The sequence below is a fragment of the Rhineura floridana genome, chromosome 1 (assembly GCF_030035675.1).
Source record: "Rhineura floridana isolate rRhiFlo1 chromosome 1, rRhiFlo1.hap2, whole genome shotgun sequence".
Classification (NCBI taxonomy): domain Eukaryota; kingdom Metazoa; phylum Chordata; class Lepidosauria; order Squamata; family Rhineuridae; genus Rhineura; species Rhineura floridana.
This window is the reverse complement of record NC_084480.1, coordinates 83,926,263-83,998,351: the sequence shown is the minus strand read 5'-3', so window position 1 is coordinate 83,998,351 and position 72,089 is coordinate 83,926,263. Positions and strand designations below refer to the sequence as shown.

The following is a 72,089-nucleotide window of genomic DNA, read 5'->3' as shown; positions in this document are numbered from 1 at the left end:
TAATAATAATCCCAAATTGACACAGAAATGTGGAGAACTGATTTTAAGACTGGAAAAATAAAAGAACTGAGAGAACCAAAATTTACAGATCTTTCCATCTCTATTTTCTGCCAATCTCTGGGCTGGAGAGCTGAAGGTTGTGTGATGTGAGCGCATTCATCATCATTATCATGATCACCATCACTATCCCACCTTTCTTTCAAGAAGCTCAAGATGGCACACAAGCTTCTTTCCCTTCCTGTATTAACCTCACAACAACCCTGTGAGGTAGGTTAGCCTGAGAGATAGCCCAGTAAGCTTCATGGCTGAGTTATTGTTTCCCAGGTCCTAGCCCAACAATCTAACCACTATACTGGCTCTAGATAATTTTGGTAATTTCTAACGAACTCTTTATTAAAATCAATCTCAGAACAGGGCACAACATAGAATATATAATGCATAATAAAATCATCTGAACAATCAAACCACCACAACAATATGTCAAGTTTACATCACAGCACCATGAGATGCTGCATTTCAGAACCTTACAGATGCTGTGCTTCAAAAGCTTGATTAACCAGAGACTACAGGAAGACAAAAGTAGCATGTGTGTACAGTGCACATTGGGAAACTTATGCCTTTTCCCACAACATATTTAAAGTTTTAAAGAACCATGGGATATTCCAATTTTAGAGGCAGAAATCAGTACACTGCATGGCCACTGATAGCATTATGTCTCTTTTCCTTGACTGTATAGATCTTATCACCCACCATAATTAGGGGTTGTATAAAGCTCTTTACAATCATGCTTAATGGTCAGAAAGCATCTGCACAACACAACTGTAAAATAATCATTAAGAGGTACCACAAGACAACATGTTACATCACAACAAAACATGTAAAATACATTGGAAGCTCCACCTATCACAAAATAAGACAGGAACAAGGCCAGTGTATTCGACCTGTTTTGACCACTTTGCAAATCTAAAAAAGTTAGGAAATCAGTCTGCATTGAAGAGAAAATGTTAGAATTGTTAGACAATATATTCAGCTGTGACATTTATGGCTCCAGTGAACCATCTCAGTGCACTGCAGTAATTAAAAACTCATTTCATAGGAGCATATTATTCCTTGATTCACAATTACTGTGTCTTTCAATAGCCCCCAGGACCCAGGCGCTATGAAAACATGATGCTTCCTTTACTTGCACAATTCCTAACAAATCTTCAAAGGAGCTGTAAAACCTTTCTGAAGCATGCTGATAAGAATCATGATTTTTTTAAAAAAGGATGATATGAGCATTTTAAATGAAAATAATTAGGCCACAGTGGATGCTTTCAAAGATGGAAGAGCCACACGAGTATGAAAGCCCCCCCTTAACTAATGTGCCAAAGAGCCATGGAACTAGGGAGACACATTGCTCAGGGCTGCTTCACCATCGCATGCCTTCTTCCAACAATAATATCTGTGAGAAAAAGTAATATGTATAGTGCTCTTCAGATAGGAGCTCCTCTTTTACAGGCTTATGATACTGAATAGGCTTGACAGCCCCTGAGCCAGATCGGCTCATTGGACCTGTACAACATTAAACTTACTGAGATAAACAACCCAATTGTGATCTGTTTTCATTGCAAATATTTACCAATTTTGGGGCGGGGTGGGGTGAAAATAGGCTCCCATTCACACATCCACCTAGCAGCATGGGAGCCACTTCACTGTGAAAACATCCCATACTGCTGAGGTACATGTGTGAAAATACTAGAATGATGTGAGGAGTAGGAATTGCATCAGTCCAGATCTCTGGAAGCTTCCTATGGTCTAACTGGGTAATTCATCAGCCTTCTACTTTGTGGGTGGTTAAGGTTCTGGACTTCAAGGATGTTAGCAGAAATGGCTGAATAAAGTAGACTGACTTCAGAAACTTAAGGGCTTAGCAAACTTAAGTGGATCATAAACAGGTAGGCTCTACACAGGGCCGGGGCCAGTCATGCTGGGGCCCTTGGGCACCAGCCTGCCCTGGGCCCCGGCACATGAACATACACATGCACGCCCCACCTACGTATGTTTCCCTTGGTGAATGCTGCCCGTGCTGTGCACGCATGCCTGCCATCAACCAAGGTGGCAGCCGAGGCTTCCCTAAGGGGCTGATGCCTCTGCCACCATCTTGGTTGATGGCACACATGCATGCTATGCGTGGGCATCCCTGCCATCAACTGGCAGGGGCATCAGCCACTTAGGGAAACCTCGGCTGCCATCTTGGTTGATGGTATGCTTGCACGAGCAGTGCAATCAACATTTACGTCAAGGGAGAGGTAGGTGGGGCATAAAGGCAGGTGTTGCAGGCCTGCGTGGCAGTATGGGGGGTGCCTGGGAGCTCCCTCTTGTGATCCGCAGCAGGGCCAGAAGCACTACCCATCCACCCTAAGGGGGGCCCTTCAGGGCCCCCTTGGGACCCAGGGGCCCTTGGCCAGGGCCTGATCTGGCCGCCCTCTGGTGCTGGCCCTGGCTGTACAAAACTGTAGCAGTAAGACTGTAAATAACAGTTTACATAAAAAGCCCTCAGGCTTAGGAGCAGGAAGTATAAAACAACAGTGTAGATTAGGCTAGGCTTCTAACAGAATGAAACCAGGATTACACATCATAATAAACATGCTAGCTTTTTTATGCACAAGAAACCCAGACTGAAGGAACCTTCCTTGGCTCCACCCAGTGGCTACACAATGCCCTCCTGTTAATTAGCACTGCACAGGAGTGACTCATCCAGTGTGTCACTGCCACTTAATGGGAGGAGTGAGGTGACAGTGAGGTTGTAGCTGTATGAATTAACTGGCAGGACCCCTGGATTGGCTCTGCTGGTACACCTGCACAATCCTGATCTTGCCACTGTTGGGAGGCTATTATGGCTCCACCCTACTGGATAAGCTGCTCCTGGCTCTGCACCCTGTGTAACTCTTGCATTTACTAGCCACTTTAACAGTCTAGGAAGAAAATTAACCATTTGTGATGCGATTCCCTTGCCATCATTATTTCAACACGGGACTCAACACATGCAAGCAAGGCTTGTTTGGATGGCCAACTGTGCAGTCATTAAGACATCACTCATAAGATTGCAAGTGTCTCTGTGACTCCTGATGTGTCTAGATCTGCATCACAATGCTACTCACCTGATGCATGTTACCTTTGTATTGGCTATATTATATTGCTTAAAATGAAATATGGAAGTGTCCTGTGTTTTGGAGCTTGTTAGTACTCAAGAATATAAAACAGCACCTAATACACTTTAATTATTTTAATTCCTCCATGTTATGGGTTGGAAGCATTCTACGTTATGATGCCAACCAAAGTAGCAAAGAATCTTGTGGCACTTTAAGGACTAACAACTTTTTTTATGGCATCTGATTAAGTGGACTGTAGTCCATATAATAAATTTGTTAGATTTTAAGGTTCCACAAGACTTGTAGCTTTGGCCAGTGCTGCCCCAAGACATTTGCTGCTTGAGGCAAATTGTGAGACCCCCTCCACTTCTGAAGTCACAGTGCATAGACGTCAAAGCTGACCAAGTTATTTTGGCACCTGAGGCAAAAAATTCCACAAGAGCCTCTTTCTCTCTCAGAGTAAAAATTTGAAAAATAATAAATTTAAAAGTTAACAATTTGCTGCCCTTTCATAATACCCTAAATCAATTGCCTGAGGTGATTGCTTCACTCTGCCTAATGATAGAGCTGGCCCTGGTTGCTGCAACAACATGCTAGCATGGCTACCAGTCTGGAATATAATACCAACAGTAATGACAGGGAGGGAAGGAAGGAAGGAAGGAATATTATGATTTTGGTTAACTCTCCCCTTGCTATTTTAGACCAAAGGTCTGCAGAGAATGTGTGCATTTAAAAAAATAGGGATTACTAGATTTCCATTCTGTAATTGGTCTGAGATTCCAAGGCTGCTTTCTCACTGCACTTTATTCCATTATTCTGACGATGTCTTACCTGGTAATTTGCGCATTATAGTTGATCTTTCACATGACACACAAGCTAGCTCCAGAATTATAGTGGAATATAGTGGAAGTTTAGTGCTAATTTCCTGATAAATGATACCAGAAACAATCTGTTAGCAATGCTGGGAACCTGGAAGATTGCAGGAGTTTTTTGCTAGCTGCAGCTGCTCACATGACAGGCATCCCAGCATGCAGTGCATTCCCACCCTTTAGTTGCACTGCAGGTTTTTTTGCCTGATGAATGTTGTACTAGTATTCCAGCATCGGCGCAGATAGCAGCAGCATTTCTCACACCACCCCTGTCTTGATACAACTCCTGCTGGGAGGAAGGGTGGGATATAAATCAAATAATAAAATAGCTAACTAATGAACTAAAACAATTAAAAAAGTCAGATCCTAAAGGGAGAGGGCTTGCATGGCAATGCCCCTCACTGAATCATCACCTTGTAGTGGTGAGTGGGCTTGTGTGTTCCAATGAACCCTATGAGCAATGCCATCAGAAGTTATGTACTCCCAGCAGGGTCACCCATGGCGATAAGGTCAAGGGAGAGGAACCAGACAAAGAACGATCCAAGAATGTCCTCAATGGCAGAACAGGTGGAGGGTAATAATGTGTTTGTTCCAATGGCTGTGAAGGTGGATGAAGGCTGCAACAGATAAAATACTTCCAATCATTGTGGTATCCATGCCATTGGATCAAAGCCTTTTTCTGTCAAGATTATGTGTTGATCATTGTGTGCCGATCTCCCCACATCAAACAAATTCATGCACAGGTGTCTCCCAACCAAACCAAACCAAACCAAAAGTCCCATGGCAAGTGGCGAATGGCAATGGGGGCAGGACTGTGAAATCTGGAAGCCCCTAGTAATGGACTGGCACATGGGTGGTGGATACAGACTCAGTTGTCCTGGCTCAAGGACCAAGGCAGTTGAGTAGTTCAGCAGCTATATCCATGACTAAGCAGTCCTATTTAGGATCCATTCTGCTCACCCCATATGGGAAGGGGGCTAGAAAAGGTGCCCTAAACATAGTCTGCCTCATCTCTCTCCCTGACTGGATTACCACGTCCAGTGGGGTCACCATTTAGCAGTTGCAAAAGACAATTGAACTTTGGAACATGGAATATACAGACATTGCTGGACAATACAGATAGTGAACGTCCTGAACGCAGGACTGCCATCATTGTGAGGGAGTTGAGACATTTTAATATTGACCTAGCAGCACTCCAAGATACTCGAAGAGCAGGAGAAGGACAACTGAAGGAAGAAAAAGGAGGTTACACCTCCTTTTGGAAAGGACTGCCTGAACAAGAATGACAAATACATGGAGTAGGCTTTGCTATTAAAAATAATCTTGTGACGCTCTTGTCAGAAGTTCCTATTGGTATTAATGAATGACTCTCAACTCTCCAGTTAAAACTTGCGAAAAACCAGCAGGCAACTATTCTAAGTGCTTATGAACCAACATTAGATGCTGATGAAGACATCAAGAAAAATTTTGATAACCAACCAGACACCATCTCATCAGAGACACCTAAGGAGGATAAAATTATCCTTTTGGGTGATTTCAATGCAAGAGTTGGGCATGATTTTGATTTATGGCCAGAAACCATTGGGAAAGAAGGAGTTGGTAATAGCAACCTGAATTCTATTTCTGACTAAATGTGCAGAGCATAATCTTGTTATTACAAACACACTCTTTTGCCAGAAAAATAAATTTAAAATATCTTGGAAGCACCCTCGTTGAAAACACTGGCATCTCCTGGATTACGTAATTGTCCATGCCAGAGATCGTCGTGATGTACTCCTCACTAGGGCCATGACGAGTGCAGATGACTGCTGGACAGATCACTGATTAATTCAATCCACTATGGCCATTAATATTGTTCCTCAACGTAGGCTCCAAAGAAGAAAACCAAGGCGTAAAATGAACATCCATGCCCTTCAAGATCCTATTAAGCAAGCCTGCTTTCAAACAACTCTAGTAGTATAGAAAGACCACCTGCTGTCAAAATGATTGATGATGACCCCTGACCACTTCCCCTTCCCTTCCTTCGCCTTCCCCTCCCTTCCCCCTCCCTTCCCCCTCCCTTCCCCCTCCCTTCCCCCTCCCTTCCCCCTCCCTTCCCCTGCCCCCTCCCTTCCCCTGCCCCCTCCCTTCCCCTCTCTTCCCCTCTCTTCCTTCCCCAACCCTTCCCCCTTCTCCCTTTGGAAATGGACCCTCCCCTCCAGATAGCCCCACGGTTGCTATGGCAACCATCAGCCTGAGGTTTTGAACCAATCAGGAAAAGGGGGCAGTCAGAGCAGACATTCTGCATGCCCAGGCATGTTCTGTGCCTTGAACACATCCCCCAGCCAGTATTGCATGCCCAGGCTTGTTCTGAGGTTTGAACACAATCTGAGTTTTGAACATGGAAGCAGCCAGCACTCCTAAGAGTCCTGTGGAATTAACCAAGCAGCCAGCAGTAGACATGGAAGCAGCCAGCACTCCTAAGAGTCCAGGGGAATTAACCAAGCAGCCAGCAGTAGAGGAGCTTAAACCTCGAAAGTGCTATATTAGCAAAAGTTCTGATGAAGATGATTGTTTTCCACCAGCTAAACTGCTAAAAGAGGAAGTGAATGAGGTCAACCAAAGATGGATCAGCATGTTGGAGACGATTGCCTCAGATAACGCTGTAATGCCGGTAAGCTTTTATTTGGAAAGTAAATGATTGAGGAGGTGTAAAATAAAGATTGCACAAATGTTAAAGCATGTGCTTAATTTTCTAGGGTCCTTCAACAACTGAAAACTGTTGAAGTTTGTCAACAGCCAACACCTTCAGCTCTTTGGAAAATGTCATCAATAGGAAGCATTAAAATGCAGATTTGTGGAGTCATTATTTCCATGATGTAGTATAAAACCAAAGAAAGGTCTGTGTATGATTTTCTAAATTATTATTATTATTTAGGATTCTGCAGATCTGCCATCAAATCAGCCCTGCCATCTCATCCTTAGAAGCATTCTTAGGATTCAAGCCGATGAAGCGGACAATATTTTACCAAGAAAATGTAGGGAGGCAATGAAAGCCATTGTCAGAACAACTGTGTATGCCATTTTAAAGCACTGTTTAATGCAACAAATGAGGGAGTCATGCCGTGGTTGTGTCATAGATGCCCCAGGACAGAGTTCTCATGAGTGTCTTTTCTGGAGGGAAACAGATTTCTAGGAAGTTACGATTTATTAGTGGCAAGATATGCCTTAAAAATGTGCTCCATGTTGTTATCTTAACAGCTTATAGCCTGAATTGTCTTGTTCTAACACAAGAAACTGTTAATGAGATATTAAATCTGGTTACAAAGGTAACCCGTTCCCAGGACTCTGTTAAAATTGTTGATCAGATCCTGAAGCACACTGACCAAATGTTTCTAAAACATGTTGAAAATGTCATCAGAAACAGAGGCTATAGAAGTTTTTTCAGTTCTCAATTTTAGAGGGCAGATTTCGTCCTCTAAAATTGAGAATGCGTGCTCCATGTTGTTACCTTATCAGCTTACCGTATGAATTGTCTTGTTCTAACACAAGAAACTACGGATGAAATATTCTCTGGTGACTAAAGATGTTAAAGTTGTTGAACAATAAAGTTTATATTTGAAAACATGTTGTATTTAAAGTCTGTTTAAAGCTTGGGAATTATAGTTTAAACAGAAAACATCCTGACAAAATGATTGATGACCCCCTGGCCCCTTCCTCCACTCCCCTCTCCTAGCCTCCTCCCCCCATTCCCCCACCCCTAGCCCTTACCCCAACCCCCAGCCCTTATCCCCACAACCCATAAAGCCATACAGTGATACCCAATCCTAAGGCAGCATTCATTTGTTCATTACTTTTAAATAGAAAACAATAAATAAAATACATAAGTTCCCAACGCTTTGTATCAGATATTGTATTGAGGGTGATACTATAAGCCAGATGGGATGCTAAAACAGTTTCCCATGGCAGTCTTTTTAAACCCTGCATTGGGGTGCTAAAACAGTTCTCCATTGCTGTATGTTTAAAACCACGCATTTAGAAAGTTAGAATTCCCAAGCCAGCTCTACAAAAGTTTGGGAGGGACAAATGGTCCCCACCATTTGTTCCAGGGTTCTATTTATTTATTTAATTTTGCTATGGAACCCAATTCCCTTTGTTCATTACTTTTAAATAGAAAACAATAAAATACATAGGTTCCCAATGAGCTGTAACAGATATTATATTGAGGGTGATACTATAAGTGAGATGGGAAGCTAAAACACTTCCCAATGCAGGCTTTTTAAAACCTGCAATGATAACAGCTCCCCATTACATCATTTTGTTTAAAGCCAGCAATGTAGGTTTATACAATCTTAATGAGATGCCTTACATGCCAAAGCTCTGTTTAAAAGCATGAGAATTATACAGAAAACATTACAGGGTAGCAGGCAGTAGACAGTCTACATGGGTGAAATGCCCCCAAGCCACCCAACCTCTATTCCTCCTTTACAGCCTTTGTTTTAAAAGTCAGCAATGTAGGTATATATAATCAATCAGACCTATGTATCATTTAAAAACAAGCAGTCACAACATATATAAAATATATAGATAATCATGATATAGGACAGCCAATAAAAAACTCACAACTTAAGGTAAAATAATTAAATAAATAAATTCCATACCATAAGCCAATCGCCATGCTTAGGCATGCATACAAAATGGGCTGGACTTTATTTCTGCCAATTCTACCAGAGAGCTGTTCCACAACCTGGATCATAAAACAATAAAACAAGGCTCAGATCTCTCTCTCTATTCCTTTTTCAGAAATTGTGCTTTAAAAATATTGGTTCCTTTATTTTAAAGCAACCGGTTCCTTTATTTTAAAACTACTAGTTCCTTTATTTTAAAAAATAATTAATGCGTGGCTAGTTGCTACTTCTTTTAAATGTTTGTTCTCAAGTTAAAAACTTTGTTTCTGCCAATTCTACCAGAGAGCTGCTTTACAGCATGGATCGTAAAACAATAAAACAAGGCTCAGATATCTCTCTCTATGTCTTTTTCAGAAGCTGTGGTTTAAAATAGTTTAAATTAAGTATGCTAATTCAGTGTTATTTTAGATTACTTTGTAGACATTTTCCCGGAGAATGCTGATCTGGCTGGAAATCAACCAGATATATCTAATCTGTTAGAATGTATGACTTAATCTTTGTCACTATGTGTTTGCATGTATGCTAAGTTTATTGAAGGCTGCTAAGCCAGCCCCCCTCTTCTCCCCTCCCCCCAGCACCCACCCCACACCCCTTTTGCCAGAAACTGCTCACTTTAAACAGAAGCCATGCAAAAACAAGTAAAGAGACCTTTTGAATTTTCTGTACCTTTTATTTCTTAGCTAAACAGGGAATGTTAACCAAAGCATTGTGTGGTAATTCTTGAAAACCTGGAATATTCTTCGCTTGACATCAGGGGTTTGAAATTTTGTCGCAAAGCCAGGGTCCTGAAATAAAAATACATAGCAGTTATTGTTATGGCTGAAGTCAGCTAATTTTCTCAAACTTAAGAGCAATATTTGTTTGTCATACTCACCCAACCTCTATTTTCCAAGATCCATTCTGATTTTGCACTCATTATGTAGTCTGTGATATAATATGTAAGCTGATCCTCATTGTTCTGTGTCAGAGGAATCCCTTGCAACTGTAATTTTTTAGCAATAATCCCACCAAACAACAAAGCTGTTAAAAGACGGTCCCAATTTGTTTTTCCATCAGCAAATTCAAATTCTACCACTCTGCTAAAAGTTTTGCATGCGGTCTCTATAGATTTAATTTCAAGAGAGTCCAAAAGGGGGGTTATTTTTCTCTGAAGTTCATCTAAAAGTGGGGGAGCAATATTTTGAAAAACTAGCGCTGGTCGGAAATGTTGTATATCAGGTGATGTTTTCCGACAAACCAGTTTCAAGTATGTCTCAACCATTAGCAACGTCTATCTCTCCATGTTTTCTGAATGTGCTACTGATATACATAAACCCCCTGATGTCCTATATATCGGTTCCTGGCTGGGCAAGTCTCACCATGCCTGCTTACATTCCTTAGTTTCAGCATGCCTGCATGTATTCCTTCAGACACTCCAGGACCAGACACTAGGCTATCCTCTAAACTGAAATGTTTCTAATTTCAGTTTTAAAATGCTGATATGTTTCCTTGCTTTTAGCTGGCGGGGGTGAGCAAGCTGAAAGATCAGGACAGCCCCTTAAGAATGCTAACCATATCGTGGATCAGCCCTATGAGTATACAGGTAAATAAGACATTTTTTTAAGTTTTAAAAGGGGGGTCCATAAGACATCCCAGGAATCATCTAAAATGTCTGTTATCTTTTCACAGTGTACATCAGTGACAGTCCACCGCTGATGGCTAAAGTTACCAAAGGCCAGGGTGCAGGCCAGGGCACTGGCAAGGGTAAGACATGTGTGTTTGTGTGTGTGTGTAAACATAAAACATCTAATATTATTCCTTGGCAGTGTACATCATTGGAAGTCCTTCTCTATCCCCTAAAGTTACATGTGGCCAGAGCACAGGCAAGGGTAAGACAAGTGTGTGTGTGTAAACATACCCTGGCTACAGCTGTAAATGACAAAATTATTTTTATACTCTGCAGATGAGAATAAAAAGTGTAATGGTGCACCGATGCGTGACGTTTCTGACCCACAGCCTAAATGGAGAAATCATGACATTCCTCAACAGACATCCCAGGGCCTTAAGGAGCAAGATTTACATAAGCGTGTTGAGCAGTATAGACTGATAACGAATACATATGAGGCTATAGAGAAAATGATGAAAAAAGCTAAGAATTTGATGATGAAAGCTAATCAGTATGAATTATCCATGAACCAGCTTTGTAGTGGATGTACTGATTCAACAGCTCTGATGGCTCTTGCTAATGAGATTAAAAAGCACCAACAGTATCACGTTTCTCATAATAGTACTGCTAAACATGTACAATGGGGTGGTGGTAAACAAACAAAAAAAGGTTTAGGAAACACACACCAACCCAGCACCAGCTGTACTGGAGAAGGAGGGTTCAAAAATATTAAGTATGGCTAAAGAAACACTCTCAGTCTCTAAAAAACAAACGCGCTCTAGTAAAAAAGGCTCTAAAAATGTTGTCAAATAGTGTGCCTTCAAGTTCATGCCTGTCTGCACCTTCTCAGGATGTTGAACCAGATGATGTAGCTATAGGGGCTGAATCACATTCATCTACACCACCCCCTGATAGCAAAGCTGAATGTGCACCCACTGATGAAGACCAGCCTCGGGTATATGTACAGCACGTGGCCCAGTTTCCTCAGGAATTTGAGGGGTTTCATGCTTTACGTATTACTGAGGTCTTCTGATTTATTAATCTTGAGCGCATAACTTCCTAAGTCCAGGCTGTGGCCAGATTATATGATGGGATTCAACAGATTCTCGATGACATTCATCAGAGAATACAGCCTGGGGATTTTGTTCAGCTGAGACTGGACGGCACAGGGCTATCAGATCAGTTGTTTTCTGTTAGAAGGGGCAGGGATGCATTGAATGCTGAGGACTTTCTAGCACACATCACCAATCTCTTGCAGAGCAATGCACAAATACTTGCAGATGTCTCCTGCGTTTGATTGCCACCATTGTGAGGTCACCAAACGGTGGAGGTCATAGGGCAATAGGCTCTATACCCTACAGCGAAATCATCAGTAAAAAAAGGCAGTACCTGGTAGATTTAAACACCCTAGGTAACAATCTCTGCTTTGCTGGGGGGCTTTTGGCTGTTACGGCTGACAAAATCCCCACAGATGTTGAGTTGTTGGCAGCAGCCAGGGAATTGCATAGGGAATTAGGATGGACCGATCAAAAGAAAGTTGCCCTTAGTGATGTTTCCATTATTGAAGACCATTTGAAGGTCAACATTCAGGTGGGGTGTTTTGGTAAAAAGGGTTGGAATCTGCTTCACACATCAGGTTCAAACTACCCCAAAACCTATACCATGTTTCTCCATGATGAACATTACTATGGAGTGATCAATGTGAAAGCACTTTTTGGCTCTAAAAACTATTGTGCGTATTGCAGAACATTATACACCCACATGCATAACTGTATGTATTGTTGCAGACTTTGTTTGAGTACAGAATGTGCTAGTAATGTTGGAGCACTGCAGAGATGTAATAATTGTAAGATGTTCTGCAGATCTACATCCTGTTTAAATAGACATAATCACCTGGCCTCTAAGAAAGATGTAAAATGCGAGTGTAGAAACTATTGTGTAAACTGCAGCTCTTCCAGAAATCAGGGCACGATGAGGAAAAATGCAAGGGTAGACAGTGCACCATCTGCTGGGGATTTATCACAAAGGACAGAAACCATCAGTGGCACATGGCACCTATTAAGAAATCTGATGTGTCTGTAAAATATGTGTTTTATGATTTTGAGTGTCACCAGTCAACAGGTGTTCACATTCCAAATTATTGTTTTGCACAAGCATTTGCAGGGGAAACTGTGAAATGCTTTAAGGTTAGGCCCAAAGACGTAAAAAAGGCTGGTGGTAAGAAACAGAACAAGACAAATGAAAAGGAGAATGCTGAGAATGAGTGGCCCTCTGCAGGCAAATCGTGGGAATTTAAAGGTGAGCCGTGCCTTGCTGACTTTATCAAGACCTTCACTAAGGTTAGTCAGTTCAGCAAGTGGACATTTATAGCTCACAACTCAAAAGGCTACGATGGTTATTTTATAATCAGTCAATTGATCAAAGAAAAACTGGATGTAGACATTGTTGCTCGGGGGGGGGAAACTGATATGTGTAACTATAAAAAGTTTAGACATCAACTCCATTGATTCCCTTAGTCATCTACCCATGGCTCCTAAGTTTCCAACAGCTTTGGGTTTTGAAGGATGTAAGGGCTATTTTCCCCATTAATTTTATACTCCTGAGAACTGGAATTATGTAGGGCCCATGCCCAGAGTTGAGGACTACGGTGTACACCAGATGTTGCCTTAAGAAAGGGAGAAATTTTTATCATGGTATGAGAAGAACAAATCAAACACTTTTGACTTGCAGAAAGAGCTGGCATTTTATTGCAAGCAAGATGTAGCCATTCTGGTGCAGAGATTCACCAAGTACAGACATGAAATCATAGAAATGACAAAGGAGAGGAGAGAAGTAAAGATGGGGAAGAAGTGTGTGACTAACTGGTTTGCTATAGATCCATTCTAATACCTTACTGTGGCTAGTGTGAGCCTGGCCATGTACAGGTTTAAGTTTCTGAAGGAGAATACCATAGCCATCCCCCAGCCTGACAACTATCACAAACAGCACAAGAGATTCTTTACCCCTTCAATCCAGTGGCTCTCATACATACAGCATAAAGAAAATATTCAGATTCAGCATGCTTTGAAGGGTGGCGAATTCCAGGCTGAGACTAATTTTCTTGATGGTTATGCTATCCTAGATAATAAGAAAACTGCCTTTGAATTTAACGGATGCTTTTGGCATGGCTGTGTCCAGTGTTATCCTCCAGAAAAAAGGAATCCTCTGTTGGGTAAATCTTATGAGTCTCTTTACAACTCTACAGAGAAAAAAGCTGCTGAACTGAAAGGGTTGGGGTATGAAGTCAGGAGCATTTGGGAACATGAATGGAGGCAGATGCTGAAAACAGATGAGGAACCTAGAGACGCTCTCTACGGCAGGCAAACTAATGCTATCAGTCTTTACTATAAACCAAATGCGGATGAGCAGATACATTATTATGTTTTTTGCAGTTTATATCCGTTTGTACTGAAATGAAAATCCTTCCCCATAGCGCATCTGCAGGTAATCTATGAGAACTTTGAACCCCTCTCTAATTATTTTGGGATTGCAAAGGTAAAAGTGTACCCTCCCAGAGGTCTTTTATTCCCAATGCTGCCTGTCAAGATGAACGGAAAACTCATGTTTCCCCTGTGTGCAGCTTGTGCAAAAGCACAGTTGGAAACATGCACCCAGTCTGATGAGGAGAGGGCACTGGTAGGAATGTGGTGTATAGTGGAACTGAACATTGCTGTAGAGAAGGGATACAGGGTGGTAGAAATCTATGAAGTGTGGCATTTTGAAAGGACATCTACAGGCCTGTTTTCAGACAATATAGACATGCACCTTCATCAGAAACAGGAGGCATCAGGGTATCCCGAGTGGTGTGTCAGCAGAGACGATAAACAGAAATATGTAGAGGAGTTTCTCAAAAAAGAGGGGGTGCTCTTGCACCACGAGCTGATCTCTGAAAACAAAGCCAAACGAAATATTGCCAAACTGTTTTTGAATTCTCTGTGGGGAAAATTTGCTCAGAAATCCGATCTGCCTAACACACAGGTGGTAAGAGATCCTGATGATTTGTTTAATATTCTGTTCTCTGATGCTTTTGAGGTTTCAGTGTGTGAATTTATTGATGATGAAGCTGCTTGTGTGACTGGGAAACACTCGAAAGATCGCATGGTGGTCTCAGGGGGTAAGAACATGTTCATAGCCTGCTTTACAACTGCTTATGCTTGTCTGGAGCTCTACAGCTTGCTAGACAAGCTGCAAGAACGCTGCCTGTATCATGACACAGATTCTGTTATATTTGTGAGTCGGAAGGGGCAGTGGAATCCACCTCTAGGTGATTTTTTAGGTGAACTCACAAGTGAGGTCCCTAACGGACAATATGTCACAGAGTATGTGTCAGCAGGTCCTAAATCATATGGTTACAAGCTGTCCGGAGGGACTGCATGCCTGAAGGTCAAATGAATAACCTTGACAGTGGATAACTGTACAAAAATTAATTTCAATACTCTGAGAGACTTAGTTTTTGCCTATGAACCCAGACAGGGAAGGGGGGCACAGCGCGAGATAGTAGTGCATCAGCAGGGTATTGTTCGAAACAAACGGCGCTGGACTCTTGAAACAAAAACACTCAAGAAAACATCGAAAGTTGTGTATGACAAGAGGGTAATTACCCAAGGCTTTAAAACCATTCCATATGGATTTTAAGTAATGGATACATGATGGCACCATCCGTTCTCAGCCATTTTAGCAGGACCTAGTAACTGTGGGAAAAGTTTTTTTTTATAAAAAAACATGCTGGACAATTCTCATAGTATACTTTCAACACCTGCTGATAATATTCTATGGTTTTACAATGTTTGGAAGCCTCTATACCAATAATTACTATGTAAATACCCTTTTATTAATTTTGTGAAGGGCTTGCCTGAGAAATTTGATGATGACAATTTACTACCTCCTAATAGAACAAATTATGTTATTATTGATGATTTGATGAATTGTGCATCACAGGATCAAGAAGTGGAAAAAGCTTTTACTCAATATGTACATCATAGAAATCTGAGTATTTTTTTTCATTACACAGAATATTTTCTGCAAGGGAAAAAGCAACCTCACCATTAGCCTAAATGTTAAATATATGGTGCTGTTTAAGAATCCCAGAGATAAATTACAAATTGCAACTTTAGCACGGCAGATGTATCCTAGAAATGCTCAGTTCTTCATGGAGTCTTTTGCAGATGCTACACAAAAACATTACGGTTACTTGGTTGTGGATTGAAATGCCTCCACACCTGAGCCATACAGATTAAGAGCTGGACTTTTCCCTCCAGACTGGCCTGTGGTATACACCTTGAAAAAGCCCACCCACAGGTGCAAAAGGCGGTGACTTCATCACTCTGCATTCTGTTGAGCTGCCTACCCAACTAGTCAACATTTCCAACCGTATAAAAAGAAACCTCCCCCTATTAAATCTTCTTATTAAGGCCCCTCCACATCAGAGGAAAGCTATTTTATGTGCAGCATCAGATGATCTCATCGCTGCGATTTCTGAGATAGCACTCAACACTTTAAAAGGCAATGTTCCCCTGACTCCCCAGCAGGTGCGTATGTTAAGGAAAAAACGCACCCTTATCAAAAGCCTAAGCAACAGAGTATCACTAAGAAGGAAGGAACAATTAGTGAAGCAGTCTGGGGGGTATCTTGCACCATTGTTGAGTATTGCCATCCCCCTAATAACTGGACTTTTAGCTAAACGGTGATGGAATATACTGAAAAGATGTATCTGGTTCCCAGCCATCAGTTAGAACAATTGAAGGGAACCCCTCTTAAGGAGAAAAACATCAGGAAAGCCGCCATCAACACCCTCGATACTGAAATGCTGGGGATTCTTCATAGGACCGACTTAACGGAATTTGAAAAAGTAAAACTTTATGATGTTCTTCTTCAAAGGTATCTCATTCATGTAAGACATAGGGAGGTGTAGAAAGAAAAACTAAACCTGATTCTGCCCCACACCTCTGCAGAAGCCTCTATGAATTCTGATCCGCTCATTCAGGAAGTATTGGACAACCTGCCTGCTAGATCTAAGAATCATGCAAGGGTGCTGTTAAACAAAATGATGCAGAACAAAAGTGTTTCTTCCTGGAATGAAAAAGGCGCTTTTGTGTATAAGGGTGATGCTATAGATGGCTCGAATATGTTGGACTTGATTAAGGGAATCACTCAAACCCAGGCCCTATCCACCAAACATATCCCTAAAGGCTGGGATGCTTTCCTGGCTGCCCTAGCTGAATTAAACGCACCTACATCTGTTTTGGGCAATCTTACCAATAGAGAAGCTTTAGACAACCTAAAGAACCCCCCTGCCTCTTCTAAAGAAAAAAAAAGAAAAAAAAAGAAGAAGACAGCTGTACGGCTTGACTTCTAGTAACTCTGTTGTATATATTATAAACCAATAAAATTTTCAAAAGTGTACTTAACCTTATATACCATCTGTGATTGATTGTTTTACAGGTATAAAAGAAAAAACAACATGGCAAATTATTTAAGCCCCTTGGGGGTGCTTTATTGGGAAACACATCTATGAAAATCATTGCAGGATATACAGCTTTGGGTTGGTTGAAACACAACTGAGGAAGGTCTGGACCTGCGTCTCTTGTTGTTTACAATATGTTCCACCATCCAGTCATTTCTCTCTAAATCATAAGAATACAGTTCTTGAAACTGTTTAAATGTTAGACCCTTACAACGCTGTTGTAGAAAAACCACACAATGGTAGCCACAGGTGACAGAGTCTGGGGCTTGTAATAGTCTGGGTTGAAATGCAATCCTGTTGGTATTTTTTCTTAGAAATTTCATAATGGCCTTGGGAATCCTCGGGTGATCTGGAGGATGACCGTAGGAATCAAAAAATTCTCCACTCTTATCTTCTGCCAAGTAGATGGCTAGCCAGTGTTCTCTGGGTAGGTTGTGAGGGTGGGTGTTGACTACTAACCCCACAGGTCTTTGTAGTAATCTCTCTTTGGGGAGTCTGTCACAGGGAAACACACCGTAGAAAGCCTTACGCGTGTAGGTGTTTGAAGAGAGGATGCTGGTTAACTGTACGTTGTCCATGTTTACATATAGTCGTACAAAACATTTCTTCTATGATTTATCTCTATCATGTTCTCAAAAACTCCATACACTATCATGTTGACTGTGGCTGGAAGAGCCCTTGCAAATCGAACTTCTGCTCTCAGATTCCCTGTTTTGATCAAAGAATAGTGTTCCCCGCATTCTTGGTCTGGAGACAGGTCAAAAGCAAAAAGAGTGTAGCCTCTTGCGAACTCCTCACGGTTAATTAACAGAGCCCTATCTTTCATGTGCTTGCCTGTTGTCTGCACCAGACTCATGTATTCTTGAACACAGTTTTGTGTTTCAAATTCAGGCTGGAGAAGTTTTGTGGGAATTTGGAAGCCGTCGACATACAGAGATACAAAACTGATGTCATAATGCTTAAAGTTGAAGAGGTTTTTATTGTAAACTCCACTGAAGGAATCATTATCGACCAACCCTATAACCACTTGCTTGGGTAGCTGGCCCAAAAACAGATTCTCCTGATTGCTGACATGGCTTCCTTGGGGGATGCTAAACACTTTCATACTGACCCGATCCACTGGGTATTTGGGTTGGATGTCAACAATGCCTCTGCATGTTCTAGCTGGACACCCGGTGCCACTCTCACCTTCTTTACAAAAAGTGAGGCTGATAAAATCTGCAATTTGTATCGACTGTTTGCCTCATCAGCCATCAAGCAGAAAGCGTCTTTGTTGCATGTCAATTTAATTTTCACATCCACACCATTCAGAAGCAATTTTCCTTGAAAAAACAGATTAGCATGGAGATGCCCCAGGAGGTCTAATTTTCGGCTTTCAGACGTCAACATAGCCCTTCTAACAAAACCTGAATTTTCCCCATCCAGGGTTGCTGATTCATGTTCTCTGGGTGTGTCTTTGTAAAATAACCCTGCAGAGAATTGTGTGGTTAGGGTGTCTTCTCCGTAGTTCAGCACAGATTCTATGAAGGCTCTATAAGGGTAACAGTTATTGCTCTGACTGATGAGTTGGTCTCCCAGAGTCACATCCAATTGGCTAAAGATGGAGGCCAATGCATAATTCACCAGCCCCACATTAACATCTCTGGCTAGGTTTGTTCCATCATGATTCACAATTTTGCAACACACGTATAGCAATGTATTGTTTAAGTCCATATAATCTTTGCCATTTCCAGCAATGTAAAATTCTAGCGGTGCTGTTTCCGTCAGCGCAGCCAGGGGTGGCACTTCGATAAACAGGCTTCTCTCGATACATGTCTGCGTAGGTCCAATCTGGAATAGGTCTAATTCAGATTAGTGCATTCCTCAGAACTGCAATGGATGAAAGCCATGATGGTCTAAAATATATCTCTTTTTTGAGCTGATGCTGCACACCTCTTCTTTCTTGCGGCTTTCTGCTTCTGAGGTTTTTTTCTCATCCGTGATGTTCTTTTAAAAGGTATGGGCAGACCTGTTAGTTGTACCCGTGATGCTTTTCTTTTCGGGGTTTTTCTCCTTTTAATATACATCAGCCCTGATCCTTCTTGTGGATTAACTCTTTTCAAAACTGTCTGAGTAAGCTGTCCAAGCACATTGTTAGCAATATTCAGTGCAGCTGTTTTAGCATGTGGTTTAAGAATCTCTAGGCCTCTTCTCAAAAGTGGGATGGCTTTTTGAAAAAGACTCCAGAATATCCCCCCAAGTCCGGCCCCATACATAACAGGGGTGCCATGGTAACCCAGAAGAGCATATCCTGCCTGGACTCTGTAATAATTCTGGTAAAAGGTTGGGTCTCCATAAGTTTTCAGCATCACCATTTTTAAACCAACAGAGCTCTACCCTGGTGAAAGTGTAGCTTCACAATCACCTTTTCAAAATGAAATGGCACATTTTTGTTCTGATCAGTCTTTATCTCAACATTAATGGTGTCAATATGATTCTTACTCACAGGAATGTAGTGTGGTTTGTCATAAACAATGTTGACACATTCACTATTCTGACCACACACTGGTATGGAGCGCAATAAGGGTACATAGAAGTCCCCAACAATTTGATGCTATACCATGTCTGTGTAAATGTACATCGTGTTGAACCCTCCTGTAATGTCTGCTGTAAAGGGCAGCTGTTGCGCATGGGTGTTGGGAAACATCCCTAATATGTGGGCTAGTTCTTCACCAGCTTTAAATGCGTAACCCTCCTCTGATTTAAGGCTAACCTTTCTAGTCATTCGGTCATAGTGTAGGACCGCATTGGGGCGTTCGCTGCTCTGGTTTCGTATAATGTTGTTCATGTTTTCCAACAGTTCAGGGATGCTTGAGTAATAGCCACGTTGCAGATGGTAGGGCCATATTTTTATACCATTAGAAATTTCAAAGCGGGCATTGGATGTTAGATTGTTCCAAGTGTGTGGGTATTGTATCTCAATTAATCCAACTTCCCAAGCCCCTGGTAGTTCCCGGGGCTTTGCTAGGCGAATAGTAGTAGTAGTAAAGGCTGCGATGGTGTTCTGTGGAAAAACAGTTATACAGGCATTGCTAGGTAGGGTAATGTAAAAACTGTTAGTTCCCATTCTTCTGAGTAGATTCACGAAGATCAGAAGCAAGCACCCAACTGTTGAACTTACTGGGCCAGCCTAATCATTTCACTAGATGATACTTTCTCCTACCCCTGCCTTTTGTTGATAATTTTTTTTCAATCCTGTACTCCTTGTCCTGATTGGCATTAACCTTCTGCAATTCTTCAGAATAGAAAGAACCAACTACTGGCTCCCCAGCATAATCTTGTAACAGGAAGATGGGTCTCCCACCTCTTCTGATGACCTGATCCACTATGAACAGCTCTGTGGTGAAATTTTGTTCATAGCCCTTGACAAATACCCCTCTGCTTTTAGAAATCCTCACGTGGTCGCCTTTAGTGAATAGCTGTGGTGCATCTTTTCTGTAAAAGCAATCTCCATACATTGTTTTCCATACTGAGAAGGCATTAGAATGGCTAATATCAACTGGTCTCGCTCTGATAGTTCTGTGAAAGCTGTAATTATAACTTTATACGAGTTGTGGCAGGACATCAATATAACTATAGGTATTGTTAGCTGTAAAATACCTCCACATTTTTTATTTCAAAGTTCTGTTAAATCTTTCAATGATAGGGGTCAGGGGTCATCATCAATCATTTTGACAGCAGGTGGTCTTTCTATACTACTAACTCTCAAGAAATATCTACCAACAGAACTCCCTGAAAATGTCGAGGAATGCTGGATTAAACTGCAGACATCCATTATTGCAGCATGTGCACAAACTATTGGATGCCAAACTAAGAAACATCAGGATTGGTTTGATGAGAATGATAGTGAGATTGAACATATCATCGACATGATACATCAATAGCCTTCCAGATATGGCAGAAAGACATTAACTGTGCTGCTTAGAAAAAAATCTATGCCAGTGCAAAGGCTGAGGTCCAAAGAAGAACTAGAGAATTTAAGAAAGACTGGTGGATAAAGAAAGCTCAAGAAATCCAGCACTTTAAAGATGCTCACGATGCATGGGGCTTTTTTAATGCCACAAAGGCCATCTATGGACCAACAAATTACGGTACAAATCCCTTACATTCAATGGATGGTACCAAACTTCTTAAGGATAAAGAATCTGTTGCACTGCACTGGACAGAGCATTACCACAACCTCCTTAATTGTAACTCTATTGTGGCTGGTGAGATCTTCTCACAAATTCCACAACATACTAGAGCCGACCTTGCAGTATCCCCTAATTTGGATGAAGTCAGTAAAGTCATTAAACAAATTAAGAATAACAAAACTAGTGGACCTGATGGGATTCCTGCTGAAGTCTTTAAAGAAGGTGGGCCTGAATTTACACAACTTCATAAACTCATCGAAAAAATCTGGATGAGGGAGGAGATCCCAGAAGACTTTAGGGATGCCATAATTATCACCCCTTTAAAGAAGGGTGATAGAACAGATTGTGGGAACTATCGAGGTATCTCTCTTCTAGCTACCACAGGTAAAATCCTTTCAAGGATCCTCACAAATCGCCTCCTATCGATCTCAGAGGATGTCCTCCTCGAATCTCAAAATGGTTTCCACCCTTTCATGGGGACAGTGGACATGATCTTCACTGCACAACAGCTTCAAGAAAAATGCTGAGAGCAGAACCGACCTTTATATATGGCGTTTATTGATCTGACTAAGGCCTTTGATACTGTAAATCGAACCCCTCTCTGGACCATCCTTCTGAAAACTGGATGCCCTGATAAATTTGTGAATATCTTGCAACTCCTTCATGACAACATGACAGTGACAATTTTGGATAACAATGGCTTTCAGAGCGATCCATTCAGAGTCAGATCAGGCTTAAAACAGGGATGTGTCATTGCTCCAACCTTATTTGCTATCTTCATCGCTATGATTCTACACCTTATTGAGGGGAAACTTCCTACTGGTGTGGAAATCATGTATCGAACAGATGGAAAGCTTTTTAATCTGAGTAGGCTGAAAGCAAAAAGTAAGGTAATGTCAACCTCAGTCGTAGAACTTTAATATGCCAATGATAATGTGGTCTCCGCTCATTCAGAGAAAGATCTTCAAACTATCCTAAATGTCTTTACAGAATCATATGGAAAACGTGGGCTCTCACTTAATATTAAAAAACCCGAAGTGTTTCATCAACAGGTGCAAACTAGTTCCTCTGTAGCACCATCAGTCCAGCTTAATGGAGAACGTTGATCACTTCCCCAGTCTTGGCAGCCATCTCTCTGTGAAAGCTGAGATCGATGCTGAAATTCAACATCGTCTGAGCTCTGCGAGTGCTGCATTCTCCCGAATGACGTATAGAATGTTCGAGGATTGGGATATTTGCAAGGAGACCAAAATGGTTATTTACAAAGCAATTGTACTACCGACCTTACTGTATGCCTGTGAGACATGGACCATTTATAAACACCACTCCCAACTTCTTGAAAGATTCCACCAACACTGCCTCCAGAAAATTCTGCAAATTACTTGGGAAGACAGATGGACTAATGTTAGTGTTTTGGAAGAAGCAAAGACTACCAGTGTTGAAACAATGATCCTTCAACATTAACTTCTCTGGACTGGCCATGTTGTTCAAATGCCTGATCACTGTCTTCCAAAGCAGCTACTTTACTCCCAACATAAGAATGGAAAATGGAATATAAGTGGACAGCAAAAGAGGTTTAAAGATGTTCTTAAAGCGAATCTAAAAAAATGTAACATGAGCATCAAGAACCAGGAAGTTGGCCCATGAATGTCCCAAATGGAGGTCGGCTATTATCAAAGGTGCTATGGACTTCAAAGATGCATGAATACAGGGCGAACGAGACAAATGAGCTAAGTGGAAGGCACGTCAAACAAATCTTCATTGCAACCATCTTCCATTTGGAAACCTATGTCCTCACTGTGGAAGGCTGTGTGGATCCAGAATTGGCCTCCACAGTCACTTACGGACCCACTGTTAAAGTCCTTATCTTGGACGACAAACTTACTTGGCCACAAGTGATCGCCAATGAATGAATGAATGCATGGCGACGGGATGAGATCTTAGACCTCCTATACAGTGGAGAACAGTGTGATGAAAACAAACCATGTGAAAGACAGTTGCACAAAATGCCGGTATATCAGCTGGAAAAGCTGCTGTTCCTTGACACAACAGGTACTGAAGTGTGAAAGGGATTTTAGAAATCGGGACAGAAGCGCTACCATTTTAATCTGTTAAAGTAATGCAATCAGCCCCATGTGTAAAAGCAGGCCAAGTCTCCTTTGGTTCAAATCTGGTAGGGCTTCCAGATTTCAGAATGTGAGAATGATTTTTGTGCGTGGCCCCAAGACAGGAGTAGGGTGGAGAAACAAATAAATATACAAAATAAATTTTACATCCCTAATACCTTTGGAACAAAAAAGATTCTGACAGTATGTGCTGCTCCAATAAACAAATCAAGTACAGTGGAACGTCAAAATATGGGGCAGAAACCATCAAAATATCCTTAATTTAAGCTCTTGAAATTGATCTTTTTACAAATTAATCAACATTAATATAAGGTGTATGTCCTTCAAGCTGTTTGAGTTCACCTTAGCTTTATTAAAGGTGTGCATGAGATAAACTACTACTAACTATACTGTTTAAATATTGATTTAGTCATTTGATTTAAAGTAATTTTCAGTTTTACCTCCTTACTTAATGCACTGCAGGACTTTAGTGACCCAGTCAATTAGATCAATAGTCCTCACATGAAGCAGCAGTTGACTTACCTTTGCCCTTCCATCTGCTTATTTCAGCAGAAGGCCAAAAATAGCTCTATCATAGTCTGTGCCACCTATGATAGCCTTGGAGATGTCCTAATGCCTGAATGCAAAATATTTCCCAGCTAGAACTGAAATATATTTTCAACCAGGAATATATTCTGTTCTCCAATACTTCACATGTAATATATTCCTGGCTTAGGAAAACAAAACCCATAACTTCTCCGTTTCTGTTAAATTGACTAGTTCTATACTTGTTAAAGGACATCAATGTTGAAACAGTTTTATAGTAAATGAACAACCTTTTAGTGAACACTGCAAAAACAAAATTCATGCTTCTGTAAATATGTTTTTGATATGCTTTAAAGAATAATATGAAATGTATAATTTTAAGAAGTATTATAACATTTAAAATTTTTTTTTCAACCAGTTGTGATATCCAGTACACCAGTCTTCCATTTCTGATAATAGGCAGAATTACCTGTTTTAAACATACAAAGAAGCTATAAAGCCCTGAAAGACTTAGGAATTTGTCAGTATGCCTCTCCCCATATGAACCAGCCCTGGCACTGGCATCAGCAGAGAGGGCATGCTTGGGTTCCCACTGATGGATGTGGCTCATCATCATAGGGAAACCTTCTCTGTGGTGGAGCCCTAGTTGTGGAGTTCCTTCCCATTGAAGCGTGGATGGACAAGACACTGATGGGCTTTCATTGTATGGTGAAGTTCTATTTGTTCTCCCAAACTTTAGAGTCTATAAAGTTATTTTCACTTTACTTTTTTCAGCCACTAGTCTTCACCTGTTTTATTATTTATTTATTTATTTTGTATCCCGTCCTTCCTCCCTAGATTGTCACTTATTTTTATTTCTATTTTTATCTCTTTTTTCTTTGTAATTTCTATTGATATGTTTTGTTTTGTTTTGATGTGAACCTCTTTGACATAGCTTTTTGGTGAAAAATGGTATACAAGAATGCACAATATATAAGCAAGTTGAAAAAGCATAAGTATCCATCCTTGTACTTTTTTACAGTCACAGCTCCTGAATAAAAGCAAAGAGGTGCTTATATGGCATTGGAAAAGAGCAAAAACTTACCATGCCATGAGGTGCAATAACTGCTTCCTGGGTGGAGGCACAGATAAAGCTTCTTTTGCACCAATCAGCCATAATTCCTGATTTTTTGTAGTTCTTTTGGGTGTCACCATTTAATGGTAAGAAGAGTCACATTTCCTGCCTATCTTGCCTTCACAGGGTAACCAAATAGATCTTTCTTTTTTAAATGATGGCCACCATCATTTGTGTCAAATATAGTGCTGGCCACCAGCTTGAAAAGAGGATTAGACAAATTTGTAGAGGATAAGGCTATCAATAGTTATTTGCCACAATAGCTGTGTTCCATTTCCTCTGTCAGGGGAGGTAGTATGCCTCTGAATACCAGCTGCTGGGAATCACAAGTGAGGACAGTTCTGCTGCCTTCAGGTCCTGTTTGAAGGCTTCCCTAGGCATCTGGTTGTTCAGCATGAATAGCGGATGCTGAACTAGATGGGCCTTTAGTCAGATCCAGAGTATGGTGAAGTATATTATGGAACACTATAGATGTGTTTCATTTACAGAAAGGGCAGAGATACACACTTAGACCTTTTAAGTAGGGTTGATTTCTTGCATATGATAGAAACACTGCAGTATACATTGCCTGGTACTGAATTAGAACCCTCTAGTGCTTGGCTAATGCAGTGATTACAGAAAGCAGCCGGGTGAACATAGGCATTACACCCCCATGTTTGATGTACATGACAAGCAAAAGCATGGAGTCCACCCTCATCCCTCCCTTTTGTACAGCTTAGTGAATGTGATTAGAAAACAATAGCTTTAACTGGGTAAGAAGAATTCAATTAACTGGAACAAAGAGGTAAAGTGGAACCAAGTCTTTTGTCCTAGATCCAGATAACACAATGGAGTGCAGCGATCAATAATGCAAGCCACATGCTTTTCCTGTGGTGCCTTCCCACCTCTGAGAATGAATTCAGATAACAGCTCCTGAGTTATTTTATTCACTTCACGCAAGCCTCTTCAGAGCTTATATCAGACTTTGTGTAGGTAACATGAAACTGGATTGCTACCAAGAGATGCAAAGGAGGCCAATGAGCAGCATAATCAAACAGTTCAGCTGGAGGCGTGTGTGTTGAAATCAAAATTTTAAGATCTAATTTATCATTTGGACAATTTACCAATGGGACAAAGGCTGCTGGTGTCATCTTGATAGCCTATTGGATATAAAACTGGGGGGGGGGGAATCACACAATCTCAATTTGCAAATGCACTATTATGTAAAGCTAATCTAAATTGGCTTTTGTGCTTAAATAAACAACGTAGATAGGGGCAGACAGTGTCCTTTGTCTTTCCTGGCTGTATTTTCATTCACTTTGTAACCCTTTCTATTATTGTATGGGAGTGTAATGGATTAAAAACACCTCCAGGGAACCGTCATTCCAAACTGCTGATTTCCTTGTTTGTTTTGAAAAGGCTGAGAAAAAGAACCACATTGGTCTCATGAATATTCTTCCTTTCCACATCCTCCTCCCTTCCTGCTCTTCCCCCTCATCTTTCACTTGGCTTCTCTCTCTCTCTCTCTCTCTCTCTCTCTCTCTCTCTCTCCTTCCATTTTTTCACAGACACACTGAAAGATAAAGTGATGATTAAAAATGCTCATCATGACCATCTGTGTGCGTGCCCTGTGCATTGTCAGTCGACAGTTGGGTATCAAAGCTGTATCATCAATGTTCTTTGAAGACTAAGAAGGTTGGACATGCAATTTAGATGAAAAACAATTACGCCGTGTTAGCTTGCTTTTGGCAAGAGTAGTGGGGCTCATCTCAGAGATGGGAAACAAAAGCAGCACTTCATCTTCATGAATTTCAAATGAAGGGAAAAGAGAGAAAGCGGGACAGAGAGCGTTGCCTGCCAGGAGTCATTCTGTATAACCTTCCTCTAACTAGCTCCTTTCTCAGAAGAATATGCTTCACTTCTGCCACAGACTTCAGGGAAAGGAGCATTTATTTAATCTTTCTCCCCCCCTTCCTGAAGACAGATAATGGCAATCATTCCATTGCAAGAATATCTTTGTAGTCACCCTTTGAGTATTTACATTTTAAAAGGCAACCACAACTGGGGCTAAATTCATTGTTCAAAAATAAAGGGATCAATTCAGCTTTAAACACACAGAAGTCATGTTTATAAAGACACAGAGGCTGGTTTTGGGTGGCCTCAGTGGTTTTTTAAAAAACCTGTAAATTTTCCTATGGATAAAAGTAGCTTTTGGCCCCCTCCTTGTCCCACTTCAAATCATCACCTTCACCTTTGAGAACCATTTGTTCTAAATAAGCTAGCCACCCATTCAGCTGGCTTATTCAGTCTTTAAAAATTTCCCAGTGTTGAATCTTTTTGCATATAAGCACATTCAGCTTTCATACTCTGTTCAAATGCAGCTTACTGAACAGCATTTGAATGAATATAAACCTGAACATAAGGAATCACTGTAATACTAGCAAAGCACAATGATGACACATCACATCTCTCTTGGTGTTTGTTGTCTGCAGTTGAGCCCTCATCAGGTTCACAGTGGTGGCTGGTCCATTAGGGCAAGTGGGGCACTGCCCCACCAACCTCAGTCTGCCCTCAGCTGTCCCCCACCTGCCTGCTTTCTTACTCGCAACCGGTCGAGCGGGTGGCAATGACTATTAGCTTCCTCCTCATTAATCTTAGCATTGCTGCCCTTGTAGAACTCAACAGGAAGGACAATATGGGCATAACTAGAATTAGTCTGTGATTGGCTCTTGCTTCATTCACTGTTGGGCTCCCTGTCTTCTGCCCCACCAGTCCCTTCTGTCCCACCACTGTTATTTCAGCTCTATAGAGCTCAGATGTCTTGTGACCAGCAGTCATGCCCCAGAGGCATTGTTGTTGTTGTTGTTACTTGCTTTTTTCAGAAACATGAACTCAAAGAGACTTACAAAACAAACATTAAAAACAAGTGTCAATAAAAACAACCTAAAATACCGAGCCAATAATATGTATAAAAGAACAGATCCAACTCAACCCCATCCCACTAAAATATAAGCAGAAAATTAAGTTCCAAAGGACTGGATGAATAAAAATGTTTTTGTCTGGTGCCTAGAAACAGATAGTGATGGTGCCAGGTGGTCCTTCATGCATTCCATAAATGGCATCCACCAGTGAGAAGCCCCGTTCTCGTGTCATCAACCTCCGCATCTCCCTCGGAGGGGGCACACAGAAAAGGGCCTTAGATGGCAAACACATGGGCAACCACACAATTTTTTTCCAGGGATAAGACCAGAGCTTGGAAAAGTAACTTTTCCAAGCTCAGGATGAGACTATTTCAAACCTATATACATACACAATGAGCATCAGAAAATAGTTCTACCATTTCTAGTAGATCTGGTGGCTGAGCAGTGATGGGACATGGGTACACCTGGCCTCTGAGAAACCTGTATTCCTATGTTGTATCTCAATGGGTAGATTTGCTGCCTGGCTACAGATAGACCTGTAATCCAGATAACCTAGGAAAGCTGAAACTCTCAGTTCTTTCCCTGGCTCCTTTCACCCTCTCCAGCCCTTAATTAATTGCCCTGTGCCTTCAATCAACTTCACTGCATTTCCTTAAAATTAAAAAAAAATGCACCAGGATAAAGATGGGACTTTAGTTAATGGCTGTCATACACTAGTCTATCTTCCCCTTCTCCTCAGCAAAATGGGAATAATAATCCTATGCTACTTTGCAAGGCAGGTGTAACTAGGAATGGATAGGTCCATTAAAATCTGGTCCATCCAAGTTCTGCAGGGGGCAGGAGGTTCAGGACAAAGTCCATGTCATCCTGTTTCTGTGTGGATTTTAAAAGGAAAATTCTTAAAGATCCATGCAGAAACACAAAGGTTTAAATGAAGTACTTGTGAGGTGGTCCAAGGGCTACAGCACTGTCTGTGAAAAATGTATTTCTTGCCTTTCAACTTTTTAGAATAGGTGATCCAGCCACTCACAGCCTGGAATTGAGTTCCTTGCCATCACATGCTTTGAGCAATGGGACTTGATAATGTTCCCATGCTCTCAGGGGGAATTGTATGGGAAAAAACATGTCTGTCCCCATTTTTCACACTAAAACTACTTTAAGTGTAAAAACTGGAGGCAGACATGTTTTGCACTAAACTCATGTAAGACAGACAGCAGAGGAGTAAAATTCACTGAGCTAAAACAATGTTGGAACTACAACATAATTTAAAAGGCCTGAGAAATCAAAAGAGGCTTTTGACTAATGCTAAAGAGACATTAAGGTAGGTGCCAGGTGGGCTTGTCTGGGTGGGCATTCCTTTATTTAGTTATTCATCAGCTTCCACACACATCTCAAGGTGATGTATAATGTACAATATAAATAGCTAAAAAGAAAACAGTTAAAAACACAGAAATAACAGCAGGTAACAGCAGACTAGCCATGGGCTCTGTTTCTGCACGAATTGGAATTGCCATTGGATTAATTATTATTTTTTATATTCTCTATCGTTGTGGGGAGAATTTTGAAGTAGCAACTCTCCATGCCTGGTTTCCAATTCATTCATCTTCTTTTCGATTCTTCCCCCCCCACTTTGAAATCATCGCTTTGAAATCATTGATAGTGTGAGCGATACTTTTATTGATCTACTTTTTATGTGAGCTCTTCAGATGTGTATTCCCTTTCACTGATATTAATAAAGTCTTGATTGCAACTGACAGACAGAAAGTAGCAGGGGGGAAGAACCTGACCTGATTATCTGCCTTAATCTGCTCTGCAAAAGCACTTGAAGAGGAATGTAAATAGGCAATAATTAGAGAGTTCAGAATAAAGATTGATACCAATGGAGACTCATGAATAAATAACTATTATAATATCGATAATTCTGTGCAAAGCATTTATAGGATAGTTAACGACCACCAGGGGCCACACTTGACAATGGAACGTAAAAAACAAGAGGATTTGATCCCTATGGCAGACCTGTTCATCCAGCTGGGAAAGCTTGTTGTTTCTGGAGACTGCAGATAGTGGCTGACTGTTGTGGGGGAGGGCACACCTGAAAAGGCCCTTTCACTTGTTGGCACCCACTGCGAAAACCTTAGGGATCAGGTAGGTACATATGGATACAAGCTTTTGGGTTCTCCAGAACTCTTCATCAGGGTCGATATTAAGCAAACTAGGGGATGTGGTGGTGGTGGTGCAAAAGAGCTAGTTTGGTATTGAAGCCACAAAGTCAACATTTAGTTATCATCTTAAAATGGAGTGTTGGATGAGATTACAGCCATAATTATATTTGACTCAAGATTCTCTGAATTATTGACTGCCACAAACATGTGTAGAAAACTGGTGCAGGTAGCAAACAAAAATGCCATTTAAAATGTGAATCGGCTCTTAGTCAGACCAATGATTGCTACTACCAATCCTGATTGGGAGCAAGCCTCAAGTCTTGCTTGCTTCCTAGGCTAGAAATCCAACTTGGGGCCTTGAAAAAGAGGGACTTGGGTGATGCCACCCTAATTGTAGTGATCATGGGCAGAGGGAGGTATAGCCATGGGAAGGCGATGAGCTACTATGGAAGACAAGGGCAAGGCTATCTATGTCTTGTTCCTTGCTCCCACCCCTCCCATGGATGGGTTCCTGGTTGCTCATCTGCTGTGCCCACTGGCCTGTGTATGCTGTTTAACGCCAGGTCGATACACAAGAAGACCACACTCATCCATGATTTGATCATGGATGAAGGTGCCAATTTCGTGTGTATTATCGTAACCTGGATGGATGAACTGTGGGGAGTTGATCTGCCCAGCTGGATACTCAGTACAACACCAGCACAGGCTGCAAGGATGGCGAAGAGGGGCTACTGTGGTCTACAGAACTTCCATCTCTGCAACCAGGAAACCACTCTGTCTTGAAGCTGGCTGAGAGGGCCTGTGCCTGGTGTCAGGCCAAAGAGACAGTAAACAGTGAGGTGTCCTGTGCAGCATATGTTGCAACTTCTTAGGATCAGTTTCAGCTGATGTGGCCCGATGATGTGGACAAGGTGTTTGCGACAATGCAGCCAGCAACCTGTTCTCTTAACCTTTGCCCTTCTTGGCTTATTAAAGCTTGCAGAGAGGGTATGACCAAGTGGATCCAGGGTGTGATCAATGCATCTTTGCGACAGGGAGTGTTCCAAGTTGCCCTGAAAAAGAGGCAATGATCCGACCATGCCTGAAAAAGCCCACCCTGGACCCATTGGTTTGAGACAACTACTGCCTGGTTGCAAATACTCCCCTTTTTAGGGAAAGTGATTGAAAGGGTTGTGGTGTAGCAATTGCTAGTACTCTTAGATGAAACAGATTGTCTTGACCCATTCCAATCTGGGTTCAGGCCTGGCTATGGGACTGAATCGGCCTTGTTTGCCCTGATGGATGACCTTTATCAGGAGGACAGGGGGAGTGTGACCGTTATTCTTGATAGATCTCTCAAGAAGCTTTTGATACCATTGATCATGGTATCCTTCTGAGCCAACTTGGTGAGATGGGTATCAGAGGCACCGTTTTACAGTGGTTTCGATCTTACCTTCAGGGTTGTTTTCAGAGAATAGCATTGGGTGATTGTCTTTCAGCCCCCCAGCAGTAGTGCTCTGGGGTGCTACAGGATACCATCTTGTCCCCAATGCTGTTTATCATTTATGTAAAACCCTTGGAAGCAGTCATTGGGATATTTGGGGCAAAGGGTCAGCAGTACACTGATGATACCTAGCTCTATTTGTTTGTAACATCTGAATTGGGAGAAGCCATGCAAGCCCTGGACCAGTTCCTGGACTCACTGGTGGTCTGGATGAGAGCCAATAAACTAAGTCTGAATCCTAGCAAGATGGAAGTACTGTGCATTGGTTGTTCCCAAGAAAGGATAAGTGGTCAATTGCCTGCCTTGGATGGGATTGTACACCCTCTGAAAGTGCAGGTTCGTAGTCTGGGGGTGCTCCTGAATCCATCCTAGAGGCTCAGGTGACCTCAGTGGCTAGGATGCTTTTTATCAGCTTTAGTTGGTAAGACAGCTGCAGCAGTTTCTGGACCGGGATAGCCTGATCACTATTGTCCATGCACTGATAACCTCCACGTTTGATTACTGTAATGTGCTGTATGTGGGGCTATGATACCGACACTTGGAATTCCCTCCCCTTATATATTAGACAAGCACCATCTCTGTTAACTTTTTGGCAACTACTGAAAACCTGCCTCTTTCAACAAGCCTTTTAAGCAGAGACCTTATCCCAGTCTGCATCTATGTTGGAATTACTTTTTTAGATGTGTTTGAAGCTGTTTTTTAAAAAAATGTTTTGTTTTAATATGTTTAAAGTCTTCTGTTTTTAAGGTGTTTTAGAATGGTTATAGCGTTTTTTTATGCCACCCTGAGCTTCTTCTAGGAGGAAGAGTGGGATATAAATTTAATAAATATATGAAAGGTTTCTACTTTGTCACAGGCAGGAGATTCCCATGGTACATTTAATTCATGTACAGATATCCAAATGCATTTTAAAGGTAAAAATGGCAAAATGTGCACCTTTTGTAGATGATGCATACCATACATGCATTTTGTGATATCTGTACCCTAAATATAAAGTATAGCCTGAGAAACTGCTCAAAGCCTGAGCCTGCATAATGAGTGTGCTTGCATAACCAAAAGTGAAGGTGAAATTACAAACAAAATGCTTGGGAAAAGTAGCCTTGATAGGTTGATAAGTGAGAAATACAAACTAAGACTAATACTATATTTTCTGCAACATGTGAGATGTATTGATGTATTGAAGCCCTATGAATTTTGCTTCTATTATCTTTTTATATAGACACCGTTAATATTTCCAGAAACTCAGATTTTAGTTTTGCATGCTGTTGACTTCAACAATACCTTTTTTCCTTCTTTTAAAATCCCTTTATTTTTGCACAAAGAAATATATTTGCTTTTGACAGGTATCTAGAAAGCCCATTTTGCTGTTTACTGCCAAAGACAACTACAGTGCCTCCTGTACTGAAAGTTATATGCACACGTTTGTATTCCACAGCTGTGGTGTTATAAATACTTATAGTAACAGACACTGTTTTATGTTTGACAGCTTGTAACTCCCCACCCCCCACTCTTAAGAATTTCTGTAAGTTTACTTTTGATTGTTTCCCATGGGAGTGCAGTGCTATAAAAAATCCAAACTGCATTAAGGACTTTTTTTTTAAAAGAGCACCATAAAAATGGTATGAGAGTATGCACAAACAAGTAGGGTGGAGGTGGAATTTAAATGTTCGCATGTTTGCTGTGCTAATTCCTATCCTCACCTTGTAAAACCCTTTTCCTAGAAACCATATGGACTGTTTTGTTCTATTAATATGTAAGCTTACAACATTTTCATATAAATCAGCTGAACTCCAGGAGAAATGACATGCTATCATTCCTTCTATTTATGACTGAGTTCTGATCCTTATGTAAGCCAAAAAGATAGCATTTATATGCAAGAGGAAACTACCTGCTTGGGACCACCCTAGTTTTATAGAAGGACAAAAAGGCTTTAGGGGGAAAAAATCAAAAGGGCAATCCTCCAAGAACAGCTTAATGAAAACCAAGCATGGGAAGAAGAGGACAGGCTAGAATCAGTTGGCTGGCTGAAAGTGGCTAGTAAAGAAGAGAGCAGGGCTTCAAAATGCTGATGATCAGCTAACATGTAGGCAGGAGAGGCTCACTCAGAGAGAAGGCAAGGAGGGGCTAAGGAGGAGCAGTTAGGACTCTGTATCTGTTCCTCCATTGTCTCTTGTCCCATTTCTTTCTTCTTTTCTTCTCCAAGAGAAATGAGTAAAAGAGGATGGAGGAGGTGACATGTATATGGAAAGATGAGAGAGAACTACTTGATTGTCTGGATAGCTCATTTCCTGATTCACACAGAGAAGATATTTTTAAGTGAGAAAGAGAGACCTGTTCCTAGAATTCCTAGAAATTAACAGATAAATCCAAGATTTTAATGTAGCTGGTGTTGGGCACTCTTTCCTAACCACTCTTTTCTAACCACAAAATGCTTGTTGTATCACTTCCTTCAGTTCATGTTACGTGCATGGATGAGTGCACCAATCAGTAAGTTCTGTGATAGGTTCTATGACTCCACAGTGAACCATTCTATCCAGTCTGCCTTTATTTTGCGCAGCAGTGGAACTGATATTGTTCTGGCCAGAGCTTGGAAAAGTTACTTTTTTGAACTACAACTCCCATCAGCCCCAGCCAGCACCATGCTGGCTGGGGCTGATGGGAGTTGTAGTTCAAAAAAGTAACTTTTCCAAGCTCTGGTTCTGGCAGTGTGAATAGCATAAGGTACAGCCCCTTCTTTGAGCCTTATCTGTACTGGTGGTGTCTTCAAAGTTCCAACTGTGTTGGGAATTTCTGTGGAAAGTTCATCTAAACATTGTGCCAATCCCATCATAGTCGCAACATCTTGGCTTAGGAGGTTATTAGTCTTTGCACAGATCACATAGACCTTAAAGTCATAGTCATTGTCTCTATAGCAGGTTCTTGCTATGAAGTATCCCATGCAATTTAGATTCTGCCCTCCAGGACCAGTTAATACTGCTGTTGTTTGCTGGAGACTAGGTGGGTTAGAAATGTTGGACTGTATGAGGTTCAGCTCCGACTTGGTGGGTTGAGGCTGCATGGGGTTAAAAAGGGTAGCTAGGGAGGAGACCTCTTTGCTGCTAGGCTATACCTGTCCTTTGATCCTTGCAGTCTCTCCCCTTCCTGCTAGACTGATATGCAAAGGATGTTGATCCCAGTTCCTTCCCGCCTTCCCAGTTTCTTCTTCTCTCTCTTGAGAGGGGAGCAGACATCTTTCCTTTGTCTCTCCCTCTCAACCAGCATGAGAGCTGCACTGGGACTAGTGCAGACTGCTCCAACATAGTTAGTTAGCTAGATATAGAACTCTTTCCTATCAAGCATGCATTTCCAGAATAACGTAGTTATTTCTTATTTTAAAGCTTAAAGTCTCTGTCTGACTAATTTGCAGGGGAGGTAGAATCTTAGCAAAGATTCAAACACACATACACAAGCTCGCTCAAAACTCTCCGCTGTGCTACGCAACTCAATAGAATTCTGACAAGAAAAAGACTTGTAAACAGACTCAGAAATTATGCTGACATCTGCACCAGTGTCTATTTTAAACTTTATTGAGAGCTCACTGATTTGTAGTGATACTTCCCAAGGATCTGTGGAATTTTCCACCCATGTGACTGGACCCAGAAAAAATTGTTCTTGACTTTTTTGCTCCACAGTTTCACTCACCATTCTAGTGTAGCACACAGCGGCAAAATGACCTGTCTTCTTACATTTGTGGCATTCTGCAGCCTTTGCAGGACAGACTGCTCTTTGTGTATGCCCTTTCCCACATCTTATGCATCTAGGGGCTTTTATTTGAGCATTAGATGTTTGGCTGTGCATTTGTTTCTGGTATTTTGGAATTTGGGGTTTCCATTTCTGCATGGGTTTCTTGGCTATTTCTTGTAGCCCTTTTAAAGCACCCTGGTCTTGGACCTGGCCTTTTATAAGCTCCAAGTTTCTTATCATCTCCACAGCCCTCTCCAAAGTGAGATTGGATTCCATCTGCAGCTTCTGGGACAGGTCATTATCCAAAATTCCCACTACCAATCTGTCTCTGAGCATTTCACTCCTGGTGAAAGCACATGCACCAGCTTTCTCATGCAGCCATCTTATGTAGGCCTCTGCAGATTCCCCTGGTTTCTGATGTCTCTGATGAAAACATGCCCTCTCATGAATGAGATTTTTCTTTGGCACAAAATATTCGTCAAATTTCCCCAGGATCAGGAGATAGTCATCCTGGTCCTCTGCAGCAGCAAACACAAAAGGTTTAAATATCTGCTCTGCTTGCTGGCCCATGGCATAAATCAAGAAGCATACCTGAATTTCTTCCTTCTCTTCATTCAGTTTTGTAGCAATGCTGTATCTGGAAAACCTCTGCTTCCAATCTGGCCCTGCTGCAGGCCTGGTGAAATCAAAGGCCTCTGGTGGGGAAAACTTTGCCATGGCTTTCCTTTGTTTCCCCCCCAGTTGTCCCAAGAGATCTTCTACTCTGGAGACACTATGCAGATTTCTTAACTTCTGACACCATGTTATATTGATCAGGATGAGACTGGGGATAAAATACAGCTTCTTTATTTAATAATTCTTAATCAGTAAAACATCTGAGCTTGTTCTGTGGTAGGCCTCACCCAGCACACACAACATTGAGTAACTAACTTCAGTAACTTAATCAGTCTAGCTTCCCCTAGGGGGTGTAATGCCCTCTAGAGAAAGTTAACTCTTTCTTTCCTGTGCATCTAACTTAAAGACATATTTTACTACAGTTGCCACCTGAAGGCCCAGTGCCAAATCCTTTGAGGACTTGATTGGGATTGCCTCAAATCACCACAACCCCAAGTCATCTGAAATTGTGCAGCAGTTTAAGCTCAGCATCCTGGGATGTCTGTGGCAGTTTATGTAGCAGAACTGCATCGCCTGTCAGAGCATTGTGGGGTTGGAGACACCGTGAATGTCATGCTGAGGGACTGGCTGGTGTGTGGCATCAATGATGAGACGATTCAGAGGTGCTTATTGGCAGAATCCAGTTTAGATTTTAAAAAAGCCCTGGAAATTGCACAAAGCATGGAGGTTGCAGCTCAGCATGCTTTAGATTTACAGGGGGTCTCTCAACATCCAAGTGATGCCCAGGCACTTACTGCCACCATGCATAAATTATCTAGTAACACATTGGCTAAAAAGAACTGTCCGGGTGAAGAGAGAAACCACTTACATGGTGCAACTCCCTGTTTTTGCTGTGGAGGGAAACATGATGGCCTCCCATGCCCCCACAGGAGTAGTGAGTGCTGGTTTTGCTTGAAATAAGGCCATCTAGCCAAAATGTGCCATAGAAAAAGGCACAGACAAAGGAGAAGGAAGGTAGCATGAAGCAGATAACCAGATGGCAAGTACAGGGGAGCATGATAACGGCACAGATGAAGTGTACACTATGTACAACATTGTTATAAAAGACTATAAAGAAAAACCACTGCAAGTGGATGTTATTGTTAATGGGAAAAACATAACCATGGAAGTGGACACAGGGGCTTCTGTGTCTATAATTAGTGAATCCACTTATCACTGTTTGTGGCTAAAGAATAAGGGGTCACAGTTGAGACCACTGAAAATGAGGATACACACAAATACTGGTCAAGAAGTCCTAGTGAGAGGCAGTATTAATGTAGAAGTGAAATATGCAGAAGAGACCTTTCAACTGCCCTTAGTTATGATAAAAGGAAGAGGCCCTAGTCTTATGGGCTGGGATTGGATAAGACAGCTGAACCTCAACCGGGCACAGATCAACAAAATTAGCTAACTTGGGACAGAAGCAATTCTTTCAAAACATAAAGACCTCTTAAGACATGGGTTGGGTACTCTAAATGAGGTAAATGGTAGGATTATTGTGGATCCAGATGCTAAACCACATTTTTAAGCCCCACCCAGTACCATATGCTATGTGTTACAAAGTGGAGCAAGAATTAGATCGACTACAGGGTAAAGGTATTGAACCTGTTCACTTCTCTGAGTGGGTTGCTCCAGTTGTCTCTGTATTGAAGCCAGATGGTGTCGTATCCAGGACGGGACTCAGGAACCAGACCAGTGGGTGCAAGCAAATCAGTTTTTATTAGAGTAATATCCAGACAAAAACTGCGCCTTCTCATTAAGTTGCCCTACAAAGCATATCCTGCGACATAGAAGAGAGTTGACAGAACAAGGAGCCACTACCCCCCCTGTCTCTTAAGAAGGGGACATTCGAGTGCGAATTCTCTCACTCCGCCGCAAAGTGCTCTCATCTCTACCCCTCCTCTCCTCCCTCTTTTGCCTTCTCTTTAACTGTCTTCTTGTTCTTGGCGAAGGGGGAAGCACTATCCCCTCCCCTTCTGAGGCCTCTGACTCAGGTATGGGGGAAAGAAGGGGGCCAATGCTTAAACCGTTGGGCTGCTTCTCCTGACTTTTCTCTGAATCAGGAGGGAGTTGGATTCCCCCTTGCCCCTCCTCTCTCTCTGGCTGCTCTAAGCTCAAAGGAGGGGAAGGAGGCGTGGGAAGTTCACGGGAAGGAACTGTGTCTGCTGGACTCTCAAGGTCTTGGCTGGCAGACAGTTCTATCTCTGGGAATTCCTCTCCCTCCTCTGCTTCTGTTTCACACAACTCTGGGTAAATGACTCCCTCCCTCTCCTCATCTTCGGAAACATCGGGGCCCCAATCCTGCATCCTGACACCATCCCCTCCCTCATGCTGTGCTCCCCCCCAACTTGTCAGCTTCGGATGGTGAGGGAACCGTTGATGAAAGGTTTTTACTAAGTCTGGGGCATGCACATCATGCCCCTCATCTTCTGAAACATCGGGCCCCCAATCCTGCATCCTGACAGATGGTACTATAAGGATTTGTGGAGTATATAAAGTCACTGTGAACCGTGTGGCACAGCTGGACACATACCCCATTCCTAGAATTGAAGATCTACATGGCACCCTGGCTGGAGGAAAAAATCAACTTAAGTGATGCGTACCTTCAGATTCCTCTTGAGGAAAGTTCAAAACAGTATGTAACAATAAATATAAAGGACTGTTTCATTACAATTGGCTCCCTTTTGGCATTCCTGTTGCCCCTTGAATCTTTCCAAGGGCTATGGGCAATTTGTTCCAGGGTATGCTGCATATCTGTGTGTATCTTGATGATATTCTGATTATAGGAACAACAGAGGCAGCACATTTGCAGAATCTAGACCAAGTACTATCAAAGCTGTCATTTACAGGCATGCATCTCAAGGAAGAAAAATGCATTTTCAGGCCTCAGAAGTTGTGTATCTGGGATACAAAATTAATGCAGCTGGCATACATCCTGTGGAAGAGAAGGTAGGTGCCTCAGCACCAAAGTCATTTTTAGAACTGAAGTCCTTTTTGGGGTTGCTAAACTATGATGACAAGTTCTTATCCAATTTGGCAACAGTATTGGCACCATTACATAGACTTTTACGAAAAGGGATAAGATTCCATTGGGGTCAAGAGCAGGTAAGAGCTTTTGCAGCAGCAAAGAACTTGTTGAAGTCATCCATGCTCCTTATCCACTGGCACTGGCACTGGCACTGGCACTGATGGTGATCAGCCTCTTCTCTTTGACCAGACCACTGATGTCGGGTGGGAAATTATTCCCATCCAGGAGAGAAAAAAAGTTCTGTTCCACCGCTGCCACCTTACCATCTGGCCTTCACCCACTCACTTCAGTACCAGCTCCACCTGCACTCGAGCACCTCCACCTTTGGCTTCATCAAGGAAAGCCCCCCTGCCAGGCCTCTGCCCCAAGGGGCCTGCTCACCCCGCCTTCCTCCTAGTTGGAACTGCTGGAAACCAAGCCAAAGAAGAGACACTGCTTCTGGCCTCCCAGACTGTCATCCACACTGGCTCTTATGCTGGCTGCAGAAAGACCTACATTAAGAGGTCTCTCACCTGAAGGCGCACCTTTGGGACTCTGAGTTTTGGGGATAGGAGGGGGCAGCTGAAAATCTGTGTTTGAGTTGTATTATGTGCTGCAATTTTTATCGTATTGGTCTATGCATTGTATTGAGCTTTGCTTGGTATGCTTTCTTGTACTGTGATTTTTATTCTGTTTATGTTTTGAGATTATTTTGGGTTTTTGTAAGTCGCTTTGAGTTTCATTTTGGAAAAAAGCTACTAATAAATATCATTAGTAATAATAATAATAATATTCATTATGACAATCGTAAAGAGCTTCTCTTGTCTTGTGATGCTTCTCCATATGGAGCAGGAGCAGTGTTAGCCCACTGAATGCCTGATGAATCAGAAGTGTCCCATTAGTTATGTATCGAGATCCCTAGCCCCAGCAGAAAAAAACTACTCAGAGCTAGAATGTGAAAGTTTAGCAGTGGTTTTTGCAGTAAAGAAATTCCATTCATATCCATATGGCAGATATTTTGTCATACAATCAGATCATAAGCCCAGGGTCTGCTGGGAGAGAACAAGCCAGTACCCTGCTAGAATCCAGAGATGGGCCTTGACGTTGTCTGTGTATGACTACAAATTTGAATATAAACCAGGTCAAGCCCTGCATAATGCTGATGCTCTTAGCAGACTTCCACTACCAGATTGCCCAAAGTCAGTACCTCAGGCTATTGAAACCATTCTTCTTATTGAATTGATGTCCACATCCTTGATAGATGCAGCAAAGATTAAATGAGAGACAGACCAAGATCCTCTGTTATCTAGAGTGCGATGAATGGTCACAAATAGATGGATTGAGTGGGGAAGCACAGATTTACAGCCCTATTATCAGCATAGGGGATCCTTGAGTATCCGGGATGGATGATTATTATTGGGGTCTTGGACAGTAGTACCACCAGGGAGTTGGTCTGCTTTGCTAAAATTGTTGCATGAAGCACATATTGGCATTGTACGGATGAAGGGATTAGCACATAGTTATGTGCGGTGGCCTAGAGTAGACCAGCAGATTGAGACAGTGGTGTGACAGTGTGGGACTTGTCAATCTAACCACCATGCTCCTCCAAAAGCACCCTTATGTCCATGGGAATGGCCACAATGATCCTGGGCAAGACTTCACATTGATTATGCTGGTCCATTCATGGGTAAAATGTTCTTAATAATAACAGATGCACATTCCAAATGGTTTGAAGTTCACATCATGTCATCCACTACTGCTGAAGCAACTGTGGATAAACTCCGCCTGTGGGGTGTTTTTTTGGATTGCCGGAAGTAGTGGTAAGTGATAATGGGCCACAATTTACAGGTGTAATTTTCCAAGAATTGTTGGAGAAAAACCACATCAAGCATGTAAAAATTGCACCACATCATCATCATCATCATAAACTTTTATTACGGTCAAAGACCAGTATACAGGAATAAGGATAAAACAGCATAGCTACAATCATTAGAATAATATCATATTCAATTAAAAAGTAATTAAAAAAGTCAATTTCCAAATCCGTGCGGAATATTCATTATTCGTTAATATTTAACACAGTAATGGACTAAATATTATAGGAATACAGGATACATTATAAAAATTAATTAAACTAATTTAAAAATTGATTAAACTCAGCCTGCATATTTAAAATTACATAGGTTAAACCAATAAAATTCATTTTCAAAGATCTTTTACCCATTTTCTCCTACAGAGAATAGCAGCTGTACAAAATTTAGCGACTTTTTCTGTAGTTAATTGCTGATGATCTCCAAGTAAATAATCTAAAAGCATTTCTTCATTTCTACCAGGCACAAGATCAAGAATAGGTTTAATTATTTGGTTTCTAAGGTCTGAATAATGACATCTTAGAAGGACATGAGCAATTGTTTCAACCTCATCCTCACCGCAAGGGCATTTTCTATCACAATAAGGAATTTCGTTGAATCTACCCTCTAGAAGTTTTGATGGTAGGGTATTCATTCTTGCGAGAGAAAAAGCCCTGCGATGGTTAGGAATAGTAAGAAATGACAGGTAAGGCATTGAAGTTAAGAATTTTGGATTATATCTATGCCTCCTAACCTGCATTAAGTGATGTTGAAAATCTATATCCTTAATTCTTTGTAATATACTCATCTTAGCTTTTAAATAGCCCATTTCTTGAATCACAGAAATAGAGAAGCCCAAGGTCTGTAATTTATCAATTATCAATTTCACCCAGGGAGATTGAAAGTTATCTCTTAAGATGTTAGAAGAGAGCCCAATAGGGTTGAATTTCAGTTTGAGCCAGGTAGAAATTCTCAGAGCCCAAATCTTAGATTCAATAGTGGGTAAACCAGCCTCAAGTCTAAGGATAAAACTAGGAATGCATTTGGGAACCGCAAAAATAGCTCTCAAAAAGGAATTTTGAATCGATTCCAAAACAGAAAAATTCTCAAAAGTGGTAACTTGAACCCCATAAAGTAGTTGAGAAACTACCTTTGCAGAGAAAACTTTAATTGCTGGGATAATAAGCTGACCACCTTTGTTGAAGAAATATGACAGGAGGGCTTTCAACGTTTTTTTTGCATTCCAGACCATTGTTCTGATCTGCATCTGCCAAGATCCAGTCGATTGAAGCATTAAACCTAGATATAAAATGGAATTTATTTGCTTGATTGAATGGCCATTAATTTGCCAATGATGGTTCAATCTTTTCTTAGTAAATATTAAGACCTTAGTTTTCTCATAATTAATTAACAGCCGTTCCTCCAAACAAAATGTAGAGAGGGCTGCCAAAAGTCATCTGAGTCCAACTAAGGATCTTGCCAATAAGACTATATCGTCGGCATATAAAAGTATAGATCTTGGACAGCCAGCTAATATTGGGGCATGTGAAGAAATAGTGGCCAGGGAATCGACTATTCCATTAATATAAAGATTAAACAAAAGAGGTGCTAAAACACATCCCTGTTTAACCCCTTTAAACGTAGGGACAGGATTAGATAAGTGACCCTTGTTGTTACATCTAATCCGTAAAGATGTACCAGTATATAGTCCCCGTATTAATAGTAACAGTCTTTTATCAATGTCCATGGCATTTAATTTCTCCCAAAGCCTCTCGTGAGATATAGAATCAAACGCAGATTTAAAATCAATAAAGGCTGTGTACATCATAGTACCTGACTTAGTCGAATATTTAGATATGAAATGATAAAGAACCAAGGCCTGGTAAATAGTTGAACGTCCCGACCTAAAACCTGCTTGTTCTTGAGCCAATAAATTCTTTTGTTCTATCCAGGCATTTGTCATACAAATAGGTCGCATAAATTTTACTGATTATATTCAGTAAACTTATTGGCCTATAATTAGCTGGGTCATTGTAAGAACCTTTTTTGTGTAGAGGAATAATTATTGCAAGACCCCACTCTTTGGGGATTTGCATTGAATTATTAATATGAGAAAAAAAGGCAGCTAAAAGAGGGGCCCACCAATCCGAATTTAATTTGAAGACTTCCGCAGGAATGTTATCACTGCCTGGAGCTTTCCCTAATTTAAGCCTAGCAATTAAATCAAGGACCTCAGGTATAGTAACAGGTGGCCATTCAGGTATTTCGGCTTCCGTATAATGTATTACAATACCGTTATCACTATTCTTTTGATATAATCTGGCAAAGTAATCCTCCCAGATGGTTGGAGGGATAAAGGAATCTAGATTGAATAAAGGCTTTGGCCAGTTATAGGAAACAAGCCTCCAAAACAAGGTAGAGTTTTTTAACTTGGAAGCATACAATAAACACATCCAAGTTTTATTCAATTCTATTTCCTTTTTCCTTTTAATTAGGTTCTTATAATGCTTCCTTGCCATACAATAAGTTAATAGATGTTCAGATGTTCTGTTTAATTTGTAGGTTTTATAGGTCAATACTAAATGTTTTTTATTGTCACGGCATTCTTGATCAAACCAAGTCTTGGAGCTCTTTGACATATTTCTCCTAGTGTTATTTAAGGTTGTTAAAGGAGATTTTTGAAAGGAGGCTATTAACTGTTGAAAGTAGAGTGATGGATCCTCAGGATATATTGATGTAATGATTAATTCTTTAATTGCTAGAATATCTGGGGTATTTAGCCATGTATTTAATTCTTTTTCTACTTTAGGTATCCATCTCAGCCTTCCCGGACGAACATCCACCTCATTACTAGTGAAAGTTCGGTGTCCCAACAACAAAGGTATTACATTACAATTAATTACAATAGTTAGAGGTTGATGGTCACTCTCTGGTCGATCTTCCACAATAAAATTGTTCACTAGATGGAAAAGCTCATGGGATACAAAAGCCAAATCAATTTGAGATGCATCTCTTGGTGAAAGGAAAGTAAGTTCCCCTTGATAGTGCCCGCAGGTGCGACCATTTAAAAGTACTAAATTTAACTTATTTATTTATTTATTTTATTTGTTTCATTTTTAGACCGCCCATAGCTAGTAGCTCTCTGGGCGGTGTACAAAACAGATTAAAAATACAATATTATAATAAAATCAATCACATATATCAACAACAATATTAAAATAAAGCGTAGACATAAACATTAACATTAAAAACATTAAAAAGCCTGGGAGTACAGCCAGGTCTTAACCTGGCGCCTAAAAGAAAGCACCGTAGGCGCCAGGCGTATCTCTTCAGGTAAGCTGTTCCACAATTCGGGGGCCACTACAGAAAAGGCCCTAGATCTGGTAACAATCCTCCGGGCATCCTGGTGAGATGGTACCCGGAGGAGGGCCTTAGGTACTGAACGAAGTGAATGGGTAGGTAGACTTGAGAGGGTTGTTTTGGTGGGTTTTGGGTTTTGGTGGGATTGTGTGGAGAGTTGGTGGATGTGAAGTGGATGTGAGGTGGACATGGGTGGACTGGAGTGGGTTGTTTTGGTGGGTTTGAGAGAGTTGTTTGTCAGGAGAGCGTGGAGAAGGAGGGGGGCGGAGCTCGGACCAGTATCAGACAAAACCATATGCCCATGTGCCCCACCTTTAGGACGGCCACCACTAGTACTTTGAGTGGCTCCTAAATAGAAAGGGGTATAACCATCTAATTGCGGCTCATCTATTAACTTGGTTAATTTTTGCATCAAATAAATGCCAATATAGTTTAATCCACTATCTCTCGATAGTCTTAAAAGGATGTTACAAAAACCTTCTATTAAAGGAGGAATCATGTGATATTTGGTATATAAAGCAGAATCGGAGGAACCTAGTCTAGCATTAAATCTCCAGCAACTATAAGAGAGGCTTCAGGGTATTTTACAGTTAAGTACTCTAAGTAGCCTTCCAAGCTTACTACTTTGTCAATAGCATCTTTTTTATCTTTACTAGGAGGTAGATATACATTGACAAGCAGTAAGGACTGTGAAGAAGATTTTAAACTTATAGCAAGAGCTAAATTTGGCAAGGGATCAAACTTTACAATTTGTGCATTAATTTTCGTAGATACAAATATACAATTACCACCTTTAGGACGGCCACCACTAGTACTTTGAGTGGCTCCTAAATAGAAAGGGGTATAACCATCTAATTGCGGCTCATCTATTAACCAAGTTTCTTGGAAGAAGATAATATCAAATTGTGCAAGAAAATCGGTGGTGTATGGGTCAAGGTCTTTATTCTTCCAACCTGCTATATTCCAAGAGGCAATCTTTAGTTGTTGTAAATTTGGAGAAGAGTTTTGTCAGGTTTTAGTAGACTGTAGAACAGTTATGACCTCAGTTGTTATTTCTTTTCCAGCCTTCAATTCCAGGGAGTACATAGTATCGGTTTGTCCAGACGAACTAGGCATTAATAAAGTGTGGATACTTGATTTCTGTCTGGGATTTTCCCCTCTCAAGGGCCCGCAGGGATCCTTACTCTCTTTTCCAGTACAATTTCTAGAATCATCAGTTTGTCCATTTCTTTTCATTTTTAAGGTAGATACTAACTTCTCGAGATTGGCCAGGATTTCCAGTTGTGCTTCATCTGGGAGTGCAGTATATGATTCCAATAGATGTTGTTCTTCCGGAATATAGAACATTTCTTCCTCATTTAGAGCAATCATAGGGTTAGCTCCTTCACAGCTAGCTTGCACCTCGGTAGTATTTATGGATAATTCCTCAGAGGTCACCAGCAAAGGAGCCTGGTCACTTGCCTCCACATTTAATTCTGATGGTCGAGATTTAGGCCCATTTGAATTCAAGGATAATAGGCTTTGTATCGGAGCTACATTTTCAAAAACCCTATGGCATTTTAAATTCTGCAAAAGGAGTACATTTCTATTTTCATACAGGAGGCCAGCTATTTTTTTATCATAAAATGTAAGCATAGCTCTGGCTTCCACATAATTATAAAAAAGATATTCTATTGAAGCAACTTCCATACACCAATCTATCCCAGGTATGATATGACCCATTATGGATTGGAAATGTTGTCTTCGTTGAGATTGAGTCAATGCACCTTTGGGTTTAGGATAATTTGTTATAGCTAATTTTACCTTATTTAAAACCAATTCCCATGATTTGGTTTTAAAGATCTTGGCCAGTTCGAGATGCACCACATCACCCATCTTCCAATGGCCTAGCCGAAAGAACTGTATAGACCTTGAGAAAGGGACTAAAAAAATGACATGTGGCAGTTTAGAGACTAAATTAGTCAGATTCCTTTTCCAGTATCATGTCACACCACATTTCACCACAGGAAAATCACCAGCAGAACTACTAATGGGCAGGAAATTGCATACATACCTAGACATCCTACACCCTGATGAGGCTATTAAGGTGTGTGAAAAGCAGGAAGCACAAAAATTCTACTATGACTTAAAAACAGCATCAAGAACCCTAACAGTGGGCAACCTAATTTATGCCCTTAATTTTCAGACTGGACCTCGTTGGCTGACAAGTCGTCTTGTAGCACAGGCAGGGCCCCTCTCATGGGTGGTGAAATTACCAGATGCGAGGCATATTCGGCGATACCAAAATCAAGTGCATTTAAACCATGGAGAAGAATTTCCTGCAGAGGGTCCACAGACTGAAGCAGAAGAGCAAATCGATGGGGAACCATTACACTGCCCACTTGATACAACCAGAGAGATTGACAGGCCCACAATTTCTGCATCAGATCCTAACACTGTTTTAGAGGTGTCTCCTGCTGATACACCTGCTGAGATAGATCATCCAGTGACAGTGGTGGACAAGCCAGGAACACCCACAGTTGCACTACACCATTCAAAAAGAATTCCTAAGCCCAGCAAGAGGCTGAATTTATAAACACAAGGGATGTTGTTAAGACCAATGTATCTGGTGTTTAGTAATATAGGTAGATTGTATGTTGATAGTATAAACTAAAGGGGGAGGAGTATAAGATATGTACATGTGGTTGCCACCTAGTGGCCAAAAAAGGTAAAGAGTTTTTTAAAAGAAAAGTTGGATTTGAGCTAGGGTTGCCAGGTTCAATCCCTGAGACTAATCCTGTATCTTTAGGAGAAGAGAAAGTCAGCCAAGTGCAGGTGTTCTTGCAACCCTGTAATGGGAAAAACCACAAGGTGGAATTCTCCCCTCCCCCTCCACAACCTTTAAAGATACAAAAGACCTCTTGGAGGCCAGGCCTGGCAACCAAGAGGTCTTCTGTATCTTTAAAAGTTGTGCAGAGGAAAGCTGTTAGTCTTGCTTTTAAAACACTGACAATTGGTTCTTACTGAGCATGCCTGTGCTATCATAGACTCCAATGTTAACTTAAATTAATTATAAATCAGCCATGCTTTTAAAAAAACCTTTAAACTTCAGAAGATGAAAGTCAGAGTATGGGGCAAGGCCAGTAATAGGACTTTAGATATTCTGTGAACCTGGGTGATTTTTATTTATTTTAACAAATTATGAGACCACTGACAGGAAAACATTGAACAGGGGTCTGGATTCCCCCCCTCTTGTTTTATACTTCGAACTCTAGTTGCTCTCTGAGTGTTTTGTGTATCACCATGAAAACTTTGAGGGTTATTAAGCAAGCATTTCTGAGTTCAGGATTATAAGTTTCGTAAGATTTCGTTTTGAAATGAGCTTATGGGAAGCATCAGAATGGCATGCGTATATTCAATTTAACATGGCAGAATGTGAAAAATCCATGCTGGCTATAGTATACAGCCACTCTCATGGCTGTATAATAATATGGTCTTATGAATAAACCAAATCTGCCACCCTTTCTATCTCTTTTACATCTGCTCCTGGTTTCTGGCTTTTTTTCTTGTATGCCTAGATCTGCCATTGCCAAGCTGGTGCCCTCCAGATGCTCTGGAGTACAACTCTCATCAGCCCCACCCAGCACAGCAAACCTGGAAGGAATCAGATTTGTGAAGGCTCCCATAAAACAATTTTTAGGCAGGGGACACATAGGGATACTATATTAAAGGAACAAAACTCATTTTAAGTATCCATGGCCTTTTTTTTTGAGACACAAGATTAACGTGGGTAGAATGAAGATGGTATCACTTTGCTCTCCGACTTGCCACTTCAGATGATAGGTCCTTTTAGACCAGTTTTATTTTTTTTTTAATGCCTACCAAACTCCATAGCATTTCCTTCAGTCTTTGTTAGCTGAAACTTCTTTCTAAATCTGTTGATAGAAAAGACCTTTTCCTTGATCTTTATCTAGAATTGTTTACTTGACTGAATTCAAGGGACTTTTCTGACTGGAGATGATTTCTTCCGGATAAGGAAGAAGCGTGAGATCTGCCACATAGTTTTGTTTTGATTGTTGGAGTCTGGAATTCGTCAGAATTGTCTGTCTTCCAGCAGTTCAGACAGAGCGAGGATTTTTATGCTAGCTCAGCTGGATAAGTGACCCGTTTTTTTTTAACGGACTAGCAGGCAAATATTCTCCTGTCTACATTTATCATTTTCTTATCTATACAGCTAAAGAGATTTGTCAAAGTAACAGCAATTAGGTTAACCTAGATGAGATAAGACTTTCCTTCTTTATTTACGGAACTAAGGGGGAAGAAAATATAAATAGCTTATCTTTTTTTTATTGCAAAAAGCTGACATGGAAAATTGCATTTTAAAGTTTACAACGGATGAGAGATTTCTGATTGGGAGAGATAAGAAATCTTTTTGATTTATAAGGCTTTTGTGTAATATATGTAAGGGACTATTTTTTCTGATCTACTTTTTTTTTTGGACGAATCTGCTCATTCTCTCTGCTACTAGTTGTTTGGATGCTGTGAACTAAAAGCTGTTTTTGCACTTCTGGGCTTTTAAGAGATAAGGACTGTCTAGCGTGTGACGTTAGTTGGTTGGAAAGATTAACTCCTTTGTAACTGGATAAAGAAATAAACTGCTCTTGGCTTGGGACATTGAAAATTGAAGGAGTTTTGTTCTTTTGGTTTTAAGAATGACAATTAAGAAGATCATGGATATACAAGAAGGGATTTTATTTCTAGATATGCTTCAGAAAATAATGAATGGGATCAACTCAATAAAACAAGAACTGAGAAATAATAGACAAGCGTGGAGAACTGAATTTCATGAAATAAGACAGGAGCTGAAAGAAACTCAGGATTCTATGAGAAAGGAGAATAAAGATAGATCTGGAAAACAAAAAAAGGATGAAAGAGAAATTAAAGGCAAGGTTCAATCTATGGAGATTGGCTTAAATATGGACATGAAAAAAGATTTGGATTTTCTGGTTGTGACGGATCCTGGAGATAAATATTACAGTTTGGAATACAGCGCTGTCTCTGAAGGAATTGAAGAGACTGGAGATAAAGATATTATCGGTTCAAAAAAATTCCTGGACTGGAAGGATTTGATGGAACTCAAAATGGAGAAAGTTAACAGAATTAATCCCTGTTTTGTGACAATGGAAAAACCTTCAAGAGATGTACTAGTGTATCATGTGGAAAAGAGGAGCAGAGATGCGGCTTTGAAACAATACTTCAGTGTTACGTTTGGATTTGATGGTGAGAAAATATCTATGATGGAGGAAATTCCTATTAGACTTTTATTATATGACTATGACAGCAAGATTTTTGGGTGTGTAGAGATGGAAGATGGAAGACGGACCCAATATGGATAATGACAGAAGAGCGATTTGAAATGACTGGACTCAGTAGATTTGATGAGTTGAATTAATTGACATGTTTATTTAGAAAAAAAATTGATTGACATATATCTCAAGGATTGGAAACTTCTCTTTGACTTTTTGTGGAAGATTAAAATGATATGATGTTAATGAGATTTGAAACCAACTAAGATAACTGTTGGAGGAAGGTGATTTTATAATCTATTAAGAGATAGGTCTGTTATACATTATAGATTTATAGTTGAATTATAGTGTTTTGAAATTACTGGATTTAGTAGATTTGATGAGTTGGATTAATTGGCATGTTTATTTAGAAAAAAAATTGATTGACATATATCTCAAGGATTGGAAACTTCTCTTTGACTTTTTGTGGAATATTAAAATGATATGATGTTAACGAGATTTGAAACCAACTAAGATAACCGCTGGAGGAAGGTGATTTTATAATCTATTAAGAGATAGGTTTGTTATATATTATAGATTTATAGCTGAACTATGACAAATCGGAAGTCAATATTATTTTTTTATATATATGTATATATATTTTTGTATTGTATTAGTTATTGATTTGTGTTGTTTTCTTTCTGTATCATTTTGGTTTTGAAAATTAGAATAAAAATTAATTGAAAAAAAATAGAATTGTTTACTTGACACTCTTTCGACAGAAACATTAGGCTTACAGAAAACACAATAGATGCATTAGAGCTTAAATTATTTTGAGATTTTCTGTTTAGCAATCAAGCTGAGGGCACAATCCACCTGTTAGATATACCGGGCTTCAGGGCTTCAGGATGCAGCAGAGCTGGGAAGGAGGAGAAAGTGTGTTGGCACTGCTGGTGCAGAAATCCCCCTTGGGTGAAGCTGGGAAACTCCACTGCCACCCAAGTGCAGCCAGAGGCCAGCCGGCTCAGCTGAGACCAGCAGAAGTGGAGCAGACAGAAGGCCTGAAAAAGGCCGCTACACCAGGAAAAAAGGTGGCAAAAGGAAACATGCATTTAATTTCCTTCCACTGTGCCCTGCCGTTGCAGCCAGTGTCCTCCACTCGCAGTGGCACCTGAGTGGAGGTTGGATATGGTGACCTCTTCTGCTGGCTCTGCTGCCACCGTCTGCTGCTGCCAGCCTCTTACGAGTTGGATTGCACCCTTAGTGCGTGTATGTTCTCTTAGAACTCACAAATTTCCAAATTAATTTACTTATTTTTATTCTGCCATTTTACCCATTCTATACTCCATCCATTCTATTTGCTCACATAGTGTGTGTTAACCAATTGAGAGACTATTAAATTGATAAAAGCAAACTAAAGACCAGCAAAATGTGTTGAGTAATGAAGAAACAAAAGGAAAACTGAGCTGCAGGCAACCTTGCACACTTTGTTCTGAAGTGGAGAGGAAAACTGATTTTTTTTTAAATCTCAAAAATAAATATTTTTTAAATTTCAGGAATTTTAATATTCAAAGTAGGAAACTGAATCAAAGTCTAGTCTACATATTTAATTTAGGACTAAACCATATATATATGGAGAAGGGGGATCTCTTTGAGACTGACAGGTCTAGCTTCTAAACAGAGGAAATGGTTTTACCAAGCGCAGGGCTTTGAGGATGAGATGGTGAAGTGGCAGTTTCCGTACAATTAATTTTCACTATGGATTGCACTGTATTTCCTCTGATTAGATGTTAGACCTGTTAGTCACAAAGAGATCTCCCTTCTCCCCTCTGCCCACTGTGGCATTTTCCTTATATGGCAAGCTTGCTTTTAGCAGACACACTGTCTGCAGATTTTTTCAAAGCATCAAAATCTCCAAATTGTCTGAATCACATCAGAGGCTCCTGCTTTGGTTTGAGGCCCTTCAGAGAGAACCTGGTTTGGCCTGGAGAAGGCCTGAATCTGTCGAAAGTGGCCTGCTTTGATTCAGAATTCATCTGAATCCAATTCACTAATTTCTACATCAGTTTGTGATTCCCCCCAAAAAAAGTCTGCATGAAAATTCATACACATTTGTGTGCATTTCTCTTAAAAAGCAATGTCCCCTAATATAATGTATTTTATATGTAATTTTCATGAAGATATGGATTTTTGTGCACACCTTCCCTGAATGTATGCATTCTTTGGTTGGAGAATGGCATTGCACAATTTATAGAAGTGTGAGTTTGGAAGGAAGGCTGCATTTTGGTTCACATACTGGTTTTGGAAAGTGTGAAATATATAGGCTGAGTGAATTCTTCCCCCATACATACCACCAGAGCTGTTTTTCAGGGTCACATGGGGCTGTGGGGAAGGAAACATAGTTGCACTCTGCACATTAAGCATAGCACAAAGTTTGACTCTATCCATATTTCAAATTTGTGTTGTGTTCTTCTTAACACAAGTGGAGCCTCGTTTTTGATCTGGGGGGGGATCATGGAAACTACAGACTGGGTAGGTTAACATCTGTTCCCGGGAAAACTGGTAGAAAGTATTGTTAAAATATTGTTACAGATAAAATAACCAAGCATATAGAAGAACAAGTCCAGTGAGCATGGCTTCTGCAAGAGTAATTCTTGGCTCACCAACCTTTTTTAGTTTTTTGAGAGTGTCAGCAAACATATAGATAGAGGTGATCTGGTTGACATAGTGTACTTGGACTTTCAAAAAGCTTTTGACAAGGTACCACACCAAAGACACCTGAGTAAGCTTAGCAGTCATGGTCCTCTTGTGGATCAGTAACTGGTTAAGCAGCAGGAAGCAGAGAGTAGGAATAAATGGATAGTTCTCCCAATGGAAGGATGTAGAAAGTGGAGTTCCCCAAGGATCGCTACTGTGACCTGTGCTTTTTAACTTGTTCATAAATGATCTAGAGTTAGGGTTGATACTAAACTGTAGAGGGTCATTAAACAAAAACAGATTATGAACAGCTCCAAAAGGACCTCTTTAAACTGAGTGAATGAGTGGTAAAATGGCAAATGCAATTTAATATGAGTAAGTGCAAAGTGATGCATGTTGGGGCAAAAAATCTAAATTTCACATACGTGTTCATGGGGTGTGCAATGGCAGTGACTGACCAGGAATAGGACCTTGGAGTTGTAGTGGATAGCTCAGTGAAGATGTTGACCCTGTGTGTGGCAGCTGTGAAAAACACAAATTCCATGCAAGGAATCATTAGGAAAGGTATTGAAAATAAAACTGCCAATATCATAACGCTGTTATATAACTCTATGGTGGGCTGCATTTGGAATACTGTGTTTAATTCTGGTTGCCTTATCTCAAAAAGGATATTGTAGAGCTGGAAAGGTTCAGAAAAGGGAAGCCAAAATTATCATAGGGATGGAGCAACTTCCCTATGAGAAAAGGTTGCAGCATTTGGAGCTTTTTAGTTTAGAGAAAAGGCAAGTAAGAGGTGACATGATAGAACTTTATAAAATTATGCATGGCCATAGAGAGGTCTATCAGGTCTGTGCTAGATTAATTTCTTCTAGCTCCAAGGGACCAAGCAGTAGTCAATTTTCTTAATTATGTTCGCTTATCAACATGCATTTGGACTCCTGGCAGGAAAGGTAATTCTGGTTATGGCACCTGTCAAGGTAGCACTGCCGCAATTTTGCTTTTGCTGCTTATTTATATTCTTTCTCAGTGGCCCTTTTACATCCTTGCAACTCTACTATTCTATGATTCTGAAGTCTCCTTTGGTGACTTGGGAGAATAGGAAGCGTCATATTCATTATGGGATTTATTATTGGCGGGGGAGGGCGGTTAGGCCTGCCCTTTACTGTTCAGCATCAGTAGTTACATAGTCACCCCAAATTTATTTTCAGATTATTTGGTGACCTTGAACACAAAATGGAATCACACAATCATTTATCTGAGGAGATGTGCTTACGATGTGCTGGGTCTTGAAAGATCAATCCTTGGAATTCCTCTAGGGCCTCACCTTCATCATTCTTTCAAAAATAAAATAAAAATCTTTGTCTTTGTACAAAACACAGTCTCACGAGCTTTTCCCTTTGTGCTCCCCCCCCGTTTCTATTACTGAAGTTTCAAAGCTAAAATGAGGGATGCAAGGCAAGGGATGCTGTCTTTTGACTGGTCTGGTAGCAGGGGTCTCCTTCCACTCAATGTAATTGCATAAAGATGTCACTTTTTAACAGGGGACTGCATTATTTTACTCCCATGAGGCAAACTCAACTGATAACCCTCCTATTCCAGCAGGTCTTGATGGAAAGTTAATTGCTTTGGTTAGATATTAATTGATTGATTGATTAATTAATTAATTAATGTGTATCCCCCCCCCAATGTTTCCTCCCAAAGGAGCCTATGGTGGCTATGTTGATATTCATATAACTGTAACTGACTTTGCTGTGGTTTTATCTGTTCCTTTTGTCTGTCTGTTTTATGTAGTTTTTGTAGTTGATATATCTGGTTTTAACTTCTGTCATTGTAACCTGCCCTAGTATTACTTCGCATTTAAGGGCAGGTTAAACAGCTGGTATAACACAGTGGGGAGGAGAGCCTGGCTAGGAGTCCAGAGTCTGTGAGTTCAAATCCCTGCTCGTGTCTCCTGGGTGTCAAGGGCCAGCTAAAGATCACCCCCACAGTGAGTGGCTCAGGGCTTATGTGCCCTGCCACCTGTGCAGCCGTGGGCAAGCTGCATAGTCCCAAGGAGCCCAGTTGCCCCCCAGCTGGCAGTTGCAGACAAGGAAGGGGCTGGCTTGTGCAGCTGTGGCAAGCTGAGCAGGCCCTAGCCAGCTGGGAAGGACTATCCTCAGAGGGAGGCAATGGTAAACTCCCTCTGAATACCGCTTACCATGAAAACCCTCTTCATAGGGTCACCATAAGTCGGGATCGACTTCAGCACAGTCCATTTCCATTTCAAAAATATTTTAAATAACTAAACAAATGAATAACTAGTTTGTGGGATTTGCTGCCCACAGATGTGTTGATGGCCACTGGTTTGATGGCTTTAAAAGGGAATTAGATGAATTCATTCAGAAAAATGCTGCCCTGGGCTCCTGCTGGGAGGAAGGGTGGGATATAAATCAAATAATAAATCAAATAAATAAAATAAAAATCCTATCTGTGGCGGCTAGTCATGATGGTTACATACAGTATAACCTCTAGGTTTCAGAGGCAGTATTCCTGTGAGTACCAGGAACTACTGCCTGCATGCTCTGCTTTGAGATGTTCCAGGGGCATCTGGTTGGCCGCTGTGGGAACAGGATGCTGAAACAGATGGAACTTTGATCTGACTCAGCAGGGCTCTTCTCTTTGCCATCTGTCTGCTTCTTCCCTAGTCTTAAAAACATTTAAAAACATTTTAAATGTGCAACCCTGTCACTTTTTAAAAAGGGAAATGCATTTTTAAAGATCTGCAAAAGTGTTCTGTGGATGATGGGGATGGTGGATTTATCACATGGCCATGAGCAGCCAATCAGTGGTAGCCACAGCCAGTTTCTGAGGCAAAGTGGCTTCCCTACATTTGATCATGGAGAGAAAATTGTACATTCGTAAACACTGTGCTGCTGAGTGCATTTCCACAACAGCTTGCCTGCTCAAACAATGTCCATCTAGTATGCACACCCTGATAGAGACAAAAGCAGAATATGCCATGAAAGCCAAGTGATAATAAGACAGTAATTGATGCGGAATATTCATGGTTTTTAAATTGAAAGGAGCTAAGCCTTAAGCATGGGAGGGAGTCAGATCATAGGTAGACCTCCTCTCTCTAATCCTTGATACGTGAGGTCACGTTGTGGTGACTCTGTATTGGAGGAAACTTATAAAAATGCTTGATAAAAGAAAATGCATCCTAAATAGGGATGGGTGAGAAACTGGATTCAGTTCACTTTTCAAGCCAAATCTATCAAATTCACAGTTTCCAAAACAATATGAGAACCGAAACACAGGCATCCTTTGCACTGATTCAAATTTTGCAATGCAGACTGCCAACATGAGAAATTGCTCGCAAAATGTGTATATTGTTCAAAACTGCCTACAAAAATGTGTTTATTAGGAGAAATTTGCATAAAATGCTGGAGAATTTTCATGAGGATTTTTTTTGCTGCAAGACTGGAAGAATGAGAAACTGAGAGAACCAAAATTGATAGAACTTTCAATTCCTAATTGTAAAAATAAAAGGCATGAGGACTAGCAAATGTTCATGGGGAAAGGTTTACAACAGCAAAACCTCTGTGTGATGCAGCAATGAAGCACCATCTGCAAAACTGGGAGCTATTATAAGATCTGAACTGCTGATCTTACCATACTGGATAGGTGTTGGGTTTTCTTCAGGGAATGGTATCTTCCAAATTGATTCATTATAACATGCATACACCATACTTTCTCCTATTTAGGATTTCAGGGCAGTGCACAACAACTAAAATTACAGGACGTTAAGTTTGGTTGATGCCAAAAAGTGTTCAAAGTCAGCGCCAGGCAAGCCCTTTTAGGGAGGGCATTCCACAATTGGAGTGCTGCTACTAAGAATGCCCTTTTCCTTGTTGATGAACAGTGTACCTATGGAGGAGGGCCTCAACAGAAGACATTATAGCATATACACATTGTATGGAAAGACGTGGTCCCAAGGTATTTGGGTCCCAAGTAGCTTAGGGATTCAGCGGTAAGTATCAGCACCCTGAATTGGGCTCAGAAGTAAACAGGCATGGATTGAAGTTCTTTAAAAACTAGTGTAGGTCCAAATACAGTGGACCTGGACCATTCAGAACTTTATTGGCAATATAGCACTGATTGTCAATACCCCAGCCCGATAATGACTGGGGGCAGGATTGCTCTGAAGCAACTGCAGCTTAGGACATGCCAAATGAGTGGACGCTGTTTGCTCTGACAGTGGAAAGGGTCAGAAACGGGATTACTCATGCAACAAATTCTCAGAATTGTGCAGAAAACAGGGTCAACAACACAATCCAGTTGACATAAAGCAACCTTCACTTCTGTGGCTGTCAACTGGAGAATAAAGCTTGATGGTCCCCTTTGGAAGTCAGTGGGACCTAAACGTGTTTCACTTTGATTGGGTCGTCATGCCCGTTGGATGTAATGAATCTATTTGTTCACTAGGTGACTAGGTGACAGTGTGGCATATCAGTACCTTTTGTTTCTTTTCTGTCAGGAAGAGGAAGCCAGGATGCCAAGTACCTTACTTTATTTAAGTAGCTGCAATGTAGGTTAGTGACAAACTTTCTCATTTGCAGGAGTACAAATGAAAACTGGACAAGAGTCCATGTGAAACCAGTGCAAAAGTAAAGATTAAAAGTACCTTTCTTAAAGGAATATGTGGTTACAGATCTGTGCCTTTAATATATTCCTCTGTAATATAATTAGCTCCCACATATATTTCCAAGGTTACCTTAACTGTGTGTGAGAATTTCTCTGTGTTTCAGTTGCAGTTCCCAGAAAAGAAACTGTGGGAGAACACTTGTGATTTCAGTGATCAGCAAGGTTTCAAATCACAAAAGAGAAAGGACATTTTTAATTTCAAGGTGTCATATGATTGGATCTGTTATGACATTACTCATAAAAGCTGTTCCCTCACTGAAAAACTTTTGAATACTGATGGAAGAGTGTTTCCTGAGAGACTTTTTTAAAGAATAGAAATAATTACAAATCTTCTCACAGTTGTGCTCCTTGAGTTCAGTCAATGGCCTGGTTTGCATATCAACATGAACAACAGTTACATATGAACTATGTTTTAATGTGAATGCACAGTGTGCTTGTGCACACTGCTGAAAAATTCTCAGTCTCTTCCTCCCATTCTCTTGCTATGTTGCCAGGAAACAAGCCAGATTAGGGCTTGTCATGATGCCTGAATCTGGGCTCATGATTTGTTTCTCCCCAAACAAACCACAACTAGTACCAAGGTTTGTTCTTGGCTTACTGCTCATGGTTTGCTTTGGGGAAACAAACCACAATCTAGGTTGTTATGTCATGCCAAGCCAGACTCAGTGGCATGGCAGCAACAGAAGCAAGGAACGTGCACAATGAGAACTTTTCAGAAGCATGCACCAGGACATTCACTTTAAATCATAGTTTGTTTTAACTATGGCTTAATGTGACATGCAGATTGGGTCAATGGTTGCATGTGGACACACAAGAATGGCCCCCCGTTCTTTCCCCTTCCCTTCTTCTCCAGTGTGGCCACAAGGAGACCAGAAGCTTCTCCTTCCATTTTAGATTAATCACAGTTTAATGTATTGTCCAAACCCTAAACTATGATTAATCTTAACTGTGGTTAGTTGAAACAAGACTGTTTCCTAAGTTATGGTTTGAAGTTGGCTTGTTTTCTCTAACCCTAATTAAGATTAACCAGTTTGTCCAGGTTTGAACACCATGGCAAACTGCAGTTAATTGAAAATGGAAGTGAAAACATTCAGACTCCTCCTTGTGGATGCACTGTGTGTGTGAGCTGAGGTGGAGGCTAAGCTCATTCTCATAATGCTGAACTATGCTTTAGCAATTCTTTTGAACCAGCCCACTCTTTCTAATGTTGTTTTGAACCCAGTACCATTCCAAAAGACTTAATTTGTTGCATAAAAAAGAAGACGTAAATGCAAACATCAAAACATTTCATTCTCTCCTATATCCTGCCTTTCAGTGCTGAGCCTTTCCATCACTCCCTAGCCTGCAGTAGCACCTGCCTACTTACTGCTGCCACATGTTTGATGGAACAGGTCCTCCAAACCACCCAGAATTAAATAACTGTGCCTGCCTGAACTGGTTTCTGTGGTGTGCTTCTGGTACAGCTCCTATCTTATCTGTGTACATGGCATCACTGGAAGGCCTCTTCAGAGTCAATGGTTGAGGTGATATTTACAAAATCATGACCTGTAAATCGCAGCATCTATAGTTGATCTTCTGTCAAAACAGCTGAATGCACATTACCATTTGGAAAGTGTGTAGTGCTGGAGTTTAGAAATTTCACCTAGGGCAAATTTGGAAAGCCCTTTCTTCCCAGATATGTCTGGTGCTGACTTTGTTAAGCTTTTGGCACCAAGTGAAGATACATTTTTTGTCCAGGCTTTTGTTGTTTAGGTTGGTACTTGATTGTTTTTTGCTGCTGGTCTGACTCATTGTTTTATCTGCCCTGCTGATGTTGTTTTATCTGCAAATATATTTTATTAGTTTTAACATTTTCCGCCCTGGGATTGTTCAGTTGGTGAAGCACAGGTTAGAATCCTTTTACTAAACAAACAAATACATTAGGAGTAAGGTCCCCTATGGGAACATCTGTACAACGTTTGCACTCACTATCAAGAAAGTTTTAAGTAGTCCTTCTGACCAAGTGAAGATGTCATGAATCAGAGCTCCAATCTCCCCTCTTTGGCAGATGAAACATTCTCTCTCAGACCATGAAGATGACTTGGATTCAGAAGCAGTCCTTCATGTCACTACCTCCTCAGAACTCCCATCAACAAAAAGGACCATGAGACCAGTACCCTTCAGCCTGAGGAGGTAACACTGTCATCTAGGGTTACCAGAACTCCGGCTGTATCAGACAGAGACTCTGGTTTTTTGGGGTCCTCTCTGGGTCTCCAGGTGACTCACTCTCCAGACTTTCAGCTTTCATTAAAAAAGTTTCTAGGTGGTCTGGTTCTCGAGATATACACCAAAACGTCAGCCTCCCCGCAACTTCTGTTAGTTGCTCTAGGTTCTGCACTAATCTCTGCCCTGTCAGGTTTTTAGCCAATAAGACAGTGGTTCTCAACCTTTTTTGCTCCATTCCCCCCTTTCACCATTGTTCAGAATATAATTCCCCCCTTCCCAAGATAGTCTCTCATAGCGTGTTGATGTTTCGCGAGTGACGGTGGTGTTTCTCGTGAGAGAAAAATTTCTTAGTTTATATTATAACAGAATTTCTTGGAGCACTTTCTGGTCTTTAAATAATAATTTAATTTTGCAAATGAAAATAATGCTGCATGTTCAAGAATCGATTTTAATCTGTGACATTCAATAAACTTGAATGTCGCAGATTAAATTAAAAACAAACTACAATTTTACAGATTGTACATAATCTACAGGACATCACACTTTGCTGAATAGTGGTCCCAATTCCTCCCCTGGAACCCTAAAATTCCCCCCGGGGGGAATTCCCCCCTTGTTGAGAACCCATGCAATAAGAAGTCAGGGTTGTGATTGAGAATAGCAAGAGCTAAACCTGATTTCAGGTTCTGAGAACAGTTTAACTTCCTCTTTCCTTTAACATCAGGAATTTAGTAAATATATAGCCTTCAGCAGGATAAAGAGTACTTTCTCTGTACAGGATTGGGACTTTCTTCTGAGTAAACATGCATAGGATTGCACTACACCAGCAGATCACAGAAAGATCTTGATAGGCATAAAAGTGTACATGTAAGGTTTTTTTAATTACTTGCAAAAATGGTATATTATACTTTTTATTTTTCAAATAATTTTTGAACAGAAGCGTTAAAAAGTGTACATGCTTCAGTGTTATACTTTTCTAATTAAGGAGTCAAACAAAGTTTAAATTTTACAGGACTGTGGAAGAGGGCAGCTTATTTGTGTTATTCATAACCTGTTTTGAAAACCTTTCCAATATTTATTTATTTATTTATTACATTTACATACCACCCCATAGCCGAAGCTCTCTGGGCAGTTTACAGCAATTAAAAACAATCAAAATAAATATGCAAATTTTAAAACACAAAAAACAATTTAAAAACACAATTTAAAAATAAATAAAAACAATTTAAAAACACATTCTAAAATGCCTGGGAGAAGAGAAAAGTCTTGACCTGGCACCGAAAAGATAACAGTGTTGGTGCCAGGCGCACCTCGTCAAAGAGATCATTCCATAATTTGGGAGCCATCACTGAGAAGGCCTTCTCCCTTGTTACCAGACTCCCAAGTTCCCTCCGAGTAGGCACCCGAAGGGCCTTGGATGTTGAGTGTAGTGTACGGGTGGGTTCATGTCGGGAGAGGCGTTCCATCAGGTATTGTGGTCCTAAGCTGTGTAAGGCTTTATAGGTTAAAACCAGCACCTTGAATTGAGCTTGGAAACATACAGGCAGCCAATGCAAGCGGGCCAGAATCAGTTTTATATGTTCGAACTGTCTGGTCCCTGTTACCAATCTGGCCGTTACATTTTGCACAAGCTGCAGCTTCCAAACCATCTTCAAAGGCAGCCCCAGGTAGAGCGCATTGCAGTAATCTATGTTGGGGGTTACCAGAGCATGGACAACTGAAGCCAGGTTATCCCTGTCCAGATAGAAGCACAGCTGGGCAACCATCCGAAGTTGGTAGAAGGCACTCCGTGCCACCGTGGCTACCTGAGCCTCAAGTAACAGAGATGATTCTAGGAGAACCCCCAAGCTATGAACCTGCTCCTTCAGGGGGAGTGCAACCCCATCCAGGACAGTTTCTGGGAATAAAACTTCAATGCTAATTACACATACCTGGGAGCTAACCCCACTGAATTCAGTAGGACTTACTTTTGAGTAGAAATAGGATTGTGTTGAAAATCAATGGGACTTTTGAGTGAACATAGAAAAGGATTGTGTTGTAAATCTTTCTCTCACCCTCCGATCCTTGCTTTTTATGCAATAAGGCAGGGCTTACTTAGGTGTCACTACTTTTATTTGGCAGCAAACTAATACTTATTTTTTAAAAAAAATATTCTGCAATGGCCAACTGGTTTTGACAATAAACTATTACATGGGGCGTATGTATTTTACAACTCCAGTGTGTGCATATATGGAATATTTCCAACAACCCTGTGAGGTAGAGCTGGAAACCAAAGCAGCTCACAAGAAGGCAGTTCACAAGAAATGAAGCCATTTAAAATCCAGTAACCATAAAACAAGTATAAAACAGTTACAAAATAGCTTAAAGTGGCATGATTCTGAATTTTGGATTGGGTGAGTGAAGTTTTTTATCATTGAATTGCAGTCCCATGCATGCTTCCCCGTCTGAGTAAGCTCCATTGAATACATTGGGATTTGCTTCTGAGTAAACATGCATAGGATTGTACTATAAATATCTTTACAGGTTGTGTAAATAATAAACATCTTTGACATTCATGCTTATATAACTATTTCTTCATACTATGTCTGGATATGTATCTGATTTCACACTATGGTTGTAAAGTATTATTTACAAATGATTATTTAAGTGTGCCCTTCTTCCTTGGGGTGGTCATGGTCTCCCTCTGTTCTTTTCACCCTGAAGGGCAGGTTAGGCTGAGAGATGCTGTGTAGCCCATGGTCACCAAGTAAACTTTATAGCTTATTTTCATTTTAAAATTGAATTAAAATGATTTATACATAAGCAAAGTTATGAAGTAATGGAGATCCACATAATACTTTTAAAGCACATCCGAATCACATTTAAAGCACATGACTTCCCCCAAAGAATCCTGAGAAGTGTTGTTTCCCCCTCACAGTTATAGTTCCCACCACACTTAACAAACTACAGTTCCCAGGATTCTGTAGTGGGATTCATGCGGTTCAAATATGTGTTGAACGTGCTTTCAATGCATGGTGTGGATCTGCCCCAGATATGATGTGCATTGATTAGTGAATTGAAAAGAACAATTTTAAAAGATACATTTTTAAAAATAGCTGTAGCTCAGTCTTAGGGCACATGCTTTGTATGCAAAGGTCCAACATTCAATCTCTGGAAGAGATTATTGCCTGGAATCCTGGAGAGCCAATGCTAGTCAATGTCATTGTGATGTTCCTATATTAATGTATATATGGTAAGTGTTGGTTGTTTAGAAGATACATGGTAAGTGGAGTGAAAGAGGAGGGGGAGTGAATGGGCAGTAGAATGCTAGATGATTGGCTGAGTGTTTAAAATGGCTGAACGTATAAAAGGAAGAGTGAGAGTGGAATCTGGGGGGAGAAGAGAAAGAGTGGGTTGCTTGGTGGGGTTTGAGAGAGTTGTTTGCCAGGAGAGAGTGAAGAAGGAGGGGGGTGGAGTTTGGATTAGTATTGAGTAAAACCATATGCTTATGTGCCTTAAGAAGAAATCTTGTTAATCTTGTTAGCTTTGTTATCTTTAATAAATACTTAATTTGGTTTACCAAAGGTCTGATCCTTGGCTGGGGTTTCACAGACCAGAAGGGAGGGTAAGGTAATGACCAAGGCTGAAGGGGAACTGTAACAAATGGTGGCAGCGGTGAAGAGAATAACAATACCAGTATTCAGAGTCTCTGGGAATACTAGTATTAGGACGTGACTGGTGGTTGCCTAGCAGGGGGATCTGTTGAGATCTGTGCTAGAGCGGGGAGAGAAAAAATAAAATAAAGGACAGTCTGGACTGGTGGAGTCCCTGGTGGTGCCTAGTGACAGGCAGTAGCCACGCGCAGGTAGGAACCTGACAGGGAGAGCCAGGGAAGGGCGTCACAGGTGGTGGCAGTAGCGGTGGGATACGAACAACAGAGAATCCAGATACGAATACTAGAGAATCCCTACCAGTGGTGTGGCAAACAGAAATAACAAAACAAGATTTCTTGTGAGAGTGACTGGCAAAGAGTGTGTGGCAAAGAGTGAGTGAACTCAAACACCATGGCTGAATACATAAAAATGAAAAGAGAGGAGCTGGTGGAGAAGTGCATAACATTCAATTTACCTCACGAGGGTAAAGGGGTAGATGAATTGAGGGTAGCACTTATAGGATTTGCAACTGCCCAGCAAAAACAACCTGTCAGAGAAGAGACCCCAGAAGGATATTTAAGCAATCCTGCTTATATAGAGTACTTGAGAGAGAAGTTAAGATGGGAGGCTGAGGAAAAAGACAAGCAGAGGGAGTTGGAAGCTGAGAGATTGAGGATGGAAGCTGATGGGAAAGACAAGCAGAGGGAGTTGGAAACTGAGAAGTTGAAGATGGAAACTGAGAGAATGAGAATGGGGTTTGAGGAGAGGGAGAAGCAACGAGCAGTGGATGCCGAATTACAGGTAGAAAAGTTAAAATTTGAAAGAGAGAAGTTTCATTCTGATGAAACAAGAAAGGACAGAGATGGAGCAAAAATAAAAATTACTCCAAAGGACTCTGCTGTCTATGAGCCTGGTCAAGATCCTCAAATTTACCTCAGCACCTTTGAAAAAGCAGCTCAGTTGTGGGGGCTACCTGAAGATAAATACATGCAGTATTTATCAAACCTGATTAAAGGGGAATTGGCTGAGGTATACCAATGTTTCCCCTCAGACAGGCCCGTCACCTATGCTGAGTTTAAAGAGGCAGTCTACAAAAGATTCACACTGGGGCCTGATTATTTTAGAAAGCTTTTCAGAAACTGCCAGATACAGACAGGGAGGTCTTTCGTGGAGCTGGGGGCAAAACTGATGGACATATTTGGGAAATGGCTGACAAGTGCAAAAGCTCAGTCTGTGGAGGAGGTGAAAAACCTCATGATATTGGATCAATTATACCATCAGTTACCACCAGAAATAAGGCTCCTGGTCAAAGACTGTTCCCCTACATCTGTGCAGGAGGCCGCAGAGATGGCGGATCACTTCGCCTCCAACAGAACTGGCTGGGTGGGGAAAACATCAAGAGAGTTTAAACCCAGACCATATAGTGCTGGCAGAAGGGATGTGGTACCACAGCGAGTGAGTCCTCCAGTAAAATCTGAAGGGCACAGGACACCCCAGAGTGGATCTGTGTACCCTAAAAGTGAGGAGAAATTATGCTACAAATGTGGTAGACCAGGGCACCTACTTTTTCAATGTTGCCAACCCCATTAGTAATCCTGCTCAGACAAGGACAGTGAAAACAGAGCCCAAGGCTTTAGAAACAGCGAAAAAGGTTCAGTTCTGCCAGATAAACTGGACAGAAGTAACAGACCTTGATTCAAGTCTGAGAGAGGAAGTGAGTGTACAAGGGGCAAATTATTGGGCATTGCTTGATACTGGTGCTGCTCAGACATTACTGAGGCCAGATTTAATAAAATCTGAGGTAATATTACCTCAGGAAACTGTGACTATCCAAGGAGTGAGGGGTCAACCAGAAAGTTTGCCTGTGGCCCTGGTGGAAATGACTTGGAGAGGCCGAGAGGGCCGATATAAAGTAGGCATTAATGCCCAGCAACAAGAACCAGTAATACTGGGAAGAGATGTAATGGGAGCCCAAGGAAAGATATATGTAGTGACCAGACAGCAAATTGGCAGAGAAAAAGAAGCCATATTAAGGGGGGCTGAAACAAACAGGGTGGAATCTGTTAACCAGCCTCAGGTCACCATAGCAACCACTAGCAGACCTGATGAAGGAGACAAACTGTATCAAGTGGTCTCTGATAAGAAAGAAGCAGAGCAATTCAGGGAAGAGCTGCATGAAGATATAAGTTTGAAGCAGATAAAGGAACAAGCTCTGACCCAACAGATTCCTTTCACTGACAAACTGAGGAATGGGATTTTATATAGACTTTGGATGCCCGCTGAGAGAAAGGATGAATGTGAACCAGTGAAGCAATTGATAGTACCTAGCAAATACAGAACCAGATTGCTAGAGGTAGCCCACGATGTCCCATGTGCAGGACATCTGGGAATAAAAAAGACCAAGAGGAGATTGGCAGCACACTATTATTGGCCAATCATCTCCAAAGATGTAAAACAACATTGTCTATCTTGTGGAATATGCCAAAAGGTGGGAAAAAGTGGAGTAAAGACTAAGGCACCCTTAAAGCCCCTTCCTATAATTGGACAACCCTTTTATAGAGTGGGAATAGATTTGGTGGGCCCTTTTTCCAAACCCACAAGGCATGGCAAGAAATATCTATTGGTGGTGGTGGATTTTGCCACCAAGTACCCACACACAGAAGCACTAAGATCTGTAGAAGCCCCTGTAGTGGCAGAGGCTTTATTAAAAATCTTTATGAGGCTGGGTTTCCCTCATGAAGTGCTGACGGATCAAGGCAGTGTATTCATGGGAGAAGTGATGCAATGTATGTGGAAATGTTGTGGTCTAAAACATCTAAAGACCACTACCATCCCACCACTAATGGGTTAACAGAGAGATTCAATGGCGTTTTGAAGGGCATGATAAGAAGCTATGTTCAAGATCACCCACAAGACTGGGATGAACGTTTGGGATGCTTCTTATTTGCATACAGAGAAGTCCCTCAGGAGTCTACAGGCTTCTCACCCTTTGAACTCATGTTCACTAGAAAAGTGAGGGGACCGTTGGAACTATTAAAAAATTCATGGGAAGGAACCCTGGGAGAGTACAAAACATCTGTAGTAGATTTTGTATTGGAATTCCGCAATAAATTAACATCAATGATGGAGGTGGTGAAAAAGAATTTGAGTCAAGCACAGCAGAAGCAAAGTTACTGGTATGACAGAACAGCCAGGGAACGTGTGTATGATGTGGAAGATATGGTTATGGCGTTCATACCCAGGAAACATGACAAATTACAGGCTAACTGGGAAGGACCATATACCATCAGAGAAAGGCTTGACACAGTGACGTATGTAATCACCACAGACCAATTAAACAAAAGCAAAGTGGTTCATGTAAATATGTTGAAGCCTTACCATACCAGGGATGCACAGGTGTTGCAAGTTACCTTATTCCCTGAGGGAAGTGGGCCTGAGCTTACAGATTTGGTACAGGAAAGCAAAGACAAAGGAGGTGTAGATCAAGTGGAATGGTCAGAGGAGGTGAAGGAGGAAGTAAAAGAAGAGATTCTGAGAGTTTTGAAAACCTATAGGAATCTCTTTAGCAACAAACCTGGCCGAACCAGTATAGTTATACATTCCATTGATACTGGAGATCATGCCCCAATCAGATCTGTTCCGTACCGTGTGAATGGGAAAGTTTTGAATGAGATCAAAAAGGAGGTGGAAGATATGCTGGAATTAGGAGTGATCAGGGAATCCATCAGTCCCTGGGCCTCAAGTATTGTCCTGGTTCCGAAAAAAGATGGAACGACAAGGTTTTGCATTGATTATCGGCTAATCAATAAAATTACTGTCCCAGATGCGTATCCTATGCCTAGGGTAGACGCAATGTTAGAGTTATTGGGGGCAGCAACCATTATCTCTACACTAGATCTCTGTAAAGGATTTTGGCAAATGGAACTAGACGAGCAATCCAGAGCCAAAACTGCCTTCAGTACACCAGATGGGTTATATGAGTTTGTGACCTTACCCATGGGACTAAGGAACTCACCAAGTTCATTTCAGAGGCTAATCAATACTGTGTTGCGAGGCATGTCAGATTTTGCAGTGGCCTATATCGATGACCTGGCCATTTTTAGCAAGTCGGTGCCTGAGCATGTCCAACACCTGACAACAGTATTGGAGGCCTGAAGAAAAGCAGGCCTCACAATAAAAGCTAAGAAATGCCAGTTTGGACTAAAGGAAGTAATCTATTTAGGACATAAGGTGGGGAGTGGGAAAATCACCCCCTTATGGAGCAAGGTGGAGGCAATACAAGCGTGGCCTATCCCCTTAACAAAAAAACAAGTAAGGGCATTTCTAGGTGTGGCTGGATTTTATAGGAAGTTTGTGAGAAATTTTGAGGAAATAGCAACCCCCTTGCATGAATTAACAAAGAAGAAGTGTTCTGAGCGTGTGGTATGGACAGATGAATGTCAGAAGGCTTTTGATCTACTGAAGCAAGCCTTGTGCCAAGGACCCATATTAATAGCACCAGACTATGAGAAACCATTCATCGTGGCTACAGATGCGTCGGTCCTGGCGCTGGGAGTCGTCTTGCTGCAGGAGAGAGAAGGCACCAGACATCCAGTGGCGTACCTGAGTCGCAAGCTGACGTACCGAGGGTATTCGTCGGTCCAGAAGGAGTGCCTAGCGGTCATGTGGGGACTGAACAAGTTGCGCCCATACGTGTGGGGACGACGATTCACAGTGACTACGGATCATCGGGCCTTGTTATGGTTGCAGACTATGAAAAACCATAACACTATGCTGCAGAGGTGGTCCTGGGCCCTACAGGACTATCAAGTGGACTTCCAGTTCATCAAAGGCAAGGACAATGTACTGGCCGATGGACTTTCCAGGCAAGTGGCTGGGACTGCAGTGACGTGACCAGACGGAGGAACAAAGAAAGACATTTTCCCCATAGAGACTTTTATTTGTTAACGCGACGTATAAATCCTGGAACAGGAATAATACTCTGCCGTTGTTTAAGGGGGGGGAAATGTGATGTTCCTATATTAATGTATATATGGTAAGTGTTGGTTGTTTAGAAGATACATGGTAAGTGGAGTGAAAGAGGAGGGGGAGTGAATGGGCAGTAGAATGCTAGATGATTGGCTGAGTGTTTAAAATGGCTGAACGTATAAAAGGAAGAGTGAGAGTGGAATCTGGGGGGAGAAGAGAAAGAGTGGGTTGCTTGGTGGGGTTTGAGAGAGTTGTTTGTCAGGAGAGAGTGAAGAAGGAGGGGGGTGGAGTTCGGATTAGTATTGAGTAAAACCATATGCTTATGTGCCTTAAGAAGAAATCTTGTTAATCTTGTTAGCTTTGTTATCTAATTACTAAATATATTACCATATAATTATATTATCTTTATTCTAAAAGCAGTAACATATGTCCATGTGATGTTCCAATATTAATGTATATATGGTAAGTGTTGTTGTTTTAGAAGATACATGGTAAGTGGAGTGAAAGAGGAGGGGGAGTGAATGGGCAGTAGAATGCAAGATGATTGGCTGAGTGTTTAAAATGTCTGAATGTATAAAAGGAAGAGTGAGAGTGGAATCGGGGGGGAGAAGAGAACTGAGTGGGTTGGTTGGTGGGGTTTAGAGAGTTGTTTGCCAGGAGGGAGGTGGAGTTCGGATTAGTATTGAGTAAAACCATATGCTTATGTGCCTTAAGAAGAAATCTTGTTAATCTTGTTAGCTTTGTTATCTGTAATAAATACTTAATTTGGTTTACCAAAGGCCTGATCCTTGGCTGGGGTTTCACAGACCAGAAGGGAGGGTAAGGTAATGACCAAGGCTGAAGGGGAACTGTAACAAATGGTGGCAGCGGTGAAGAGAATAACAATACCAGTATTCAGAGTCTCTGGGAAGACTAGTATTAGGACGTGACTGGTGGTTGCCTAGCAGGGGGATCTGTTGAGATCTGTGCTAGAGTGGGGAGAGAAAAAATAAAATAAAGGACAGTCCGGACTGGTGGAGTCCCTGGTGGTGCCTAGTGACAGGCAGTAGCCACACGCAGGTAGGAACCTGACAGGTAGAGCCAGGGAAGGGCATCACAGTCATCAGTACTGAGCTAGATGGTACCAAATGGCCTGACTTGGTACAAAACAGGAAAGAGACCCATGGACCACAGTGACTCCAAAATCTATTTATTTATTTTATTTACAACATTTATATACTGCTTTATTGTAAAAAAACCCCTCAAGATGGTTTATAGCAGGAATTTAAACAATAAAATTATTGCCAAAAACAGTTAATGACAGGTGTTTAAAAACATTCAAAATAATAAAACCATGCCTGGGTAGGCTTGCCTAAACAAAAATATTTTTAGAAGGTGCCAAAAAGAGTACAATGAAGGCACCTGCTAATATCAATAGGCAGGGAGTTTATTTATTTTATTATTTCAATTTCAATTTATATACCGCCCTTAGCGAAATAGCTCTCAGGGCGGTGAACAAACAAAATAAAATACAATATATCATAATAAAAATACAAAAACATATACAAACAAACAATGAAAAGCACAGCAAAAACAAAATAAATACTACAAAAATTAAAATACAGATTAAAAGATTAAAAAAGTTAAGAAGATTAAAATGCCTGGGAGCATAAAAAGGTCTTTACCTGGCGCCGAAAAGATGGAAGTGTAGGCGCCAGGCGTACCTCTTCGGGGAGGCTGTTCCACAACTCAGGGGCCACCACAGAAAAGGCCCTAGATCTCGTAACCACCCTCCGGGCTTCCCGATGGGTTGGTACCCAGAGGAGGGCCTTAGATTCTGAATGAAGTGAACGGGTAGGTTCATAGCGAGAGAGGCGTTCCACAAGGTATTGAGGTCCCACGCCGTGTAAGGCTTTATAGGTCAAAACCAGCACCTTGAATCTCGCCCGGAAGCAAATAGGGAGCCAGTGCAGATGCGCCAGGACAGGTGTTATATGCGAAGACTGACTGGTCCTCGTCAATAATCTGGCAGCTGCGTTCTGCACCAGCTGAAGCTTCCGAACTGTCTTCAAGGGCAGCCCTACGTAGAGCGCATTACAGTAATCCAATCTTGAAGTTACCAGAGCGTGGACAACGGAGGTGAGGTCGTCCCTGTCCAGATAGGGGCGTAGTTGGGCTACCAGACGAAGATGGTAAAATGCATTCCGTGCCACCGAGGCCACTTGGGCCTCGAGAGACAAGGAAGAGTCGAGAAGAACCCCCAAACTACGTACCTGTTCTTTCAGGGGGAGTGTAACCCCATCCAGAACAGGGTAAGCATCCACCATCTGAGCAGGGAAGGCGTTCACCAACAATGTCTCGGTCTTGTCTGGATTGAGTCTCAGTTTATTAGCTCTCATCCAGTCCATTATCGCGGTCAGCAACGGTTCAGCACATCAACAGACTCACCTGAGGAAGATGAAAAGGAGAAATAGAGCTGCGTGTCATCAGCGTACTGATGGCAACGCACTCCAAAACTCCTGATGACCGTACCCAGCGGCTGCATGTAGATGTTGAAAAGCATGGGGGACAAGACCGATCCCTGGGGGACTCCACAATGGAGAGTCCATGGTGTCGAGTGATGTTCCCCAAGCACTACCTTCTGGTGACGATCCGCGAAGTAGGAGCGGAACCACTGCCAAGCAGTGCCCCCGACACCCAACTCTGCGAGTCTCCCCAGAAGGATACCATGGTCGACGGTATCAAACGCCGCTGAGAGATCAAGGAGAATCAACAGAGTCACACTCCCCCTGTCCCTCTCCCGACATAGGTCATCATACAGGGCGACCAAGGCTGTTTCGGTGCCAAAACCGGGCCTGAAACCGGATTGAAACGGATCTAGATAATCGGTTTCATCCAAGAGCGCCTGGAGTTGGCTGGCAACCACCCGCTCCAAAACCTTGCCCAAAAAAGGGACATTCGCCACCGGTCTATAGTTATTCAGATTATCTGGGTCCAAGGAGGGTTTCTTTAAAAGAGGTCTCACTACTGCCTCCTTGAGGCTACCAGGGACTACTCCCTCCCTCAAGGAGGTGTTAACCACTTCCTTGGCCCAACCGGTGGTCCCAGCCCTGCTAGCTTTCACTAGCCAAGATGGGCAAGGATCCAGAACAGACGTGGTTGCCCGAACCATTCCAAGCACCTTGTCCACTTCCTCGAGCTGCACCAACTGAAACTCATCCAATAAAGAAGGACAAGGCCGTGCTCCGGACACTTCAATGGATTCATCTGTCACAACATCAGAGTCAAGGTCCCTGCGGATACATGCGATCTTATCTTGAAAGTGTCCAGCAATTTCGTTGCAGCGGGTCTCAGATGTTTCCATAGTATCGTGGGGGCCAGAGTGTAAGAGCCCTCACACGACTTTAAAAAGCTCCGCTGGGCGGCATAAAGATGATCTAATAGAGGCAGCAAAATAGAGCTTCTTTGCTGTCCTTACCGCTTTTGTATACAACTTATTGGTGGCACTTACCAAAGCATAGTTGTATCCACTGGGAGTTTTCCTCCATCTGCACTCCAGCCTCCTCCTCTCTTGTTTCATCGCTCTCAGCTCTGGAGTATACCACGGAGCAGTTTGAGCTCTACACCGGAGGGGGCGCGCGGGAGCGATCATGTCAATAGCCCGGGTCATTTCCGTATTCCACAGTGCGACCACGGCCTCAACAGGAGCACCGGTCCTATCAGCCGGAAAATCTCCCAGAGCCCTCTGAAAACCTACGGGATCCATCCGGCTCCGGGAGCGGATCAACAGTTCCAAAGCATAGGTGCTGCCACACTAAAGGATTGGTTTCTTACAAGAGCAGAACAAGTACTATGTGGCACCCATAGCATGGAAAGCACACTTTGAACTTGGCCTGGTAGCAAATCAGCAACAGTACATATTTCAGAGAAGAGGTATTATGAGCTGATAGGATCTCACTCATGTCAGCAATCATGCCACAGCATTCTGCACTAACTGCAGCCCCTGGGTCAGGTTGTGCTGCATGGGGATTTCTGTGACCTTTGCTGACTGGCTGCCAGGAATTTTTTAGTTTGGGTTTTTGGTTACGAATCCTGACTAGTTCTGGGATGCTTAGTTTTCTGCCTTACTCATAGGAATCTGGTTGGTATGGTATTACATTTAAGAAATCATCACTGTCTTTTGTTCTTTTTCTATTTGCATTTCATTTACCTTTATCCTCACTCCCATTCATCCATAGAAGCAACAATAGTGGTTCCATGCACTCTGCTCAACCTTCTTAAACCCACTGATAATGCACCTTGTTGGTTTCTTGCCCAATACTGGTAAAAGAGAATTCACATACTGGACAGCATGGCTGCAATTGTTGTTCCCAAACTGCTGCCTATGAAGGTAGACCAAATCATATGTGCTTTCTCTTTGTCAATTATATTCACTGGAATTGGGTTGGCTGATAAAGTGCTTTATAGCCCACAGGATAGACAGAAAAGGGTAGAGAAAAGGGTAGAGAATATGCTTACTCATTACTCAGACCTCTTTCTGAAGTGAAGGGTCAAATCTGTAAAGAAATTTGGATGTTAAAAGGTAGGGGCAGGCCATTCCAGGAAGGGGGTTGCCAACCCTACTTGGATATGGATATCTTTGCTTTATCAACAACACAATCCAAACCATATCTACTGAGAAGTAAGTTCTGTTGAGTTATATGGGGGTTAGTCCCTTAGTAAGTATGTTTAGAATTGCAGCCTTCAGGGTCATCCATCCTTACTCCTGAGT

At 41.4% G+C, this 72,089-nt stretch overlaps 1 pseudogene; it reads left to right on the top strand.

Annotated features, from left to right (window-relative positions):
* The first annotated feature begins 37,184 nt into the window (after positions 1-37,184).
* On the top strand, positions 37,185-46,468 carry LOC133376604 (uncharacterized protein K02A2.6-like; annotated as a pseudogene).
* The last annotated feature ends 25,621 nt before the right edge of the window (positions 46,469-72,089 follow it).